This window comes from Thermobia domestica, chromosome 13 (genome assembly GCF_964235325.1).
Source record: "Thermobia domestica chromosome 13, izTheDome1.hap1.1, whole genome shotgun sequence".
Classification (NCBI taxonomy): Eukaryota; Metazoa; Arthropoda; class Insecta; order Zygentoma; family Lepismatidae; genus Thermobia; species Thermobia domestica.
The window spans coordinates 139,842,796-139,903,743 of NC_137466.1; the positions used below are offsets into that span (position 1 = coordinate 139,842,796).

At 35.9% G+C, this 60,948-nt stretch overlaps 1 protein-coding gene across 1 annotated transcript; it reads left to right on the forward strand.

Annotated features, from left to right (window-relative positions):
* The first annotated feature begins 20,172 nt into the window (after nt 1–20,172).
* Nucleotides 20,173–60,539, forward strand: LOC145668581 (sodium-coupled monocarboxylate transporter 1-like). Its single transcript, XM_081736588.1, has 14 exons — nt 20,173–20,361; nt 29,383–29,542; nt 30,219–30,284; nt 32,675–32,726; nt 36,152–36,219; nt 39,424–39,578; nt 42,728–42,868; nt 44,780–44,888; nt 45,033–45,142; nt 46,407–46,590; nt 48,491–48,577; nt 50,775–50,944; nt 54,418–54,637; nt 57,662–60,539. Exons 1-14 carry the CDS (start codon nt 20,174–20,176, stop codon nt 57,848–57,850), a joined length of 1,899 nt encoding a protein of 632 aa, XP_081592714.1. The 5' UTR covers nt 20,173; the 3' UTR covers nt 57,851–60,539.
* Nucleotides 60,540–60,948: the final 409 nt, after the last annotated feature.

Consider the following 60,948-nt stretch of genomic DNA (forward strand, 5'->3'; position numbering starts at 1 on the left):
CTACGTTTGTGCCTGAATGTACCGCAAAAATTTTCGTTTGTACCACTTCCGGTACGAAGTTATAAGGGTTTAAAAGTGGGGGCTGGGGAAAGGGCAGCCCCCCACCTAAAAATTTCAAAACAAAACCTATGCCAATGGTTTGTGCCGGAATGTACCGCAAAAATTTTCGTTTGTACCACTTTCGGTACGAAGTTATAAGGGTTTCAAAGTGGGGGGGCTGGAGAAACGGAAACTCCTACCTTGGAATTTCGAAACAAAACCTATGCCTATTGTTTGTGCTGGAATGTACCGCAAACATTTTCGTTTGTACCACTTCCGGTACGAAGTTATAAGGGTTTCAAAGTGGGGGCTGGGGAAACGGCAACCCCCTACCTTGGAATTTCGAAACAAAACCTATGCCAATCGTTTGTGCTACGTTTGTGCCGGAATGTACCGTAAACATTTTCGTTTGTACCACTTCCGGTACGAAGTTATAAGGGCTTTAAAGTGGGGGAGCTGGAGAAACGGCAGCCTCCAAACTTGGAATTTCGAAACAAAACCTATGCCCACTCTTTGCACTACTTTTGAACAGGAACGTTTCGCTGAACTCTTTTCTGTACCACTTCCGGTACAAAGATACGAGAGTTTCAAGCTACGGGGCTGCCGTTTTGATGCCCCCTCGGAATTTCGAAACGAGACCTATGCAAATCGTTTAACAACATTTGTGTCGGAATGTATCGCAAACATTTTTGTATGTATCACTTCCAGTACAAAAGTATGACAGTTTTAACTAGGGGGCTGCCGTTTCCAGAACCCCCCATCTTGAAATTTCGAGATAAGACTATGTCAATCGTTTGTGGTACGTTTTTACCGGAATGTACCTGAAAAAAAATTACGTGCCTGAAGTTGGCCCCCCACTTCTCCCAAATCACACCAAACGTTGCACATCGTTAATGCATCGTTAGTGCACGTTAGTGCATTTAGAACTAACGTTAGTGCTATCAGCGTTTACGAGATATTGAAGATTTTGGTTTGGGACCTACTTCATATGAAGTTAGCCCCCCACCCATCTTTATGCAGACAGATTTTCACTAAACTTAGCGCATCGTTAGTGCACTTAAACACACTAAGAACTACCGTAAGTGCTACCATATATATTTTGGGATTATTCAAGATTTTCGGTGGGGGGGCCAACTTCAGAAATATCAAATTCTATACAAATAGAGGTAGAAACATGGGGTTGACGGTAATCGTTAGTGCATTGTTAGTGAACTTAAACGCAATATGCACTAACATTAGTGCTACCATATTTTGGGATTTATTCAAGATCTTTGGTGGGGGGCCAACTTCAAAAATATCAAATTTTATACAAATAGAGGTAGAAACATGGAGTTAACGGCAATCGTTAGAGCATGATTAGTGCACTTAAATGCACTAAGCACTAACGTTAGTGTTACCACATTTTGAAATTTATTCAAAATTTTTGGTGAGGGGCAACTTCAGAAATATCAAATTCCATACAAAGTGTCAGTATTTTCAGGAATCAGTAACGAATGCACTAATTACTTTGTTAGTGCTTGAAGAGGGCGCAAATTCACGCTGACCACCAAAGATATTTTACTTGTAGCACCTACACTAATTAAGCACTGACGTTAGGGGTTGGTGCACGAAGAAGCACTAACGATGCACTAAGGATTGTACTGGAAATGATCATTAGTGCTTTTTAATTTGGCAGAAATTTGACACAGTGAAAAACTCCCCTTAAATTTCTTATGTGAGTTTCCTGAGATGTAACTGGCCATAACTACACTAATAGTGAAGCACTAACGAAAACAGCTCTAATTTTTTCGTTATTGGTTGAAGTGGGGCGCCAAGTTCATGAAAGCTTCCAAAGGTTTTTTTACTTGTAGGACCTACATTAATGAAGAACTAACGTTAGGTGTTAATGCACTAAGAAACACTAACGATTTCAGTAGAAGAGGTCATTAGTGCTTTTGATTTTGGCGGAAATTTGACGCAATGAAAAATTCCACATGAATCTCTTATGGGATTTTTGTGGCATATAATTGGCCATATCTACATCAATAGTTAAGCATTAACGGAACTATGAGTGTTTTGCAGAAGCGTTAACGATACATTAACGAATGGACTTATTTTTCGTTACTGCTTGAAGTGGGAACCAAGTTCACGCTGGCCCGCAAAGGTTTCTTACTTGTAGCACCTACACTAATGAAGCACGAAACTTAGGTGTTGGTGCACTAGGAAGCACTAATATTACAAGGAAAGAAAACTTTCGAATTTATCGTGAACTTAGCCCCCACTACAAGCACTAACGAAAAAATTAGTTTTATACGTTAGTGCATTGTTAGTACTTCTAGAAGATACAAGTAGTTTCGTTAGTGTTTCACCATTAGTGTAGAAATGGCCAATTATAAGTCTCAAAACTCCCATAAGAAACACATGGGGAATTATTCATTGTATCAAATTCCCATCTCATTCAAAAGCACTAATTACCTCTGTTAGTGCAATTGTTAGTGCATCGTAATTGCTTCTTAGAGCACAATCACCTAACGTTAGTGCTTCATTAGTGTAGGTGTTACAAGTAAAAAAAACTATGGAGAAGTCAGCGTGAATTTCGCACCGACACTTTAAGCACTAACGGAAAAAATAGTCCAATTCGTTAGTGCTTCACTATTAGTGTAGTTATGGCCAATTACATATCACGAGACTCACAAGAAATTTAGGCAAATTTTTCATTGAATCAAATTTCCGTCAAATTCAAAATCACTAATGATCTCTTCTAGAGCGATCGTTAGTGCATTGTTAGTGCTTCTTAGCGCATCTACACCTAAGGTTAGTGCTTCATTAGTAAATGTGCTACAATTAAAATACCTTTTGAGGCCAGAGTGAACTTAGCGCCCCCACTTCAAGCACTAACTAAAACTTAGTGCCATTCGTTAGTGCATTGGTAGTGCTTCTGGAAAACACTAACAATTTAGTTAGAACTTCAATATTAGTTTACTTATGGCCAATTACATGTAACGAAACACATAATAAATTTATGGGAAATTTTTCATTGCGTCAAATTTCCGTCAAATTCAAGAGTACTAATAATCTATTCTAGTGCAATCGTTAGTGCATCGTTAGTGCTTCTAGAAAACACTAACAGTTTCGTTTGTCCTTCAATATTAGTGTAGTTATGGACAATTACATGTCACTAAACTCCTATAAGACATTTATTGGGAATTTTTAATTGCATCAAATTTCCGCCATATTCAAAAGCACTAATGATATCTTCTAGTGCAATTGTTAGTGGTTCTTAGTGCACCAACCCCTAACGTTAGTACTTCATTAGTGTAGGTGCTACAGGTACAATATCTTTGGAGGGCACGGTGAACTTGCGTCAACTTCAAGCACTAACAAAAAATTAATGCCATTCATTAGTGTATCGTTAGTGCTTCTAGAAAGCACTAAATGTTTGTATGAAATTTGATATTTCTTAAGTTGGTCCCACCAGAAATCTTCAATAAATCCCAAAATATGGTAATGCTAACCTTAATGCTTAGTGCATTTAAGTGCACTAACGATGCAATAACGATTGTCTTTAACTGCATGTTTCTACCTCTATTTGTATAGAATTTGATATTTCTGAAGTTGGCCCCCATCTAAAATCTTGAATAAATCCCAAAATATTGTAGCACTAACGTCAGTGTTTAGTATTTTAAGTGCACTAACGATGCACTAACGATTGCCGTTAACTCTATGTTCCTATCTCTATTTGTATAGAATTTGAAATTACTGAAGTTGCCCATCCCACCGAAAATCTTGAATGAATTCCAAAATATGGTAGCACCTACGATAGTGCTTAGTACGTTTAAGTGCACTAACGATGCACTAACGTTTGCCATTAACCCCATGTTTCTATCCCTATTTGTATAGAATTTGATATTTCTGAAGTTGACCACCCCACCAAATTTTTTGAATAAATCTCAAAATATAGTAGCGCTAACGTTAGTGCTTAGTGCGTTTAAGTGCACTAATGATGCACTAATGATTGCTGTTAACACTATGTTTCTACCTTTATTTGTATACAATTTGATATTTCTGAAGTTGGCCCCCCCACCAAAAATCTTGAATAAATCCCAAAATATGATAGCACTAACGTTAGTGCTTAGTGCTTATAAGTGCACTAACGATTGCCGTTAACTCTATGTTTCTATCTCTATTTGTATTGAATTTGATGTTTCTGAAGTTTGCCCCCCACTTTAAAACTATTATAACTTCGTACCGGAAGTGGTACAAACGAAAATTTTTGAAGTACATTCCGGCACAAACTTAGCACAAACGATTGGCATAGGTTTTGTTTCGAAATTCCAAGGTTGGAGGCTGCCGTCTCTCCAGCCCCCCCCCCCACTTTAAATGACTTATAACTTCGTACCGGAAGTGGTACAAACGAAAATTTTTGCGGTATATTCCGGCACAAACGTAGCACAAACGATTGGCATAGGTTTTGTTTTGAAATTCCAAGGTAGGGGGTTGCCGTTTCTCCAGTCCCTCATTTCAAAACCCTTATAACTTCGTTACGGAAGTGGTACAAACGAAAATTTTTGCGGTACATTCCAGCACAAACGTAGCACAAACGATTGCCATAGGTTTTGTTTCGAAATTCCAAGTTTGGAGGCTGCCGTTTCCCAAGCCCCCCACTTTGAAACCCTTATAACTTCGTACCGGAAGTGGTACAAACGAAAATTTTTGCGGTACATTCCGGCACAAACGTAGCACAAGCGATTAGCATAGTTTTTGTTTCGAAATTCCAAGGATGCAGGCTTCCGTTTCTGCAGCCTCTCCACTTCAAAACCCTCATAACTTCGTACCGGAAGTGGTACAAACGAAAATTTTTGCGGTACATTCCGGCACAAACGTAGCACAAACGATTGGCATAGGTTTTGTTTTGAAATTCCTAGGTTGGAGGCTGCCGTTTCCCTAGCCCCCCATTTCAAAACCCTTATAACTTCGTACCGGAAGTGGTACAGACAAAAATTTTTGCGGTACATTCCGGCCCAAACGTAGCACAAACGATTGCCATAAGTTTTGTTTCGAAATTCCAAGTTTGGAGGCTGCCGCTTCTCCAGCCCCCCACTTTAAAACCCTTATAACTTCGTACCGGAAGTGGTACAAACGAAAATTTTTGCGGTACATTCCGGCACAAACGTAGCACAAACGAATGCCATAGTTTTTGTTTCGAAATTCCAAGTTTGGAGGCTGCCGTTTCTCCAGCCCCCCCACTTTAAAACCCTTATAACTTCGTACCGGAAGTGGTACAAACGAAAATGTTTACGGTACATTCTGGCACAAACGTAGCACAAACGATTGCCATAGGTTTTGTTTCGAAATTCCAAGTTTGGAGGCTGCCGTTTCTCCAGCCCCCCCCACTTTAAAACCCTTATAACTTCGTACCGGAAGTGGTACAAACGAAAATTTTTGCGGTACATTCCGGCACAAACGTAGCACAAACGATTGGCATAGGTTTTGTTTCGAAACTCCAAGGTGGGGGGGCTGGCGAAATGCACCTAACATATACATATACTGTATATACATCAACATATACCGTTTGAAATATTAAATAACATAAACATATATTTAAATAAGTGAAACCTAGGCCTAATTATATAATCACGTTTACATGATATTTTATTCACGCGTCAGTATGCGTGTTTTGAGTGTTATAAAAAGAGAAAGATTATAAAATAAAGCCTTGTCCAGCATTATTCACGTGTGTATATGAACACATAATCCCCATATATCCATACATACAATACTATTTCGGTTGATTGGTTGAATTGAATTTTTGAGTCCCCTTCAGCAGTGATAATTACACGGCAGGCGCCAGGGCGGGTCCAGGACGGACTTCTGGGGGGGGGGGAAGGCGGTGGGTTGTAATACTGCTACTTAGAGCTACTTTTAAGAGCTCCAAACTCTTGGATGGGTTTTATTTATATTTACTAAAATAAGAAAGTTTCCTCTTCTGAGGGGGGGAGGGGCGATTGCCCTGATCGCCCCCCTGGATCCGCCATTGGCAGGTGCGTACCCAAATTTTGTTGGGAGGGGCCAAGCTTTGGGGGAACTTCCAATACTAAACGCCACTACGTCTAAATAGTATTGTAGTAATATTCTGGAACCGAAAAGACGATAAGTAATTATAAAGTAATTATAAATTATTTCTACCTATTTTTTATTTTATTTTATTTTTTTTTTATAAGAGAAAGAATACAGATGAAGTGTAAGATCAAATTTTCATGCTACATTAATAATTTTCCTGTTAAACAAGTATTGTTTTATTAAGAAAGTGTACAAATGTATGTTGATTTAGGAAGTTTTCGGAGGCAGGCCTGGAGGTGCGTTCCTGTTGCAGGGCTACTTAAGGGAAGAGAGATCTTTGCCAGTGTATATTGTCATTCGAGCTTAATGTGGGTTGCCAGCAATGGCATACCTAAAAGAGAGGGTTAACAGATTTTAACATATTATGGAAAAAAAGTCACAATATGAATAGAAAGATGGTTCTCTTCATACAAGTATAATATAATCTTCGATGTTTGAAACCTTCTTTTTCTCTGAAATCCTGTTAACGCCACTGATTAACAATATATTTCCAGTATTACTTTTATCTACCATATATTAAAGCTCGAGGGAGGAAACTTTCTGAAGTCAGCCCTTTCTATATGAGGTGTAATAGTACAGTTTAACCGAAAAACATTAATATGTGTACGTGGTATCCGAAAAAAAAACATTAATATATTCAAATTTCAATGTTCTCCCACCTGGAATCGAGCCCGGGACTCTATGCACCAAAAATGCTCGCACTAGCCCCAAGATCAGCGGGAAGGGCGATACATTATTGGGGGCTATAGAGTAATTCTTCTATGATATTTTATTCTTATTATTTTTTTTTTTTTAAATACAATATTAAGAATAATACTCTATCCAGATATTGTCAGGTACCATATTGCAACAAATATTCACCTTAATTGGAAGAGAAATGCTATTTTATGTAACATTATTAAACTAGTTTATATTATATATACTATATATACCTACTCATGGTTCAATTGTGTAACTGAAGGTGGAATACCAAAGTAATAATAATTATTATAACTTAAAACTTTGAAAACGCTGAAATATTATATAATACAGATCTTAACGGAAATTGCGATCAGTATTGTACTAAAGAAAAAGTAAATTTGAAGTTCAATATCTTGCAGTTACGCTAACGAAGACTATAATTACGTTACTGCAAATGAAGGACAATGGAACAAATGGTGGAAGAAAAAAAATAGGAGGAAATGATGTATTATAGTGAGAACCCTGATATATATATATATAAAAAAAAAGAAAAAGTAGAAAGGAAGAAAAACACGGACAAGATGTCCATCACAAACTGACACGGCTTAGGGTCACACCAGAGACCTTTAATGACTATGATGATTGCTTTAACATTGATACATCGTTCCTCCATTACCAGACCAGGTTTAAGAAACTATAGACAGGATACCTTGTTTTTTGCCTCTTCAGATTCTACATTATTGTTAGTATTTAACAAAAAAGAGTCTGCAACGATGAGTCAGTATAATATATATATATATATATATATATATATATATATATATATATATATATATATATATATATATATATATATATATATATATACAGATGGTGATCAGAAAAATGGAAACACCTGAACGAAATTGCAACTTACCACATTAATATGGTGTCGGGCCGCCTTTCGCATTCAGAACAGCCTTAATGCGACGTGGGATGGAGGCATAGAGATCGTGAATGGTAGCAAGTGGAATTTTACACCATTCCTAGTGCAGGGCATCGGCCAGTTCTGTGAGAGAGGATGCAGGGGAGATCGTCGCCGGTGTTGTGTTTCCAAGACGGACCACAGATGTTCAATTATGTTGAGATCTGGGGATTGGGCGGGCCAGGGGAGGTGTTGAACTTCATCTCGATGTTCCTCAAACCACGCTGCAACAACGCCAGCTGTGTGAATGGGTGCATTATCATCCTGGAAGATGGCGTCATTGTCCGAGAACAACATCCGGACCATAGGATGCAAGTGGTCTCCTAAAATTGCGACATAATCGTTGGCAGTGATTCGTCCGCTAAGTGTAACCACAGGACCCAATGAAAACCATGATATGGCGGCCCACAGCATCACCAAGCCGCCGCCATGTTTCACAGTTGGGCGGAGACACTGCAGATCATAAGCTTCTTTGAGCGTTCTCCACACATACACACGGCCAGTGGTTGGGAATAGGGTGAAGGATGACTCATCCGACCATATCACACGTTTCCAGTCCTCAATGATCCAAGTTGCATGGTCGCGGCACCATTTGCGGCGTGCGAAAGCGTTATGGTCCCTGATGAGCGGTTTGGCCCGTGCAACACGACCCCGTAAGTTCATGTCATGTAATTCGCGGCAGACTGTGGTTGTCGAAACAGGGTGGAGGAGGTGCTGATTGAGTTCCTCCGTCACTTTCTCCCAGTGGCACGACGGTTCTGCGTGACAATGCGCTTTAATACCCGGCGTGACCTGTCACTCATGATTTTCTTCCGCCCACTGTTCCGCTTCCCCGATGTGGTTTTCCCGTGTGTTGTGTAGGCCGTCATCACCTTCGTCACTGTCCCACGCGACACACCTAACACAGTAGTCACTGCCGTCACACTCACTCCACATAACCGCGCACCAACAATTTGCCCTCTTTTAAAATCTGAGAGGTCTCGCATTTTACACTACCTCTGTCTGCTGCAGCCACAGGACACTGCTGTTCCACTGCGCCTGACGTAGTATGGAGACCGACCTAACACCTCACCACCAGCGGTCCGGCGCTGCGGGCGCCACGACACCACTGCCAACCCATACATCTGACGTGTTGCCAACTACAGGTGTATCCATTTTTCTGATCACCATCTGTATATATACTGTGTCTGCCATGAGACACCATGAGACTTGAAACAAATGTAAGCATGTTCTATGCAGATATTTTCGAGATCATGAGCAATACTAGAACTTGTAACGTTTTTGTATAATAACGAAAGAAATTACCGTAAGTGTAAAATAAAAAGAAATAAAAAAAAAGTGCAAAATGAGGAAAATCAATATTCAGTTGCAGAAAACTGATTTCTGTGTATATGTACAGTATGCATCAACATTTATCTATGGTGCGAAAATGTGACAAGATTGATGCAGTGTTTTGCATATAAAAGGGCTTTTAATGCAAGTCCGTAAAATGGGTGTTTTTAGACAGAAACACGGCCCCTGGCAACACTGTTGTTGTAAAATTACTGCAACAGGTGTGTTTTAGGTTAATTAATGATAAGCAATTAGAATTTGCACATAATTCATAAAATGAATTTTTATTCAAAAAAATTGCGATAAATTTGCGTGTGTTCATCCTTTTGGGCCCTTTTATTGTTCGTACTACTGCTTGATTCCACATGGCGAGAATGTTACTGGCTCTATGACGTACAAGTATTTTCGTTAACTCTTAGATGCATGAAAATGAGGGTATCGATTAAAGTCGTCTGTTTTTCAGAAATTTGAAAGAAATTTAAGAAATGTCTTTACACGAAAAAAGAAAATATTGTAGTCATCAAATTTGGATTTCTTGTACCATACGACAAGGGAGATGTGAAGGAAGAAAAAACGGCTTGGGGTCCAAGAGACCCCACTTATGCATCCAAGGGTTAAAAAAGTTCTTATTTTCTCAGATACTAGCTGACGTATGGCAGGAAATGAAAGAATGTTTTCTATTCCGGTTTCTCCGTTTTTGCAATTCCTTCTTTTTCTACAAATTTTTGTTCTTTTTGTTTTTAAATATTACAATTGCTGTATTTATTTTGTTTCAACATACTCTTTACGTACACAATTTCTTCACTGACATGTTTGTCAGGCATTGTTTCAGACATGTTAAAGTATTGATGGCTGAATTCTTAATGCGCAGGATCATAAATGAAATCTTTCAATTTAATGTCCCATGATTATGGTCGTTAGGCTAAGGGAGACGGATGACTACAGGAAGTGAAAGATGATAGATTAATCGGTAAAATGAGAAAGCGGGAGGAAACGGAAGTGCCCCGAGGAGACTCACAGACACGATGTTGTCCATCACAAACTTACGTGGAGGGGAATCGAACCAGAGGTAAACCAAGGATCTTATGAAATAGAGGATCTGCCCTTACAACAAAATCTTGAAGCCATACGTCACAGTTTCGCCATCCCTACTCTGCCCACTCCACCCAATAGGATCGCAATGTTTTGAGCCAACAAACATGGCGGAAACGAAAGTAGCCAGTCAGACGATGGCGGAAACGAGAGTAGCCAATCAGACGTACCGATGCTCGGTTGTTTTTTGGCTTCATTATTTAATAGGATGAAGATACATATGGGCAGATCCTCTATTTTATAAGATCCTTGGGGTAAACAGTCTACTACTGAGCCACCGTGCCCCCTGCTCAGGATGATGATTTCCTCATAAGCACAAGCCTGCCTGTATGTGTCAGTTTCCTGGACACATTCTTGCTAAGGTGTATTACTGAGAAACACGTATTTCTTAGAATGTATTATCTTTTTTTTTTTTTTTTTTTTTTTTTGACCTTCATTGTGATTTTCATGTTATGTTGTTGAGATGCTCTAGGCAAACATGTACGTCACAATGAAGGTCAAGAGGTCAGTCATAGTGTCTCATTGGCAGAACACTTACCTCTCGTGCGAATTTTCACTTGTTCGATTCATTTTTAAAGAGAATTAGTGTGGACAACAGCGACGTAACTAGGCTAATTGTCAGTTGTCACCCGGGGCAAGAACTCGCCTTAGTGCTCCCCTGATTAACCAAACCAAAACGCTCCTCGACTACACCTGATATTGGAATCACCCAGTAATTTTCCTATTCTTTTTTTTTTTTCTTCAGGTGGTAAAGCTTGATTTCAAAATTGCAGTATGTAACTTAATTTTTAGTACCACATAAAAGACCAAACTAATTAATATTTTATTGCCAAACAATCTAGCTAGTGTTAGATTATTTGACAATAAAATACTAATTAGTTTGGTGTCTTATCTTGTACTAAAAATTAAATTACATACTGCAATTTTGAAATCAAGCTTTACCACCTGAAGAAAAAAAAAAAAAAAAGAATAGGAGAATTACTGGGTGATGCCAATATTAGGTGTAGTCGTGGAGCGTTTTTGGTTTGGTTATTTCCATAGTCTTATCGTAATAACTACAAATCACAATCTTTTTGGAATTATATCGGTATGTGTACATGTGACAGTCTGCTGCTTTGGAATAGAATATTTAATTACGACAAACAGTCAAGCTGTTGTCTCGAGTATTATATTTGGAACATTTTGTAAATCGATTAAATCAATGTAAGTTAAATGAAAACACAAAAAGCTGGAAGTAAAATTTAACTTTGTGGGCTTTTCTTTTTTTGGGGCTGCAAAGATTCTTACAAAGAGATAGCTTTGAAGCTAACTTATTCTTTATGGATATGATCCTAAGGTTAGTGAGTCGCTGTTGTCCTGTTAAGTTTCAAGGTTTCTTTTTTCTTTAGTTTGCTAAAACTCCTTTCCTTGCCTTATAGTGAAAATAAATATTTGTTCAGTTTTGCGTCCTCTCAATGGTGTCGAGAATTTTGCACCCGGGAAATTTGCGCCTTACCATAAAAAGAGGGAAAATTGCGCCCGCGATATACCTGCACCGGGAAGTTTGCGCCCCGCGAGATGAAAGAGCCTGTTCGAGCTCACGCACTGCCCGGAGGGGTGGACATTACAGAGTAAAGAATCCTCCCCCACAGCCGTGCCACTTGTGATTTATTTTCATTGGCTGATAGTGATAGCTTGGGACTATATAAGGGAAGAATAAACATCAATTATAAACCCAATGAACACAACGGATTAATGCAACGCTGTGTTTGTAGTGAATAACTCCAGCAAGTAAACATTGTATATAAGTCGATTTGCTTGATAATATTACTGAAATAATTTTACATTCACTTTACATTCACTTTTCTATATTTTGTGTCCTGGAAAGTCAAACAATTCGCAAGGATTCAGGACAGAGATATCTGAGAAGTGCCAAACAGTCTTGTGTAGATTAAATTACAATCACATGGTTGGTTTAGTTAATTATGCTAATATACGTAAATTAATTTTTATTTAAATTAAAATATATATACAGGGTGTTTCAAAACAACACCGACAACGTTTGGGAGGTGATTCCTGACACGAAGATAAGACAAAAAGTATAGACAAACCTGGGTGCACAAATGCTTCTTTTCGGAGTTACAGGCTGCCAAAAACATGAAAAAATAAACTTTAAAGGTCCATAGCTCCTAAAGTATGAGACCTATCGTAGTCGATTCAAGACTTCACTTAGGAACTAATATGTGCCCTATCCAAAAATACATGTTTCAAAATCCTAAGGTACTCACGCAACAATTTTTATGGAGGGAGTTTGGCTACAGGCATATAATTTGAACTACACACCAACTACCCCTAGAAAAATTATTGCGGAAGTACCACAGTATTCTGAAACATCGATATTTGGATAGAACACATACTAGTTGGTAAGTGAAGTCTTGACCCAACTAGGGTAGATCCCATAGTTTTTAAGCTGTGACCTTTAAAGTTCATTTTTTTTTATGTTTTAGCCAGCCTATCTCTGAAAGGAATCATTTGTGCACCCAGGTTGGTCTATACTTGTTGTCTTATCTTGGTGTCAGGAATCACCTCCCAAACGTTATCTGTGTTGTTTCGAAACACCCTATATATATCATTAACATACACTTTTATTGTATACATTGTAGTATAATGAAAAACTGTATTCGTATGGACTGCCCTTAGTGAACTAAATTATTTATTATTATTATTATTATTATTATTATTATTATTATTATTATTATTATTATTATTATTATTATTATTATTATTATTATTATTATTATTATCATCTTCGTTTAGTTCGGGATTTTATAATAGATGAAGTGACAACTTCTGAGACGACGAAAGGCAAGCCCTGTGCTGTGTATTAAAGATTCAAGTATCATGTGAAGAAGCAGAGTACTGACACAACTTGGCTGCGTGTGAGAGAAGAAAGATAAGTGCAGGAAACAGTTAATAGCAAAGGGAAAAGTAAGAAGTCAATGGGACACAAATGTCAACCAGACGTCGCTAAAACAGAAGTTCGAGTTCAACGGATGGCAGCAAAGAAGAGACCCAGAGAAAGTGACGAGCCTCTATCGAAGATCTAGCACGAAAAAAATGCGTACACTGTTTAATCGTGGATTGGATTTCGTGACGGAAGTTCCCGAGTACAACTTCAAAAGAAACATGAATTATATGTCAGACGAGAAGAGCGAGGAGATCTTCGAGACCCAAATTCAAGATTGTAGTCCCGTGTGGTGTAGTCGCTAACGCTCTCGCCTTTGGTGCGAGCGGTCCCGGGCTCGATTCCCGGTAGGGACACTCGGTCGAAAAAGTATAACAGCTTTTTCAGGCCAGTGAATTGAGTGAGATTTTTCCTTGGTTTCCCTCATTCACACTAGGCAAATACCGGGATAGTATCTAGCATAATGATTCCAGGCCGCTTCCTTCCTTTCCCAATTCTTCCTTCCTTCCCTTTCATCGGATAGTGTGTTCGCCGAGGGACGTCTCCCTTATATATGTAACGGGCTAAGTGGCCTCAGATGCTGACAGCTTAGAAATCTAATTCCTGATCATAATCCCGGATTCAAGACCGAGAAAAACCTGAGGACGGACGACAATTCAAGCTTTCTTTTGCTGAATGAAGGACACGAACAGAGAGTTCTTGTTTTCTCGAGTAGGAAAGGTCAGGAAATATTACAGCATGAAAAGAAAAATCTTTTTGAATGGAACTTTAAAATTGTGCAGCAATCAGTTCGCCCAACTCTATACGTTTTACGCAGATGTTGGCAGTATGGAGAATAAAATAAATATAATATCGGTAGCTTTTGTCTTCCTGCTGAATAATAAAAGAGAACTTACGACTTCCTTTTCAATAAATTAAAGTAGTTCTTTTCCGGGTTGAGCTGCTCAAAAGGGGCGGCGGTAATTTTGTCACCGGAAAGTTCGTCACGGTAATTTCGTCACCGGTAATTTTGTCACCAAAATATTACCATATAGGTAATTTCGTCACCGAAAATTTTGTCATGATAATTTCATCATCAGTGTCTTTTAGAACATAATACAAGTACAATGAATGAATCGAAAAAAGTTTTTGAAATTGCTTCTTTAATCTTCAACTGAAGCAAATCGAAATATAATAATAATAATAATAATAATAATAATAATAATAATAATAATAATAATAATAATAATAATAATAATAATAATAATAATAATAATAATAATAATAAAGAAATGACAAGGGAAAGAGTTTCCTACTTGAGCTTGTAAACACGCCAGAAAAAGGAACAACAGATTTGGTCACTTTTCCGATAGACCCAAGTCTGGTTCAAGTGTGAGGGGAAGGTACTTTACACGATATAAAAACAAATTGTAGGGCACAAACATCCTGATGCAAATATATAGCGGGCGCATTTTCCCCTCTTTTTGGGATAGGGTGCAAATTTCCCGGGCGCAACGTTCCCGCAGCCGTCCCAATTTGGTGCCCGGGGCACAAGCCCCGTTTACCCCTCCCCTCGCCCCTTTGTTATATCAATGAGTGGACAAAATCGTGTTTGTGAATTTTGTCCGGTTTTCACCCACATTCCCAGCTGCCATTGCCTCCGGAACACGAATTGAGTCTGACTCGTTTCCAAAAGTTTAGTATATTCAAAAGAAAAGTATATCTTTTTCTCTTGGAAGAGCTCTGGTTTGTTTCGTATTTTGTCATGAAAATGCTGTCTCTTCTCGTTTCGTGGGTACCACTTTTCCAGTGGCGTCCTCATAGGACGAGCTGATGGGGTTTCAAATTACAAAGATTTTAGAACCTCGAGATTTTCAAGTTTCAAAATTCAGTCTTGCCTGAAAGGGGGATGAATGATAATTTTCTATTGCATTACAGAAAGGATACAAGTAAATATATACTCAAATGCAGGGGTAAAAGTGCGGGGGAACGCGGAGGGACGTCGTCCCCACCTTCCAGAAAATATCTGTGGCGTACCTCGCTTTCTAAAAAAAAAAAAGAAAAAAAAAATGGGCAAATATAGGCACGGGGGACGGCTTGACGTTATGCGTCCCCTACCTTTTCAGATCCACTTTTACCCTTGCTCAAATGGATCTTTTAGTTCGATCTTTGTCCTCTTCTGAAGAAATTATAGGAAAAAATAAAGAAAATAGGAGTTTCTTTGGAAGTCGTACCTTGGTTGAACAAGTGAAAGAAAAAAAACGCTTAATTTCTCCCAACAAAAAGAATGAGATCTGTAAATCAGGAAAAGAAAGACATTCTTGTAAGAGAAAGATAAGTTTGTTTCAGATCAGATAAGTTCAGTTGGGCTCATAGGATCTAAAAATGTGTCTATATTGTGGAAAATTTTGTGGGGAAAAATAAAATGCAGGATTACAGGATTGTTAATTAAATATTTCTTTATAAAATATAAACATAATAGCTAGGACCTTTCCTTTTTTTTTTTAATTGCAATTTTTGCTTTCCATTCTCTAGTAAGTTACGTTTATATTTCATGCAGCGGAAAAATTCGAAATTTCCCCTATAGAATCTTCATAAAACAGTGTTAAACGCCGTGGGTTCTATACATAGAAACGAATGACTGATGGAATATTATGTAGATATACGTAGATATCAGTAGATAGCCACATAGGCCCATAAAAGGTACAAATCCGTCAAAAACGTTTTTTTTTTTTTAAATCGAGGTTATTCATTTCTTTTTGACAGTCACAAGGCTTTTAACCAAATTGTCGTCGAAAATATAAAACACCTCTCCCAGATTCTTCCAAGAAAAATAATAGGCCTATATAATATTTGTATGGAGCAGTTAATGTTATATTTATGAAATAATAGCTATACAATAATTGCAAATTTGGAGAGAACCGATCGAAATTTATTGATTATTCTCGTCTTTCAGTGATTATTCCTCAATTGTATGTCCAATCGGAACATGTAACTCCTAACGACACTCAGCGCGGCTCTCGAATCACCATGTCAAATTTGGTTAAGAACGGGTCAGGTATCTCAGATATTCAGTCTTTCGGTGATTATTCCTCAGCAGTGTGTCGGACACAGGCCTACTACACCTTACGACATTCAGCGTGCACTCTCAAATCACCATACCAAATTTGGTTTGAAATGATTCATGCATCTCGGAGGAGTATCCGGGTTACCAAACACGTACGTTGACTAAAGAGGAGCTTCGGTCCAAAAATTGCCTGAATATTGAGTACAGACCATAAATACTGTAAACAGAAGGCTAAATTCCCTTTAGAGAGCTAAATTCCGTGCTATCATTAATAAAATGAAGTAAGTGTATCACACTCACAATGTATATATGCATAACGCAACCTACCGAACATGTTTTGATACAACCAGAAGAAACATACTTCAAATCACAGTTTAAGATTAATTACGGTTACACGGACTAATTACAGTTGAATTTACTAATAAAGTTTTTTTGGTTATATAATAACAACTTACACTATTAGAAGCTCATTGACTGTGATTGAATTCGGTCAAGGATAAGTAGACGCAAGGAGTAAACTTCCCCTAATTTCTAAGTTTCCTTATTTATATAATATGATAAGAAAATAATTACTCTCTGTAACTTTTAACAAAATAATGCTATTTTGTATAAATATGGCGAATATTTGCTCTGGAGCATATCAATAATTCCCTACTACCCATCATTTTAAAGTCTGTTAAAAATTAAAGGGCGAATTAAACCCCCTTGCTATTTAATAATATCTTGCATGATGATTTCTGTAATATATATAACTTTGAAGCAATATGGTGCATGTTTCTTTTGAGGCTGCTCAATTATCCCCATTGCATGATGTTAATATCGTCGGAGAATAAAGGGGTGTATTTACCCTCCCTCCAGTTGAAATATGTTCCACAATAACTGTTGTAAATAAAACATTTCATTCTCCTTTTTCGGTGGCATATATTTTTCTGATCATACCCACTGTTTACGTTTAAAATCGGATGAAAATTGAGCGAGCAATTTTACTCTTCTCTTCGCGCTCTAGAAAATATATTCCTAGATAACTTTCGCAAAAAAAAAAAAAAAAAAAAAGAGTTTGATAGAATATGGTGTATATGTATTAAGACACTTTCCCACAATTCCTACTGTGCGAAATTAAAATCAGCCAATAGTTAGGGAGTGAATTAGCCCACCCACTTCATATTTAAAAAAAGTTCTGCGAAATATTCTTAAAATTCTCCGATTTTAATGAAAATAGTTTAATTAGTGAAACAACAACAAGAAATCAACTATCGCTCGTTTCTACAATGTACCGTATCACTAGTGATAAAACAAACATAAAAATTTCATAAAGTTCCGCATCTCCTCGCGGAAAAAAAAACAGCCATAAAGTTGGTAATTTCTGAAAGGCAAAAGAGAAATTGTCTTGAACAGTTTGTCCATCGTATCCGTTATAACTTAAAAGATTGTTAGACCTCAATCATCATATTACAAATTTCCCACTTGTTCTTTCTGAACAAGAATAAGAGATAATGATAGTGAATAAAATCGAATTTTATATTTTAATCGATTTGCGTGTTTCATGGCTTATATATACTGAAAAAGTTATTTTTGATATATGTATCTGTCTGTTCGTCAGTCATCTATTTTTCCGTTCATCTATTGGTACGTAAACATGCCTACTTGCCAAATTTTAAAGTCTTCATGAGATTCTATAGTGATTTCTTACTTTCAGTTTTCTCTCCAAGAATAAGGATAATATATGATAAAGTAAAAATCAAAATCAAATTTACTCGAAAATAACTCTAATAATTTTAATTATATTTTAGAAAACATGTTAATCATATTGATAGTGATTTCCAGTCGATTTATCACGATGCGAATAGGTCATTGATTTTCATATCTCTAGTAGAGATTAATAAATAGTGTAAATTGATTGATTGATTGATTTTTGAGTTTTACGTCCCGTTCAGCAGCGAGGCTATATGAGACGTGGACCTACTGATTAACGTGGAATCCGAACCACATGAGCTCCCGTCGGGAATCCAACCCGGGTCTCCCGCGCCAAATAGTGTAAATTTTTGCTAATGTGTTTATAATTTAACAATTCTCTAATAATGATGGTTATTGATGTAATATAAAAACTCCCCCATAAGTACGGAAATTTCATCGTCATCACTTTAGAAGATGGGACTGGGCAAGGTAGAAATTTCCATTTTGCCTAAAATGGCGGCAATTCTTATCTTGGGGACACCAGTGGCAAATAAGTCGTTAGGCAAGATGGTATTAAACCATATATTTTGATGGGCGAGGGCGGGAAGACATTTTGAAGAAGAGGATAATATGCACGAGGGTGAGTGATGGTGAGAGATCACTTATTTTGAAGACGAAGAAAAGGGAGCTCGGGGTCGGGAAGACGTTTTGAGGACAAATGTGATTGAAGGCGTGGACAAGAATACATTCTGAGGGCAAGGGCGAGTGAAGGTTAGGAATAATGATTGTCTCTGATGTAGAGGTCATAAAACGTATAAATCAACTGAAATCTCAAATTCGATTATTTTCATCATCTTTTTCTTTCCTTTCATCGTCTCTCGAAAGTAAAAAAGAAGCTTGCGTGGCCATTCTAAAAGAAACTGTCTTACTAGGAATGTGAAAAAGGCATGGAAGAATATGAAAGAGAAACAGACGAAGAATATAGTATTTAATTATCAATATTAAGCAGGGTAAATTTTATGTCAAAACCAGCGTATCTAAGTTGGAAAGTCAAAATATCTATAGAGTTACCGTAGAAATCTGAAAAATGGGTATTTTTGTTAAAATCTCTTGAGAAATATATTTAATGATAATTTATATTTGTCTCAGTTCTCTGCTTTCTTCAACAAAGTAGGCCTTTTTAACAGATATTGCCAAAATAGAGCAACTGAAATAATTCCTCTTAACAGCATTCAAATTCAGCACACATCTCACTAAGATAGGCAAAAATATATGTTTTTATCTATCTGAAAATGTAAGTTCCTATGGTCCTTTATTATATACAATAATGCAAAACTACAAAAAAAGTAGAGAAAAATATGTAGATCACACAAAAAATTCTTGTTTACCGTATTGCTTTGGAAAAAAAAAAATCTGTAGTTCTAGAGATAAATATGTAGATTTAGAAACTTTAGACGACAATGGGGGTATGAGAATTAAACTTTCTGCAAATAACCTGACAGGGATACCTCTACTACTACTACTACTACTACTACTACTACTACTACTACTATTATTATTATTATTATTATTATTATTATTATTATTATTATTATTATTATTATTATTATTATTATTATTATTATTATTATTATATGTACTAGTAGTTCTAAATCGGCAAACTGCCTGCACAATTTAACACCCGATAACCCAAGTAGCGACATCTATTATCGTATTTAACAGGCGATAACCCAAATAGCGACATATATTAGCGTATTTAACACACAATAAACCATATAGCGACTTCTGTTAGCGTATTTAACACCCGATAACCCAGGTAGCGACATCTATTAGCGTATTTAACACTCGATAACCCAGGTAGCGACATCTATCAGCGTATTTAACACCCAATAACCGAGGTAGCGACATCTATTAGCGTATTTAACACCCAATAACCCAGGTAGCGACATCTATTAGCGTATTTAACATCCGATAGCACAGCTAACGGCATCTATTAGCGTATTTAACGGCCGATAGCGCAGCTAGCAACATTCATTAGCGTATATAACACCCGATAGTACAACTAGCGACATCTATTAGTGTCACCGTTTATTAGTAGCATTAGTATGGCCCACAGACTAATACGTTTGCCGTTTACTATTAAGATTTAAGATGCACGCTTTAGATTAACAGTACATAATACATATAGATATTTTCAAATTTTCATTTTATTTTACTGTTAACTTCTTAAAGGTTATGATTCATTTTCGTTAACACGCCTCTAAATTTGATTTTCTGCTTGGTGCATCTTTGTAGGTGAGCCATGGAAGGAATTCATCATGGAAGGTTCGCATGGCCCGACTACGTGGTGTTTGCTCTTATGCTTCTTGTATCGGCAGCCATTGGCATATTCTATGGATGCTTTGGGGCCAAGCAGAAGACAGCTAGTGAATTTCTCATGGGAAACAGACAGATGGGTATCTTCCCTATGTCAATGTCACTCATTGCAAGGTAAGTAATGTCGTTAACCCTTCACATTTGTTTCTTGTAGTTTTAAACTATTAGTTTTAAGGAAAAGAGGGACACCAAGAAGGAAATGGATAGATATGGTTAAGAATAATTTCAGGGAGAAAAGTCTAACAGAGGAAGAATTCTGGGATAGTACTTTATGGAGTAGACTCATCTCAAACTTACGCCCTACATAGGTGGTAAAAGAGGGAGAGAAAGAAGGCTAATTTACAATATTAATCAAGGATAACGCTTTTTATAACTTCGTATGTAAATGCTAATGTTAAAGTATACAAAACTGAACAGGAAACTCAGGTTCAATTTCCGGTGGGAATATACGTATTTGGTTTGAGCTGAGCTCTGTATAACTATCTTTCATATTAGCTTGGTTCTGGAAAGGGACATTTTATTTGCTAATCAATGAATAAACATGCAAAAATTAGATACATAGCTCACAACAAATCTTAGCAATTGCTTTGAAATTGTGCTTTTTAGTCCTGTTCTTTAATTACAAATATTGTTGTTTGTTCTTGACAACTCCACTGGGCAAATGCGGCTTCAGCATATTCATTTGCAACAACTTTTGTATGCAGATTGTCAGAAAGGTCGCCTACCTCACTCACATCTTGATTCGAGGTCATAACCTACCGTGTGGGCTTGGAGGTTACGTAGAGATTGTTGTTCTCCTACCATTACATTACATTGTTTCGACAACTTCAGACAAAAAAAAAAAAAAAAAAAAAAGTCATGAATTTCTCCTATTCACAGCAAAAATTTTGAGTGTAGAAACGAAGACTTCTTTTGAAAACCAATTTCAGATATATACACAAATTTTACAATTATTAGCGAGTAACAAACAAACAAACAAACAAAAATAAATTACAAAGACCAAAGATGAGACATATACAAATCGATATATCTTATTAAGTTCAACAAAATGATGTGAGTGAAAATCCTCATGTGTAGTTTTTGAAAAAGTCGAGACAAATGAATGTTTTTGTAAACCTGAAAATTGATGTTATATACATACTATTGATAACCATGTCACCTATTAAAATGAAACTTTTCTTGAAGTTATTCTCAGCAAGCCTTTCATTATGACACCAGCCAGACAACAGTAATCAATATGATTACTGTAGTCCAGTCAACGAAGGCCAAAAAACCCTGATTAGAAAAAAAAATCGTGTAGTTCTGAAATTTGGTACAATTGTTGGGGGAAGTGTCTTAAACAACATACTAAAAGTCCCCGTGGGTGAGGGGTCGGCAACAGGGTGGGGGAGGGATTTAATTCTTTTAACGATGGGATTTCTCCAGGAGTTTGGAAAGTCTTTGTTAAGTAGCTACTGCGTCAGCACTACTCACCCTAATTGCATGATTAGTACGTCATTCTCTTCAAAACAAGGCAATCTGCTAAATGGAACCTTGTCCATGGCCCTATGACATACACGGAGACGGAAATTTGTAAAAATATCGGGAAAATTTTCTTTAAAAATCCCTTTGTAAAAGTTTAGGGCCTTCTAGAGCCCGCGGCCTTAATGTACCCTGGAAAATACATTAGGGTATTGATGATAGTTTTGCATGATACCATTCCCATATATTTGATATTCACCTGGAAAAAAATATTTCCCTATCCTATTTGATTATATATGAACGGAGGAAAAAATATGGTCTAAACTTTCTGGACAAGGTACTTTTTATTCGAATTGTATGGTTAGTATGTCGTTCTCATTAGAATAAAGAAAGCTTTCAAACGCAATATTGTCCATGCCCCTATGCAGTGGCGTCGCCAGGACCCTTTTAGTGAGGTTTTAGCCCCTCAAATCAGATCTCAAGCCCCCTCCCAAAAAAAGAACGCTTAAATAATTTTTCATGTTATATTGAGCAAAGACATGTACGAAAAAAAGAAAACTCTTAGTTTTCCTCGGATTAAAATTACAATTACAAAAAACTCCGAAAATAAGCGTATTATTTCCAAATAAAGAGCAAAAGCCGTGTTTTATAAAACAAGCGTGTCTATTTACTGTTTTGAGAAGTCAAAGCAACTATTATTATATTAATATAATGGAATGAGTTATAGTTCATGCCCCCTCAAAGCAGAATACCTGGCGACACTATTGCCTCTATGACGTACAGGGAAAAAAAATTAAAAAATGGAGAATATTTATGAAAGTCTTTTTGGATTTTGAAGCCCTCTAGGGTGGCCCTAAGTGAGAATGTGCGGTGCTAGTGTTTTCTAAAAAACACGTTTATATTAGGTATTGGTAATGTTCTTGCACTCCACAATCAGCAAGAATTTTCCTCTTCTTTGCAACCCGCCAAATCAAATCTTGTCTTCTCTTTTAGGAAGAAGAAAGGATAAAGAGAAAGTGACGAAGAAGTTAACAGCCATCTCCCATGCCATCATTTCAAGCATTAGACCTCGATCGTTTCTATCTCCAATCCTGCATAGCATCGCTCTGTTCATTCACAGAAAGTTTGGATCGAGAAACTTGGTGAATCTGCTGGCAGGCTTGGGATTCAGTGCATCATATCATGATGCCCAACAATTGGAACTGTCGACCATCTACAATTCTACACAGCCCATTCCTACAGGGACATTCTGTCAATATATTTTTGACAATGCAGATTTTAATGTTGCCACCCTTGATGGTTTGAATACTTTCCACAGTATGGGAGGTATCAAATGTATCACACCAGCTCGGGCTCTTCCTCCTGCAAACAAGATCAAAAGGCTGAAATTATCTCCTTCTGCTGATGAGGTAGGAATACTAGGTGTTCTGGAACTGCTGACATTTGAAAATGTGAAAAAGAAAGCGTTACATAAAATTGTTGTTCAGGATTTGAACATATTAAATCCCATTCCGTCTAATATATTTGAACCCAGCCTCCCAGATATATTATGGATGTCTGGTAAATGGCTGTATTCACTGCAAAACATCCCAGAAGTGCTAGTCATTTCAGAGTGGAAGTGATTCATGCAATTGGTTTGTGAATCGGTGAATTCTGATAAATGTGCTGCGAAACTCCTTCCGTGCATAAATTCACCACCTAGCAATTTAAACACAGTGTACACCGCTCTGAAGTTTGCTGCCAAAGATAGTCATGAGCAAGGTTTGAAAACTTGTTTTGTCACGTTTGATCAGCCTCTGTATATCAAAGCTCGACAAATCGTGGCTTCTTGTGCGGATGATCCTCTGTTTGGAACAATTGTCGTGAGGTTGGGAGGATTTCATATGCTACTGTCCTATATGGGGTGTATAGGCCAGACAATGGCAGGAAGTGGACTGAAAGAGGTGTTATCCACAGTTTTTGCTCCTAATTCAGTTGATAAAATGTTGATTGGTCATGCTTATAGCAGAGCAGTTAGAGGGCATTTACTTGTACAGGCTGCTTTGGCTCGAATTATTCTGGATGGTGCCAGTGTTTCATCAGAAGAACAGGAGATGATCATCAACACATTGTGCACTGTAGAACAACTAACCTTGGATGAACTCAACAAGAATGCTCACCTGACTTCACTTAAAAACAAACTAAAAAACGAGCTTGATCGTGTTAATAAAACCGGACCTATGCAGCTTTATGGGTGCAGTATGGGTGCATATGGTTTCCTTGATGAAGAAGTTCATTGTTGCGGAACGTTGTGGTGACTGGAATAGCCATTTGTCCTGTGTCCAGCAAATGATTTCGTTCTCCATGCAAGTGGTCACTTTCAGTATGCAAAATGCGCCCATCTTTACGTGCAAGATATGCTTGAATTGGCAACTAACCATCCAGATGTGTTAGAAGACTTTGTAGAAAAGGGATATTTTACTATAAATAGAAGTGGTTCACCATGGGCAGGAGTTTGGTCTGACATGGTTATTGAGCAGACACTCATGCGCTCCATGGAAAGCTCTTGCGGACTGACACGAGGAAGAGGAATCAGCGATTCTGTGTTAGCAAAGTGGGTTGGTGGGTCACGTGCGGCTTCTGCCATCTATTCTTCATTGGAGGAATTTGCTGGAACAGTTTTTTCAAGTGGAGAGCAGCATGTTGATTTACGTGCATCACGACAAAACAGAGATGAGCAGGACCGTCTAAAAGTTTATGAGTGGTTCACAACAAAAACTTCAGTTGATATAAATTGTGATCTGAACGTAAATGTCACTGTTAAAAAGGAGGATTTTCTTGCAAATGAAAAGAATAAGACTAAACTTATTCACTTACTTACACAAACAATGGCTGCAAGAGGAATTCAAACAAGAGTCGCTACAGCGGATGCTGATACTACAATTGTGAGATGTGGGTTAGAGAAAGCAACTTCTCATCCTACTGTTACCATAATAGGGGAAGATGTGGACTTAATCGTTCTACTGGTTGCTTTGACACCACCAGAGAACAACATTTACTTCATGAAGCCTGGGAGGGGAAGAGTAAAAACTAAATTATTTTCGACGAGAAAACTGCAAGAACTTTCTTTTTCACAAAGTATCCTCCTCCTACACGCATTCAGCGGATGCGACACCACGTCAGCCATTTACAAAAAAAAGCAAAGCAACAATGGTTTCATTGTTCAAAAATCAATTGAGTCAGGTAAAAGACATTGCTGACATCTTTGATAACTCCTCATCGACACCAGATGCTGTATCACAAGCTGGCGAGAAGATATTCCTCTCTCTATACAAAGCCGCTGCTAACGAACATGATTTGAATCATCACCGACAGTCGGTATTCCTTAAATCATCAACCAAAATCAAAACTGACCTCCCTTCACTTCCTCCAACTAAAGGCGCAGCGGAGCAACATTCGTTTAGAGTGTACCTACAGATACAGCAGTGGCTTGGTAACAACTTATCTCCTGCTTAGTGGGGATGGGCCTGTGGAGAGAATGGGTCCCTATTCCCAGCGACAACAAACAACCCGGTAGCCCCAGACAAAATTCTAAAATCCATATTTTGTTACTATACGACAACTATATGTGGTAAAAAATGTAAGTGCCGAAAAACTGGTATGGAATGCTCATCTGTTTGTGGTACCTGTCACGGTACGTGCACTAACGGTGTACGTTTAGGGGATGAGGATTTCGAACTTGATCATGTCTCAGAAGAAGTTGAGTTTTAATTATATGGTGTCACAAAGGTTTATGTACATAACATGTTAAATGGACAAATTAACATTTATTCTGAGAGCCTGTTCATGTTGCCTAATATAATTATTTAATTCTATATTATGCATATTATATAAACTGTCTTTTTGTTGCCTGGACTACTTATTCCACAAGAACTATTAGTATGTTGCTCAAGACATTTTAACCTAACCCACTACTCATATATTTAATGAAGTGTACTGATGTATTTACTATATATTTGTGTGTTTTGTACTTTCAAACAGGATGGGGAAATATTTTCCCACGTCACTTTATATCACAATAATACCCAAAAGTATTTTTCATGGTACATTTGTGTCGTGTACTTTCTCCTGGGGTGCTCTAAGAGGCTCCAAGTGTCCAGAAAGTCACTTTCAGAGAATTTTCTCAATTTCCCCAAATTTCCCTTTTAGCACAGTAATAGGGGCATGGACAATATTGCGTTTGAAAGCTTTCTTTATTCTAATGAGAACGACATACTAACCATACAATTCGAATAAAAAGTACCTTGTTCAGAAAATTTAGAACATATTTCTTCCCCTGTTCGTATATAATCAAATAGGATAGGGAAATATTTTTTCCCAGGTGAATATCAAATATATGGGAATGGTATTATGCAAAACTATCATCAATATCCTAATGTATTTTCCAGGGTACATTAAGGCCGGGGCTCTTACCCAGGGCCGCTCTAGAAGGCCCTATACTTCTACAAAGGGATTTTTAAAGAAAATTTTCCCGATATTTTTACAAATTTCCCTCTCCGTGTATGCCATAGAGCCATGGACAAGGTTCCATTTAGCAGATTGCCTTGTTTTGAAGAGAATGACGTACTAATCATGCAATTAGGGTGAGTAGTGCTGACGCAGTAGCTACTTAACAAAGACTTTCCAAACTCCTGGAGAAATCCCATCGTTAAAAGAATTAAATCCCTCCCCCACCCTGTTGGAGACCCCTCACCCACGGGGACTTTTAGTATGTTGCTTAAGACACTTCCCCCAACAATTGTACCAAATTTCAGAACTACATGATTTTTTTTCCCTATTTTTCGTTCGTTGCCTGGCCTACTGAAATGAAGACCGCAATCATGATGGATTCTTAAATTTGAATTTTCTTTATTTATAATATTGTCAAAAGATGAAACACACAGAGTATGAATCATTAAGTGACACCGAGCTCAACAAAATAACATGTTTGAGGGTAATTTTTGATGTGTATTATTCGGGAGAAACGTATTTTTAGAGTGCAAAAAGTAATCAGTAGATGACATCGAGTTCAACAAAATGACGTGCTTGAGGGTAAAATTTTCTACGCATAATTTCCGAGAAAAACGAATTTTTATAGCGCAAAAAGTAGTCTTTATCATTAGTTGATAATAAGAGAGAGTTTCTATTCTGCTGAACAGATTGTTTATATGTTTATGTAAAAGAAGAAGTCCTGAGTGAGTGAGTGACTGAATGACCGATCAACCCCAGGCCAAACTGCTTAAAGTACAACTTTGAAATTTTGACTGGACATAGGATTTGTGACGTAAGGTACCACTAAGGAAAGATCTTTTTGGAAACTCGATGGGGAAGGGAGAATCGGGGGTGGCAATTATTATAGTAAAATGTCAATATCTGCTAGTTTCTGAAAGGTAGAGACATGAAATTTGGTATTTATACTTTCAGTGGTCGAAGTGAGACGGTATGCGGTGGTATGCCATACCGCCTCTGGTTTTTCAGTGACGAAGGCATAGCGTGTTTGCTTTTCAATTATTAAAACATACCGTCACTGGGAAGTAGATGCTAAATACTGTTAATAAATCCATTTTTATTCACAGTAATTGACCAATAGCTTTACTCGTACAAAGATTTTATTTCTTATGTAGAAATGGGTTGACAACACCGACATTTTTGTTAACTTTTTTCTACCTTTTGTTTTTAAAATGAGATGTCTTCAAAGAAGTTCACTTAGTTTATATTTTGATGTGTCATATTGAATTGTTTCTTAGTTACATGTTGAAAATTTCTTAAGTTACTGCTCCTAAATGTTATTTATGCAGTATCATCTACTTTTAACGTTAGGCTTATTTTTTTTGGCCTAACAACAACTAAATATTATCCTATATAAATAATGTGTACTAAATAATTTAACACCAATTAGCAAGTACCAGACGTTCACTTTAATACCATTTTGTATTTCCACATAAACTGATATAACGCATATATAAAATTTAGATGTAAGATCCAATACATTTTATAACGCTGCAAAATTTATCAAAAACAATATATTAAAGAATAGTATATATCATTCTTTTTCTTCTTTTAACAATAATTTTGGTTTGGATTGGAATACCCCACAGTCGAATGGGGGTACTGGGAGTTTTCCCGCAGGAAATTAACATCTTCATTCTGTTTTAGAGCATTTTCGTGTATAATTCTCTATAATACAACACAAGGGGATTTTTTCAGAAAGTTGTTGGCGCGCTATAAAAGTCACTCCAAATCCCCTCCCCCCATTACTACAGAGAAGCTCTCCAATGGTTTTCAGTCATTATGTAAGTAGAAATGCAATATTTTAGGCAACATACACTCATTGCATTTAAACATTTAGATAGCCGGTATGTCGAGTCAAAATCGTAATAAAACATATCACATCTGCTTTCTTTCCATTTCGAACACTGTATACTTTTCATTTAAAATAATTAAAAACGTGTTCCAGCGTTTTAAAAATATTTTCCCTACAAGAGACCAAAAAAGACGGGAAAAGTATAGGAAGTGGGTTGTATTTGTTAAAATAAGATAGTCATATCTGAAATCACTTAAGGTTAGAGATTGGAATTTAGTCCTCTAATTTAAAATGTTTAGAGATGTGTTTCACATTTTTTTGTGTTACCTTTAGAAGGGAAGAAAAAGGATGGGGATTACAATTTATATAATAAGATGGACATATCTGAAAATCCTTAAGACTGGAGACATGTTAGGGGTATGTAACTTCGTAAGCCTATATAAACACCATATTCAAAACAATTGGGAATTTACCTCAGCCTTTCCGAAAACTGTACTTTTGAAGAGATAAAGGTGCGAGTGATTTTTAATTTTTTTCTCTCAATGTATAAAAATGACTTCGAGGCTGTTATTTTCATCATTAGGGAGAAACGAGAAAATAGTTGAAATGAATTTTTAAAACAGTTAGCACTTGAGTCGACATAGGTTTTTATCATTTCATGTTGATAGAAATGCATATTCTAAGGATAAAAGGGATTTAAATTTTTCGCAAAGAGGGTGATGCCATAAACGTATTCCTGTCGTGCGAGATCGTAAGCAAAGAATGAAACATGAGGTATGAGGCCATAGGGCACTAGTAAAAATGATATCCACAAAAACTTACAACATTCCTTTCTTCTGTCAGATCAATTTCAATTTTGTATATCGTTTCAGTACAAAACAAATACGCTTTAGTTTTGTACTAGTCTTTTTTTTTTTTTTCAAGAAACCTTTTGAATTAGGTACGTAAAATTAAATTCAGATATGAATGTCCAAGATCTTTCTAAAAATATGAGACCAAATTTTATCTTCCACTCAAAATTTATGCTTACCTGATTAACGAAAATAAAAAGAAAATATATTCGAAATTAAGACATTCCCTTGTTTTTTTCGTACTTACTTATGATAAGTTGAAAAATATTCATATGCGTGATAACTGACAATAGACAACAGATATCTAACCCACTTTACAAAACTGGGACAATACTGAATTTTGAGTAGTTGTCCAAAATTTATCTCAACTTCTTAACCTTTCGGGCTACTTCGGAAGTTCCTAAAACTAGCTGTTTCAAAAATGCATTACTTAGGATATTACTAGCCTATATACAGGTATTTTACTAACAATTCCTTATAGTGTTTACTCTGTTCTTTTAGTTTCATGTCTGCCATAACTCTTTTGGGCACTCCGGCAGAAATGTATAATTATGGAACTCAATATGTTGTTATCGGACTTTCGTACATATTGGTGACTCTAGCAACAGCTTATTGGTATATGCCAATATTTTACAAACTACAGCTTACGTCAGCATACGAGGTCAGTACATTAATATATATCTAGTTAATCTCTCAATGTAAGAAAGACATTAAAAAATCATTAACCAATATCGGTCTCTTCTAGAATTAAAACATAGGTCCATATTATTGTTCTCTACGATTTTTAAGTACTTTGAAAGATAGAATGACATAAATTAAAATCATTTATACTTCTTAATCTAAATTTACAATCCCAATAGACAGTCTTTATCAAAGTTTATTTCTAGTGTTTATTTCAAATATAAACGTGTTGTAATTATGAAAGAACACATGTTTTTTTTTAAAAAAAAAAAACTTTTGAAAAAGAATCTTGCTATCCTCATTGTCATTTAAATTTGATGGATCAAACTTATTTTAACATCTTAATCTTAATACTCTGTAGATGGAAAAGGTATGTTTTTTGGTTTTCTTGTTCCTTACTGACATTTAATTTTTGCAATATTTAATTCAGTTAAACCAAACCACTTGGTATGACAGCCCTTTGTAGGCTCGAGCCGCTCCAACGTCGTCTGTTAGCGACCGGCTGAAAACTTTGCAATTGTATAATAATGCTACCTTAAAAATTATATGACTCCATTTAATATGATCGTATTGTATTTACATCTGTTATAATTCTCTGTTACATGTTTTCTATACTTAGCAGGAATCTTAAAGAGATATGATATTTACTTTTCTAGTACTTGGGTCGAAGATTTAACAATGCAGTTCGTACGTTGGGTTCTGCAATATTTATGCTTCAAACGGTAAGTGTGCACGTGTTAATTTAATCTATATTAAACTTTTTTCATATTATGAATGTATTTATCGGACAGCGGTGCCTCAGTGATAAAGTATTCACCTCTGGTGCATAGGATCCCTGGTTCGATTCCAGCCCGCGCCAAGTAAGCTTTGTGGTGGATAAACACTGTGTGCATGGGACCTCTCAGAATATTCCCATTGCCTTCCACTTCTTTTATTCGACTACTATCACCCGTTTCATCATCACCATCTCCTTTAACTCCGGTGCATAGATGTGGGACTTTAAATTGAAAAGAATGAATCTGTTTACGTTTATTTTATTAATATTTACAAGATTCAAAGTTAGACTTAACTATGTCTACTATACAATATAAGAAAATCTAACAACAAGAAGAAATTGAAGTCTATTATGATCATTTTATATGTATATTTTGATCCTCTAGTTTGGGTTTCAGTACCGACTAAATTGGATAAAATCAAGCAATGAGAAACGGTTCTATTTATAAACAAAATATACTACATACACAAATGTACTGTACAAGGCAATCAAATAAAGAACGCTTACTGCAGAACGGTACATTGTATAAACTAACAAAAATATAGTGAAGAATATTTTTAGACATCTTTTCAATTAGCGATCCGCACAAGACCAAAATTGAGGGTATTTCGCCTCGATAATGTGTCTCGTGAAAGTGATGCCTCGTCCCGAAAAAAAAATATTTATTGCTGTTGGAAGAGCTTTGTGTCGTCACGCAAATTATGTTTCATCTCGTCTCGTGCGCAATCCTATTTTCAAATTGTAGCTAATAATTTAATTATTTTTCATGTCTTATGAAATATTTTCAATGTACATAATTTCTTCAGTTTTTTACGCACACTTTCGTGCAACTGGAGTATAAAAAGGTATGTATAGAATATCCACTATTTGATGTCCACAAGAATTACATACAATATTATAAGTGTGAGCTTGAGATGAGAAACATCGGACATTTTTCTTCTATATATTCCTTGGTTGGTTGGAGTTCTGCGATTTGTTCAGTACCGAGGCTGTATGAGACGTACAATTTGAGGGTGGTATCCGAACCACCGTACTGAGTTCTATACTCTCCTACTGGGAATCTAAGCCGGAACCTCGTACACCAAAGTCGTTCGCGCAAGTAACCGGAGTAATGAGGTCTCCATACATTTGTTGCTTCTTACTTGCAACTAAAAGATTAGAATGAACAAGAAAAATGTATGTAATTACCCGTCGAAATCTGAGGAGTGAACTTATCACTGGATTTACTGACAAAAAATTGAGATTTTTTTTTTTTTTTTTTTTGAAAAGTACGGCTTGTTAGGAACGAGAGAGAGTAGATAATAGTAAGACGAAGTCAGTTTTTATTTAAGAAAACCTTCAAAATAGTCAACAAGAAAAGCATCCTGCAACTGATCGACGGATAGATAATATTGAGAAACACAAGCCGTACTATTCTAATCAGAATAATAGTTACATTTTCCATACAAAATGACAGTCTCACAGCTTGAAACGACTTCCAAGCTATTGGGATCAAATGTGCCGCCTCTGATTTCAAAAGAGGGTTAATAAGTGAAAATGGAATCTATTTTCAGGGTACTGACAAGAGTAAAAGTGAGGTGAAATGTAGGGAGACGCCGTTATCTTATTTCCAGAAAATATCTATGGCGTCCCTCGACTTCCTAAAAAAAAAAAAAAAAAAAAAAAAAAAAAAAAAAAAAAAAAATCAGCAAAGATAGGCACGGGGTACCGGCGTTACGTCATGCGTCCCCTTACCTTTTCGGATCCACTTTTGAAAAATTATTGTTATATTTTACTTTCTTTTTTTGGCCTATGTGGATGCAATACTAAATCCGAAATTGCTTAATTCTTTCACTTTTGGTTTCAATAGATTGATAGAGGCGGAGATAAAATCTATTCTAGGAACTCTGGATTTATATTTAAAAATTCACGCTTTCTATAGCCTTTTTACATATAGGATTCATTAATGATATCAGAACTGATTAAGTTTACCATCTCAAAGTACAACAGAAAGATAAAAACAGTGATGGAACTGTTCTGACTGTGAATTCATTTCTGAAAACCCGCTTCTCACTATCTCTTACTCTTTTTGTTCTGACACCTACCGACAGACAGACAGGCAAACGGACGAACAAAGAGCAAAATTGTTGTATAAATCTTCCCATAATTTGGAAATCTAGAATGAATTAGTATTCTTTACATGTTCCCTTAAGCATTATTTCTCTCCTCCGTAAATGTATAGTGAATATTTGAGCTCTGACGGTGGTATCTTTATTGTTGATTAAAAATGCTTTGTATAGAAATGTAACATTTATAGTATTATCATTAATGTAATATACCTTTCATATATTTTTTCAGTGTTTATACATGTCAGTCGTGGTACTTGCTCCAGCTCTGGCACTTAATCAAGGTGAGCATTCACTTACTTTCATAAATTTAAAATCTGCATATTTCACATGAATTGTTACTATTCAGTACTAAACGACGATATAGTTGATGTCAAAATATATTGTACAGCGGGGGACACTTCTAAATGGTACAGCCATATGGAGATTTACGGCTAAGGTGTACCATTTAGAAGTGTCCCCCGCTGTACAATGTTATTAGAGTATAATGAGAAGCATGCCCAAAGATGAAATACACAGTGTGTTCGATAAGTTCTGTAGCTACCTCGAAATTGTGTACTTAACGATGCCAGGAAAATGTATTATTACGTTAGTTTTCTGCATATACCTATTCCTTCCCGCGCCACACACTCGCGGGATCTGTTGCAGAGGCTCTGCAACGCCCTTGGAAAGTCGTACACTGGAACGCTGTTCAACTCCGTCGTCACATTCACGTACGTACATTGATGCAACATCATTAAACCATTCCTCCTTGAGGGCAGATTTGAGCTTAGAGAATTTCCAGTAGGGCCACATCGAGGGAGTATGGTGGTGTTTGAGGACTGTGACCTTTCTTTTGACCGAGGTCGGGTTCAACTGCAATGTTTTTGATTCTCCTTCGTCGCTTATTATGAAGGAATGCGTACACACCGTTCACATTTTCCTCACCTCTACTGGTCACAGGTCTACTGGCACGAGAATCGTCTTCTAGAGACTCATAACCATTCTTAAAACTCGAAAATCATTCGATCACTTTACTTTGTTGCTTTGATTACGAAAATCCTATTCGTATGCGTAATGCATAATTCTGTACGTTTCAGCTGCGATTTTATCAATTTGATTCTAAACTTAAATGCAGCCACGTTGTTCTATTCAAGTGAAAGCGTTGCTCCATTCTGTCGACACTGACAATGACTAAAGAATCACTGACAACGCATAAAGAAAAGTAACGAATAAAGAGTGTGACAGCGATGCTAAGCAGCATTTTATGGGACTTTTCTAGAGCATTCCCGAGGTGCGTAACGCGGGGAGAGATGTATGTATTTAGTAAACTAACGTGGTAATAAAATTTTCTGGTATTACAACGTATTTTATTCCGAGGTAGCCCCGGAGCTTATTGAATGCACTCTGTACATCAATTGATAGATCTCATCCCTTATATTCTTCGACTTTGAAGGAGACCAGGTCTACAGTTATGTTCAAAATTATTGCAATGTTTTCTTACAGTGTCCAAGATTATTGAGCTACATACTTCAATCTAACCATCTTCCTTTTTACTTTTCTGCCTCTGTTGGATTCTTTTATCCTTTTACGTTGGATCTTTGTGTATATACTATATAGTCCAAGACAATAGATGATATTTTTTTCAACATATTTGATTATACTGTACATATTATCTGTGTGTGATTATTATATACGTTCCAACGTGCACAAAACATCTTAAATGAGGAAGATCGTGCCAGACGTTACTCATGCGAAAACTCGAACGTTTCTCTTTTTGATGTTTTTGTTCTTTATTTTTATTTTTCTCAATACAAGGAAATTCCATTGAAATGCTTATCAAAGAAAATGGATTATAAGAAGCTCATATAAAATTGAATATACCTGTATCTATAAAGTTTCTTTAGACAGTAATATGGCTAAAAAGCTTAGAGGTGTCGAGTTTCTCCAAACCCACATTATATTTGTTCTTACTAATGAAGTTCCATTTTAGAAGTGTAAAGGAAATCCTCTTGTGTATGTTAACTACGCATCTTTGCGCGAGGTTCTACTTATTCTCATTGAGATGGAAAGAAATATATCGTATTACCCGCATCAAGCACAATCTGAATTTATATTTTTTAACGTGACGTATAATCTATATTACTAAGATTTATTGTTTTAATTATACTATCGTCTATTGGATCTATTATACTCGGAAAGAGAGGTGAATGCTGCAAAGCGTCTTTTCTTGTTCTATTTATCTTCTTTATTGTCTAAGCCTTTTCCCAGTTAGCTAGAGTCGGCTTTTTGGATCGCTGTCCTTCACCTGTTTCTATCTTGTGCAGAGACGGGTTTAGATTTGATGAGACCCTAAGTTATTGAAGGTAATGAGACCCTTTATGTGTCCAGCTATCCTTCGTTAATGACAAATTGTCTGCAGCTGCATGCTACATGTTCCCATGCAGCCAGTCCATAAAGGATATAACCACCTTATGTTCAGAAATCAGCAAACTAGTGATATTTGTGAGAGCAGGCTAGCAGGTGGGGCCGCAAAGCATAAGAGACTACGCAACACAAAATACTCTTGATGTATGTAAGGTTTATAACTTGTTTTTTTTTTTAATATATATTATAGTTTGGAAATGTATATTCACTTTTTGTGTAAATTTTTAGAGCCCCTAAGCTATAGCTAGTTTAGCTTATACGTAAATTAAGCACTGATCTTGTTTCATATCCACTCTGACACTATACTCCACCGTATCGTTCTTCACACCATCTCCCCACTTTTTCTTTGGTCAATCTCTCGCTCGCTTTCCATTCAGTTATAGAGCATCCACTCGGTGAGCTACATATTCGGAAGGCCCTTTTCTTAGACTACATGCCATTGGAGTCTACTTTCTTGTAATTTTTCAACTACTGGTCTCACATTTACTGTTCCTCTGCTCACTTCATTCTTAGTTCTGTTCTTCCGTATCTTCCACACATCCTTCGCAGCATCTTCATCTCCGCAACATCTAACTTCTGTTCCTCTCTCTCTTATTCGCCTTCCAATATTCTGCACCGCATAATGTGACAGGTTTCACTATTGTTTGTGAGCTTTTCCTTCAAGACTTATTGGTATTCTACTGTCACACAATAACTTCCGCCGTTTCTCTCCATTTTGTTGAGAGTGGTGGTGGCTCAGTGGTAGAATGTTCACGTCCGGTGCTTGGGATCCCGGGTTCGATCCCAGCTCGCGCCGTGTGGACATTGTGGTGCACAAACACCGTGCTCATGTGTTTTCTCGAGGTTCTCCCACTTTCTTCATTTCTCTCATCATCACCGTCTCCTTTAGCCTAACCGGCATAACCGTGGGACGTAAAACTTAAAGATTTCATTTCATTTTTTACCCCATTTTGTTGAACCGCTGCTAATTCTACTGTTTACATCTACTTCTACTCTTGCATTTTCCTGAAGTATTGATCCCAAGTACTTGCATTTCTTCGTCGTTACCATCTCTTCTTCACCCAGTTGTATTCCAGTGTTATCGATTACATTTTTAAAGAACGCATAATGTAAATACTCTATCTTGGTTACATTGATTCGAAGCCCTTTGCTTTCCAATGCTCCTCTTCAGGTATCCAGTTTGTCTTGGAGTGCTGCCTCTTTTAACTTGCATACAATAATATTAGTCTATCCCTAGTTATTTTTGTGAATTTAAGTTGTCTACAAAATGTGATGGTTTGTAATTATTTCCTTTATTTTTCAGTAACTGGAATCAATCGCTACATAACAGTGACATTGATATTTTTCGTCTGTATGTTCTACACCGTTTTGGTAAGTAAAAGTTAAATAAACTCCTTGGGCCTTATTCAGAGTCGTTTTCACGCGTGATTAGTGCCACACTAAAGGGTTCGACTAACATGTTTCCTGCAGTAGTCAGGCATTTAGTATGGCGCTAATCATACGTCAAAACGACTCTGCATCAGGCGGCTTAACTTTAAGTTGTTTTACACTGTAAGAGATTTAACTTCGATATTCTTGCGCCATTACGCACACGTATACGCATGACGTACAAATTATATTTGTTGTTAAAGTACAGGTTTCACAATTTTCCATCATTACGGTTTCTCGTTTGGCAACACCAATGTCGTGTATTTTAAAATATATTTAAAGTGTTTGATGATGCTAATGATTTAAAATAGGTTTTAAGTTCAGAATAACATAAAAGTCTAATTGTTGGACTGGTGAGATTCGACTACCGATCTTTCTCCTGACATGGTGACGTGACAACAACATGTCTTTTGTTTGTTGATTTTTCAGTAGGCCTACATGCAGGCAATCTACTAATCTATATTATTGTATAAAAGAGTAAAAGTAACTCATTTATCAACGTTAAGGGCATACTACTTTATGGATAATCTGTAAATATTTTAATTTAGGTTTGTGCTACTTCAAAACATAGTCTTTTTTTTTTTTTTTTTTTTTTGAAAAGACCTTCGTCGGTAGTACCAAGGGACGTCATTTGGGGAAGATAGAGGCAATCATCTCCTCCTGAATTTTGGTGGGATAAGTACATATATATATTTAAATCCATGGTATATTAATATTTAATCACTAATCTAAACCGTGAAACTACTTATTTCAGTGGAGAATCTTCCCCCTTCTGCCTTCTTTAAAAAAAAAATCCTTGAATGAAATGGCAAAATACCGACCAGAGTCCCACTTTAAAAAAAAAAAAAAAAAAACTATTTTTTCAATTATGCTGGAACGTTAAACGGAATTAAACACTGCTTCTAACATACAGTGCATAACTGGAAGTGGAGTTCCAGAAATCAAGCTATCAGATTTCTGTTTTACTTAACTAGAATTAATTCTTAGATTATATTTATTAATATGAAATGAAATGAAATGAAAATGTCTTTATTAAAGCGGGCGAGGTTCAGCCATGACTGCTCTACCACCTAACCCTTGTCACTCATGTGCAAAATTATTGTCGCATATCTATAAATATGTTGTTGTAGGAATATAATTTGACAACGAATTCGTCCGGTATTTCTTATAATGTTAGTATGTGTATGATCGGCAAAGGCATGTATGCGGCAAATTTCATGTGAAACGAGCACTAAATAAGAACAATAACATGGAAATAAAACTTTCTTGCCCATTTAGCAACTCTTTGTTTTACTCATTCTAATTTTCGTATTTATAATTCTTTTCCTATGAAATTTACCACAAGTATACATTTCTCAACTATACACATAGTATCAGTATTAAAAGTACCCTGCAAAATGAAATTATATTCTTACAAGAAGAAGTTAATAGATATGCGACAATCATTTTGGACATGAGTGTACATTGATATTGATGAAAAATCAATTCATTTAAAGTGTAATGAGTGCGTTGTTATTTTTATCCTTTTACATAATACGGTCTGTTTCCTTCTTGAGAACTCTGTTGTGCCAAATGTTCCTCAGAAAAAGCATCGAATTGCTACTTACATTCCTCTATTGCTTCCTGGTATACAAGAAAAAGAAACTTCACTTTAAAGCTGTAAGATATATAAAACTTGAGAACCAAAAACTGTGAAAATACATCCAGAGGTGGCCGTCAGTTTTACAGTAACATTTAAATTATCCGAATTAATGAGTTCTGGACGTAATGTGTATATACAGAAACCCAGGTAATTGAGGAAATAAAAAAAAGAGGGAGAGATAAAAAATGTCATATTTGTTAAAAAACAAAGTGGGTCTAATGTATATAAGCTCCCTTTTATCCCAAACCAATTCCAAAAATATAGAAAATTTCAATTAAATATGTTTTAAATATAAATTTTTAAATTGGAATTTCAAGGAAATTGAATTTTTGCTTTAAAATACGTACAGTTCGCATTTCAATAGTTTGTTTAAGTGTATTTACGAAGCCTTTTGATAATAGATGGCGCTAATATCACTTACATGTGTAATAAATTTTCTTTTCTGTGAAGAAAAAAAAAGAAAAGAAATAATTGTGTCTCAAGTCATTCTGACAGTAATTTGTTGTTTGATAGTTGCTTAAACAGAAGTGTTTCGAGTAACAGTGAAAAATGTATAAAATTGGAATTTATGGTGATTCAATTCTTTTTTTCTGGAAGGGAAAAAAGCGAAGGAAATTCATGAGAGAATTTCATTGGGTGACTCATGTTCTTTCTATGAAACTGTTTGGCTTTGGGTAAATGAATCTAAGCGTGGTAGAACAAGGCAACAAGCATCGAAAATGCACCACGTCCTGGAGATTCAAAACCAGCTGTGACACCCGAAATCATCAATAAAGTACAGTATATAACTTGATTTTAGGCGATAGACGAATGAAAGTGCGCGAGTTAGAAGAATTTACAGGCATCTCGGCTGCGCGGGTTCACTTCATTTTTCATAATGAATTGCACCTGGAAAAACTGCGCAAGGTGGGTGCCGCGTTTACTTACACTAGAAAAAGAAAAAAGACCATGTCGCTAAACAAAAATTGGCCGAGCTGCGATTTCAACTGCTTCTGCATTCTGCACATTCACCGGATCTAGCTCTCTCTGACTACCGTGTATTCTCGAAATTTAAAATTTTTCAGGCAGGACTAAAATTTGAGTCGAATAAAGGAAGGGATCATATAGAAAGTAAACGAGTATTTTGAAAGCCTCGAAGAAACTCATTTCCGCGAAGGAGTCACGAAGCTAGGGAAACCTTGGAGCAAATGCATTGAACATCGAAGGGACTATGTCGAAAAATAAAGTACGTTAAAACAAATTCAAATAGTCTTTTTCAATATCAAATCATGTTCCTTATCAAACCACTCTCGTTGTACTTTTCTGAGGAATGCTTGCCTTGACAGAGATCTCAGAAAGAAAAGAGAACGAACTATAGAAGACGATGAAAGTAATAGCGCACTCATATAGATAATAATTATTTATTATTTAATACGTAATTAGTGCGTTGATTAAAATGCAAACGTTAAAGTATTAATTTGAAATTACTTCTTACTGATGTTTATTTATTGACTTATGGTTTAAAGGGCGGATTGAAAGCAGTGATGTGGACGGATGCTTTCCAAGTGTCTGTGATGTTTCTCTCTATGTTAGCAGTCTACATAAAAGGGAACTACGATGTCGGTGGGATAGACATGGTGTGGCAAAGAAACAGAGACGGTGGGCGGCTAGAACTATTCGAGTAAGTACATGGTTATTACAAATGATTGACCCAATTTTATAAATTCACTGTAGCTTTATTGTTTGACATATTGCCACAAAACTTTGCAGACTTATTGAAAAACTCAAAAAGTTTAATAGTGATATATACAGGTTCTCTATATGTGTCCCCCTAGCAAGTATGCAAATAACAAATAGATAATCAAGTTCTTCCCGCACACTCGGTGCAGATGTCCCTATCAAGCCGTTGGAAAGCAATGTTGATGCGAGCTCTCAATTCTGTTACAGGTTTGTTGGCAGAGGAGGTGTAAACGCTGTATTTTTTTTTACATAACTCCACACAAAAAATCGCATGGAGCTAGGTCCGGAGAGCGTGGAGACCATGACAGATTACTGATTATCATCCTCACAACGACGGATCATTGTAGGCTGAAAACTTGATTTCCTCTTACAGAGGAATCCTGAACCTGTTAACTATGCATACCATCGTCGAATAGACTTGACATTTGCTGGATCGTTGTTGAACTTCGTTTGAAAGTGTCGTTGCACTGTTAGGACAGACTGATGTGAATGAAACTCGAACACAACATAAGTTTCTCTGCGTCTGTCGCCATCTTGAATAAATGCTCACTACTGCGCTCTCATGGCAGAAATCAGAAGCGAACGTGCAACATAAAAAAACCTTTTTAAGTTTTTCAACATGTCTGCATAGTTTTGTAACAATATGGTCAAATAATAAAGCAAAGCCACAGTGAATTTATGAAATCGGGTCAATCATTTGTAATAATCCGGTAGATGTTACCTGGATTTTTTTTGATAGATAACATTTATTAGCATAGAAAATACTAGGTCTCTTCATTAAAAAGGTATTCTTTTTCTTGTTGCATGAGTGTATGTTGCTTTATATTTTTCTTCTCCAATATATTTTCCTAAGTTAGGGTGACCAGATAAAAAAAAAAAGAAGAAAAACTGAACAGTGGACAAACTGGCATAATTTGACAATATCTCTAGGCATAATCATTGTTGCATTGTTATTCATGACAATGAGGAAGAACCCTCTAGCTTCTCCAAATAATACGATTTCTATTTATTTAACCCTATTCCAATTTTAATTTTAACATTACATTTTAACAATTAACAGGAGCAACGACTAGGGGCATGGTTTTCTATTGAATATCGTATTTTTTGACGACTGAATTTCTTGTAGAAGGGTTGTTCTTTCCTTCAAAAATCTGTAGAAGTCATTACAAGAAATTAACTAGTATAATATGTAACTAAGAACCAAAAACTGAACGATTTTTTTTTTTTTGAAAAAGGGGTATTTTGCGTACTGTTTGCCTTTTTCGAGGGACACCAAACGACTTTCTGAAAAAGGGACAATCCCTTTACAAATCACATTATTCTCTTATTTTTAATCATGAGAAAATCCTAACATCCAGTTACATTGATTAAGTAAGGAGTTTATTTCCTTGTTGCTGCATTACTTAATTAGCAAATTAATATTACGAAAAACGTGGAGGAAATATTGTTTGCATGTTTTAATAGCTATCATCTTCAAAATTAATAATCGTTGGGTGTTTCTAGGGAGATTTCTATTCTATTTATCACCGGAACCCAATGACTTGGACAGGGCTAACGGATAAGATTACTGTACTGCCTCTTTAGTTCTCCTTGTTCATTCAAACTTGCATTTCGAGATTTTGTGTAAGATTTTAAAGAAGAGTACGCAGTAATTCAGCACCACCTGAATATAATCAAAATAACACGACATCACCTTAGCAAACTAATCATATTTGCATATTGATGCTACTAGGAACATCCTTCCTCTACTGTAGTAAGAAAATTTGAGTTGCTATGCATCTTATCACAAGTTTTTTTTTTTTTTAAGCTAGCTAGCAGGGAATAACCATGCGAAATGACGAAACAGGGGTAAGACAAAGCTATTCATTGGGAGTTGCCCATCATCCACATCGCTAGAAAGACACTAGTGTTCAATCAATCTGCAGCAGCGAGTGTGAAAACATATCGGATGTAATCGAAGCGCCCGCCAAGTGTGAACTACGTGATGTACTTCGATCTCTGCAGACAGTTTCTGAGTTCCCTGAAACTCCAAGATCAGACAGTTCAGGAATCATAACATACGCCTTTTTCATGAACCACAAATGATTCACGCGTTCATCAAGGTCACGTAACCACCAGAGATTTCCACTCTTAGCTGCTCTCATTATGTATGTCGGTAAATTTTTGTCTAAATTCTCTGCAGCAGTCGTTCCCGCTGCAATCCTTACTCATTAAATGATGAATTGCGGCTGTGTAATGACTCTCCGTCTCGAGGAATCTAATTAGATGACGTAGTTCACACTTGGTGGCCGCTTCAATGGTACTCGATACGTTTTCAAGCTCGCTACTCCACAACGGTTCAATGGCAGTGTCCAATGGACAATTTAGTTTCATTCCCGTTTCGTCATTTCATGTGGTTTCTCTGGTGACATGGAGGTTGAAAAAAAATAGTTCAGTCTAGTTAGACAACGTGGTCCCGTCTTTGGTTCCGACGGAGCATAGAATTTTTAATGTTTCACTCAGCATCATATGAGACAATTGGGAGCTACTTGATTGAAAAGACACCGTACCTAGTTTGGAAAGCCGGATATAACGGCGATGGAAGTCGATGTACTGATCACATGTCACCAAACATGAATCGGTCAGCGTCGGCCATAGTTCTTGGAGGACTGTAACGTCAGAGAATATGGAAACCCTAAGATGAAGTGGCTTTAAAAAAATGAAAAGAAAAAGAGAAAGGGAACCAGATCGAAGATGTGCTGTATTTGGTCGGTTTCGCTTTGTTTTCTTATGTAACACATAGGTTACGGAATAGATAGACAGATAATGTAACACAGATAGACGGAATCTATTTTTTTCTAAGAGGAGTGCCAAGCCACGTCATACTTAAATGAACGCTTTTTAGTGATAAAAAACAAATATTTCTAGAAAATAGTGAAGATAAATTGATGGTTCTTAATTTGATAGATCTACAACTAAATCTCAATTTTGGCGATTGTTCCCCTTCCTTGTATAAGACAATCATTGCACCTTTCTTTTCCTTTATGTATCACTTTTATTTTAACTCTTTTTCTTACAGCAATATAAATTATATTTTATTCTTTTTTAAAGTTTCGATCCAAACCCTGGAGTGAGGCATACCTTCTGGACCTTATTATTTGGTGGCTATTTTACATGGGTAACTATATATGGTGTGAACCAGGCTCAAGTTCAACGATACTTATCAGTTCCGTCTATTAAAAAAGCACAAGTGTAAGTATGGAAATGCTTCCTTTTTAAGCATAAATATATTAGTAAATTCTTTTGCAATTTTAAAAAACAGATATTTGTCCTTTTTTGAATCACAATAGATAGCAAATATTCAACTTACTTGTTTGAAAGAACATGTGGTAGAAATGCAAGGTGTAGCACGTAAAACAACTTTTAGGGAAAACAAAATTTAATGTTTTAAGGCTAAATGCTTCCTGTAAACATCTTCCGTTTATTTAACTAATTGATGTCAAACAAAAAATCAAAATTACTCTTTAAATCTATTTCAGTGAAATTGAGTATTACGGAAATCTGGTATCATTCACTATAACAAAAAAGAACTAAAAAGAAATAAAATTTAACATTTTCCTATGGTGCGGGCAGTGGCGGCGGTTGGACGTTAAAAGTGGGGGGGCAAGACATGATCTGAATGTTTGATATCAATGTTAGTTTTCCTGCTTGCTTGTAACACTTTGTTTGACGAAAGGTTGTATAACTATTAGAATACTGTCTTTTTCAGTTAAAATACCGTATATCTTGTTTCATATTTATTAAGTAAATTGACAAGAGCAACGCAAGTAGATGCCCTTGCCCTTTGTAGTACTAGCCCTTTGTACTCTTAAACAACGAAGGTGTAAGAAGAGATTTGATTCCTTGCTCATGAATATCTGTCTGGAAAATTGTGTGATCAGATTAGGGGTCTATTTAATAACAAATTTGCAAAACAAACAAATTTGCAATTTGCAGACAGAAAGAATAATATTAATCAAATAATCATAGTAATGAATAATGAGGCTTATTTTGCAAAAGTTATATTGAAACTGGAAATTAATGAACAACTTATATTTTTAATTCCACGCATGCTATTATGTGTTATTACTCTTAGAATGACGGTGAATACTACAAGCATATGCTACGACATTTAAAGAAATACTTTTGCAGCTTCCCGAAACATGTTCGCTGCCATTAAGTACAGTTTTCACTTTCTTGGAATATATCAAAACTCGGCAATACTTAGTCACTCTACATTTCAGTTATACAAAATAATCCTAAAACCTAGAATTATTCTGAATTCACTAAATTTAATTGTATATACAAAACTTTATATATACATCCCTAAACTCGTATATTACACTGCAAAATTAATATTCCTTACTGAGCTCCTTTGTGGCTAAGCGGTTAGCGTACACGCCTTTGGCGTGGAAGATCCGGGCTCGATTCCGGGGGTTCGGGGGAGCTCACGTGGTTCGGACTTCACGTTGATCATTAACTACACGTCTTATATAACTTCGCTGCTGAACAGGATGTTAAACTGAAAAAAATCAAATCAAAATATTCCTTATTATTAGAAAAAAAAAAATACATTTTAGGAACTGTCAATTTTTGTGCAATTAAAGAATAACTTGTGAAGGACTTCTTTTCTTGCGTAATGTTATCTCAATTAGTTCCAGAGCGGCTGACTAACATATCGAGCCCTTGCAAGAAGAAATGAAAGTACGCTTGAATTGTGGCGCTCCAATAAGTTAATTTTTGGACCCTTTTTAGTGGCAATTCAAACGCAATTCCTGTAGCTTTCTTAATTCCACGGGAAGACAACCAATACGTACTCATAGAACGACAAATATTTTATGGCACCATTTTTATTCTATGAACCAATAATACATACAACACTTTATATTTCCAAATGAAACTAGGCTATATACATTAATGTGTAATTTCAAAAAAGTGGGGGGCCAACATCCCCCATTTGCCCCCCCCCCTAATCGCCGCCCATGGGTGCGGGGCTTTACGAACACTCTGTATAATAGAAACAGATGTTAATTGTAGATTATGTTTAGTTTAATAAGAATTTAGTTTTTGTAATATTCCAATCACTAATACGAAAGTTAATGATTTTTAAAAATTCTTTTCCAGGGCATTGTGGATAAATTTCTTGGGACTTCTATCAATACTTTTAATCTGCTGTTTTGGTGGTCTTGTCCTATACGCCAAATACTACGATTGCGATCCTCTTTCAACCAAGGTATGCAATGTTATTAAATACATATGTTGTTATTGAATACAGTTTTAAATACATGAACGTATGAAATATATGCAATGAAAATAATTAACGAAATGGTTTAGCTTCTTATATTTAAGCACTTTAAAAAAATGTTTAATCTTTCAGTTAGTTAAGCAGGCGGACCAACTTCTTCCCTTATTTGTTATGGACACGCTGGGTGATTCTGCAGGATTTCCTGGACTGTTTGTGGCTGGAATTTTCAGCGCAGCTCTCAGGTAAGAGTTATCGTTATACATCTTAATTACATAAAGCAGTAACTATTTTAGCATGTACTTTAAGTATTGTTAAACTCCGATTAGATGTGACTTACCTTTAAAGAAGCGTTTTGTTGGGGACGCCGCCAGGTTTTATTTTGGGAGGGAGCAACCTGAGGGGCAGAGAAATTTTCAGAGGGAACTTATTTTTTGGTATACCGAAAATAGTAGTTTCATATTACTTGACCTACGTTACAATACATCTGGGAGGCAGCCGAGGATATGCATAGCCACCAGGGGCACTCATTCCCCTTCCCCTCTTTAGTGTTGTACTAGGCACCACTAGAAGATTGTTAGAAATGAACTGCTATAAGAATAATATTTTCTAATGGCACTTGAACAAGTTCGTAAATTTTCAGTGGCCAATTGCATTTGGAGATGTCAGAGGGGGACAAGGTTGGAAATTCTTTTGTAAAATGAAATGAAATCTATAAGTTTTACGTCCCACATTTATGCAGGCTAGGCTAAAAGAGATGGAGATGATGAAAATGAATGAAATGAAGAAAGTGGAAGGAAACGGGAGACCTCCGAGAAAACCCACGCACACAGTTTTTGTCCATGACAAAGTTTACTTGGCACGAGCTGGGATCGAATCAAGGACCCCATGCAACTGAGGTGAACGCTCTACCACTGAGCCACCACGGCCGTGAGAAGTTCTTTTGTGTTCCTCTTAGAAATCACATCGCCATAGTAAAGTACTGCTAATTCGGCACCAAGTGACAATTTCAGTGAGTACAACGCGACGGAATTCCTCCCATCTACCCGGAGAATATCTCTGATCATGCGCAACGTGCTCCCCTGTGTACTCAAAATTTTCAGAAATCATCACTTGTTCTGCCTGTGCGGAGTAGATTTGGAACGACATTATCCGAGGTTATCCGGAGTTCGGGACTGCAGAAAGCGAAAACTACTAGAGGAATTCACTTCCTATTCTCTTATAGCTTTATTGTTATCGAGCTTGTTTCCATGCATATGTTCGGAGGTTCTAGCTTTACGCTTTAAGTAACGCTTTGGATTAAAAAAAAGAAAGCATTAGTTGGTTTGCATATCACTTTAGCTCAGTTTGATTCGTCATTGGGCCATGAAGTAAAGCAAAAATCATAGATCACAACAACTACAAAATTTAGCTATACGTTCCAAAAGGTGTATGAGAAGTAGATTACATGAGAAACAAACACCATGAAATTTGAGCTATAATTGTTTACGTATTTCATTTATCTTTCAGTACGGTGTCCAGTGGTCTTAACTCATTAGCAGCTACCACGTTGAAGGATTTTGTAGGTCAATACTGGAAAAAAGACTTGTCTGATGAGGCTGCTGCCAAATGGTCTAAATGGATTTCCTTATTTTTTGGTCTACTGTGCTACGGGTTGGTATTTGTTGCAGAACAATTGGGTGATGTTTTGCAGGTAAGGAGAATACTGGAAAATACTATATATTTATAACAATAATTTCCAACTTACCAGCGTATAACGTAGGAGTGGGCTTTTATGATCAGAAACACAAGCATTGGCGTAACTAGATATTTTCCTAGGGGTGCACACCTCCTGGTCTCTTTAATTACACCTATGGCCAGGAGAAACAACAAACTGAGCAAAAAAAAAAAAAAAAAAAAAAAAAACGGAAGAGAACGAGATAGGGGGAATGGAATAAAGTAAGTGTTGGCAGTGTTAGTTTAGTCATGACTCCACAAATAGTGTATCTACAAATCATTGATTGGTCCTTGTTTACCTGCCACCACTGCTTTCTATCAACGCTTGGTTTGTTGCCTTCTCCTTGTTCTCTATGATTAGTTTACTGAGAATCCAAACATCAGAGTAAGACGTCACAGATCATTCAATTGGAAAAGATTGATTTATGAAACCAGAGTTTTTCTTTTAATCTTTTGCATTTATTCAGAGTTGTTCTGTTTCTATATCATGGCTCAGAATTAAATATTTCATGTAATAGATACAAAACTACATAGGCAAAACTACATTCAACGTGAAAAAGGAAAGCAGATATTCATTATATTTACCTAGGTATGTAAGAGAGATAAGAAATATATACGTAAACACATTTCTACAAGTAGATACATTAAATAGGTTTTAAAAGGTTACACTTTTTCTTGCCAGCGATACTTGACTTTTTAAAAATTTTGATTTCAATTCAGAGTCTCTTTCAGCACCTAGGGTATATCAGACTTGGACCTGTAGCTTAACGTGGGTTCCGAACCACATGAGCTCCCCGGGAATTGAACCCGGGTATTTCATACCAAAGACGCGTAAGCTAGCAGCTTAACCATGACAAGCTCTGTCAGCGAGACTTGAATCTGCACATTTGATGCGCTCATTTGTTGCTGGAGTGCTCCTCCCTAAAGGTCGAAGGAGAACATTATATATATATATATATATATATGTATATATATATATATATATATATATATATATATATATATATATATATATATATATATATATATATATATATATATATATATATACATTTTGATCAGTATACGGTATTTATCACATCATTTCCCAGTGACTAAGAACACAAAGTATATATAGAAAGAACACCGTGGCACTTCCTATTTCGCGTTCCTTCATTCATTCACATAATTCTTTAAACACCACCGTGGTATTATTTTCACACTGAAAAATTAACACCGTCGTCTAATTGAACACGTTCAACATCGGTTCTGTGTCAAACCGGTAACACCAAACCTGTATTGACCACAACACCTAACATTTGGTGTTGAAATAACATCTCTGGCCTGTTGAGTTGCTCAGTATACTCTTCTTGTCATGCATTGCCGTGAGAAAAGGAGCAAATCATGCATTTTTCATTTCTATTAGTCAGACCAGATGAAACATATTTCGCGAGTTGGATCGGTCTTTTGGCCGTCATTGTTATGAAGCACGATATTTTGTGCTTTCAAAATTAAGTTCCGCTAATTTAATTCAAAATATATTTCTTTGACAAACAACACCAAAATCAGGATAATAGAATGTTACTTACCAGTACGAAAAATATTGCATTTTCCTGTCTTACGTCAGATTGGAATGATCATACCATCGGCAATAAATTTCCTCAAAAAATGGGCATGCTCAAGGTTACTAATATGTGTTGTTCAGCTTTATATTCGAGGATTATCTCGGTTCCGAAATGCGAGCCCTATTTTCCTTCTTTGTTAAAATAAAAATTACAGTATGTATCAATTTACCAGTGTATTTCAAGCAGCGCGGGTATGTAATTTTACTAATCCTGAAAACAATATCAGCAAATTTTATCACACATTTATGTAATTATGTTATTATTTAATTATAGGCAGCTCTCAGTATATTTGGAATGGTAGGAGGACCTGTGTTTGGAGTTTTCACACTAGGAATGTTCTTTCCATGGGCTAACTCGAAAGTAAGTAATATTATACGTATTGCGTTTTCTTTTCTTCTTCGTTTCTCTATTTCCTTCTCGAGTAATTTATTGCATCTGACAGGGACGTACGCCGGAATTTATTTCGGGGGTTTAAATTCAATATGAGGATAAATTATATTAAAATTCGTGAAATTACCCCTAAAATAAGACCAAATTTACGGAAAAGTTGGAATTTCGGGAGGTTCCTGACCTCCCCCCAGGACCCTCTCATGCGTACATCAATGTGTGTAGACCATTGTAAAGGAAGATAGGTTACCTGCATGCCCACCACTGCATACTGGTACTAGATCTCGAACTACAGGTATCTTCCCAATTATTTTTCTATGTATGTGTTTATGCGTGTAATTTGTAGGATGAAATATAAGATGATATTTCCGTTAAATCATTATTTGATTTGGCCACCAATATACAAGAGCTGCTTAATTTTTTTCCAAAACAGAATTAGAGGTAGCTCGTAATCCTCATTGTAGATACATGTGACATCTCATAATGACGTCACAGCATTGACGCTCACCTTAGTCAGTGATGAGTAAGAGCAAATCCGTGTTAAACTTAGTTTTAAAAGTGAAAAACATGGCTACAGATACGTACGAAATATTACCCAGTAGCATTCAGTGATGCAACAATGAGTCGTGCAACTACCTATTAGCGGATTGTATGTTTCCAAACTGGAAGAATGTCCGTGAAGTATGATTCCTGTTCTGATCGTCCATCCATAAGCCGGAATGATGAGAAAATTGCCCAGGTTAGTGGACTTGGAAGTCTGATCGTTCACTGACTGCCCGTGAAATTGTGGGGAATTTAAAACATTTCCGTTAGTTTATAACACAATTCTTACACTAAGATCTAGAGATGCTGTATGTATCGGTGAAAATTCGTTACAAGAGTTCTCACACAAAATAAAAGACACTCATTTCACCATCATCAAGGGAACTGGAGGAAACAGCTGCCAACGATCCAATAATCCATGGCCAATATTATCACAGAGTTTACGGATACGACCCCGAAATCAAGGTGATTTGTTAATGATAGTCATCTGGATTCACAATATCTTAAAAGGCCAGACAAGTCAGAGCTCGAATGAAAGCGCTACTAATTGTTTTTTGGACATATATTTGAGATCACGCTTCACGACTTTTTTTAAGGCACACAAACTGTCAATAAAGTGGTCTACACAACTATGTTATAACGGTTATGCGATTCCGTTTGTCGTGAACGACCGGGCAAGTGGGAATCGGAACACTGGCGTTTCAGCATGATAATTACTTCATGTGATATTCCAGAAATGGTATCCGATTTCTTCAAGAATATTCATTCGTTTACTAAATGATTGCAATACTAGTAATAAAATGTTCTTAACATACATCAGGTGTTATTGAATACCAAATTGTAATGTGCATTTATAAAATATTTCATTTTTGCCTTCACATTAATGTTTAATATAAGGAACACAAAAAATGCTTCGAAACTGTACTGCAGAGTCTTTTTGCCCTTGAAACAACATGAGCCAGTCTTTTTCCACGACAAGCAGGGAATCCTTCTCCCACTTTCATCGTGTGGAGCTCGCAAAACCAGCACGGAGCTGAGAGACTCCGTATTCCCGCCCGCCTCTTCTCATTTCATTTCCCCTTCCACCGGCCACGAGGAGGTAGGTAGAAAGCACGGTTTTTCAGTCACGTTGAAAGTGTGATTACATTGTACGTAAGAGCAGACGTTTAAAAGGCTGTTCCCTAAGGCAAGTCAACACGAGAAAGAACCAACCCAGAACACGTGAACAGAGGGTAATATCCAGCATCGCAATTTACACTATGTTGGCGAATCTCTAATGATATCAATCAGGGTTGCAGAGTCCATATTAAAGCAATTAAAATTTTCGTTGTCGTTCTTCATTCCTATACAATAATTATTTTTCATTTTTTAAAAATAATAATTATTGTTCGAATTAACTTAAAAAGATGAGACTTGTGACTACATAACTGAGCCACACCTGATAAAAATCAAAACATCAATGAACTTCTATTAAGAATTATCTGTTTTCTTCCAATTCTTTGTGTTTAATCAGCTTTTGAATTGACGTTCTATGAATTTAGTATTTCAAATTCAGTTAAATAATTATATATATATATATAAATTATGTATTATAAGCTTAATAATATTTTTAATAATAATCTTCCAGGGAGCAATTGTTGGAACACTGTCTGGTTTAGCGTTTGTTTTCTGGATAGGTATAGGAGCACAGGTATCGAAAGCTCAAGGACTGATTCATATACCAAAGAAGCCATTAACTACGGAAGGGTGCCTCTATAATTTCACTACACCGCTTCCCATAAGTTTAAATGTGCCAAGGTAAGATAAGTACTTGTTTTCAAACTTTTCTGTTGGTTGCACTGTTGCGATACCTATATAAATATCATTTGTGTTGACAGATTCGATTTTCTTCCCATGTTTTGGATGTATTCGGACTATGTTTCTATCTCCATTAATGGGAAAATGGCTAAGAGAAAGTATGTATTATTCCGTTGTTGGTTGAAATAGTTTTAGAGAAAGTTATCGATATAACATTTCCTCCAAATTAGCTTATCGTGTTAAGGAAACTTTCGGTGAGCGGAAATGGACGTTTAAAAAACGTAGGAGCTCTTTCTGGTCTGGAAAAATCTAGCCATTTTAATATTATGTATCAAGGGTGAGCAGTATGGACCTTGCTTTGCAAAGATAATAAACCTTTGTCCGTATGAATTATCATGAACTCATTGCACTGTTTAATTGGGTGCTAGGCGACATTAAATGAACTTTATTGTGAGACTGTCACGCTCATAATGACGAAGTGAAAATATGCGTGAAGTTCTATATCAAACTGGAACATTCCTGTATGGAAATAACATGGCTCGTGAGAGAAGTCACATCGGTAACAATTACAATTTTATCGCTACAAACCAAGGAAGGAGCAAAATTTTATCGCAACATACTAGGGAAAAAGGACACTTTTCTCATTACAAACTAAGGAAAGAGTAGAATTTTATGACTACAAACTAAAGAAAGAGCACAATTTTATCGCTAGAAACTAAGGAAAGAGCACAATTTTATCACTAAAAACTAATGAAAGAGGACAATTTTATCGCTACAAACTAAGGAAAAAACAAAATTTTATCGCTAGAAACTAAGGAAAGAGGACAATTTTATTGCTACAAACTAAGAAAAGAACACAATTTTATCGCTACAAATTAAGGAAAGAACACAATTTTATCACTACCGACTAAGGAAAGAGTAGAATTTTATCACTATAAAACTAAAGAAAGAGCACAATTTTATCGCTAGAAACTAAGGAAAAAGAACAATTTTATCACTAGAAACTAAGGAAAGAGGACAATTTTATCGCTACAAAATAAGGAAAGAACAAAATTTTATTGCTAGAAACTAAGGAAAGAGAACAATTTTATTGCTACAAACTGAAGAAAGAACATAATTTTATCGCTACAAACTAAGGAAAGAACAAAATTTTGTCACTACAAACTAAGGAAAGAGTAGAATGTTATCACTACAAACTAAGGAAATGGTATTCATCTACTGCATACAAGAAGTAGGACATTAATTAAGTTTACTTCCCTTAACTTGTAGGGATTGAATTGTAGTTGGTACCGACGTGACTTCTTTCAAGAGCTGTACTACTGATTAAGTTGGTTATGGTGTCTATATTACCAGTACTTTTCTTCAAGCGCATACAAATAACAAGGAATATTACCTTGAGTAAGAATAAGAGAGTCGATTAAGGAAGTGCAGTACAAATAAAACTACTATACAGTTTGGGCACTGGTATTGCGGTCACTAAATCTATCCGCAGAGTCACGTACAAGTGATTTTGGCAGAACATTAGATTACTCTTGTGATTCAACTTTTCCGTAACACTATATTTGTAACTCTGCGAACTCCCTACTTTTCCCAAAGATAAGCCTAATTTTAAGAGAAGGTGTTTTTGATCGTAGATGCAATTGGAGAGAACATGACGCTGTTGGTGTTAATTTCAAGAGTGAATATTGCAGAGAATTTTGGAAAGGGAAAGACACGCTGGGAGGAGTATGTAAAATTAAAGAGGGAATATTCTGAAGAGAATTAAAACACCAATATCCCAGGCATACTAAATTTTGTTTCATATTAACATGCCTAGATCCTTTTTGGATACACTTCGTATTTTGCATCTGCCAAATAAATTAACGGAAAGTGTAAAATGCCTTAAATTCACCAAGTGTTTCGTGTTGGAAATTAACTTTAGGACAAAAAGTGAAATAGGCATACTATAAGAAAGGGCTAAAAGATTAATATATATTGGCAATACAAATTTGAAGAAGAATAGAGAACATTAATTTGATTGAACGGAAAAGCAGTGAGAAAGTATTACGAAAAAGGAAAAGAGAATAATATTGGAAGTTCGTTAAGAAAAGGAAAAGGAAAACACTGTGTAAGAACATATACAGTATATTAAAGGATGTGAAAGGAAGTGGACTCTGGTGGGAGGACAAGATGAACAATAATATTGAAATTGATTGATAATTAAGGAATTAAAAACAAATGATAAATACAAGCAATAATTTGTTGAAATTCTGGTAAGTTCTTAAACGTCAAAACAGATATTCATAACGGACTCGTCGTCACTTATGTGATAGTTTTAGTAAAATTTTCCTTCAAAATTTAATAAAATTTTGCAGTGGTCCATAAACTTTAAAATCATCTTCCTTGTAAGTAGGAAAAATGTTTGTTTGCTTTTCACATTTTTAGTCCTTATGTAGGAATAAATGCGAAGGGTTTAGTGGAGCGTTAAAGGTCCATGACAACTAAATTGGCACCTCATTGAAGTGAAGAGTTCAGTTAACATCCTGCCAAATGTGAACAATTCTACACATAATTAACTGTAAATAATTACCCATTAAACTTATGGTTGGTTGCTTAGTTAAATTCAACTCCTACTGTTGCCAGGATACTTCTGATAATGCACGTTTATGTGATTTACAAATTGTTGATGATTATTATGTTAAAAAATTGGTAAAATGACGCAAAACCATTTTGTCTTTCTTTTTTTCTTTTCTTTTCTTTCCTTTTTTTTTTTTTGGAGAGAGAACACAATAGCTTATTGGTTCCAGCTAGGGATGTCATTTAGGGGGGAGGAGGGGACAATTGTCCCCCAAAGAGTTTGAGGCATACGCATACTTTAATCGATTGTTTACTAATATACTAGTAGCGTGAAAATCTTATGTCTGTGATGTTCTTTCCCCTCTCAAGTGAAGTCTGAAGTGACGTCCCTGGTTCCAGTTGAATTATAATCGAGCGGACTTAGGCACTAGAAATCCATCGAAAGTTCGAGTCTGTCTGAATAGCATGGGCATTTTTAGTTGTACTCGATGTTTTTGTATTTATGTCCCTGGCACGTTAAAAATAAGGTGGTAGAACGCTCGTGTAAGAGATATCTGGTTTGAATCAAAGACATATGCTTTTATGGTGAACAACATTGTGTCCGTTGGTTTTCTCGAGATTCTCCCGTTTTCTCCCACATTCTCATTACACCAACACTTTCAAACTCATTCACTTTTACTACCAATCCGTCCCGCTTAGCCTAAAAGGTATTATTATAAACTTATTTTGGTAATTTAATTACACAATTTAAAAGCAAAAATTGTAGTCATTGATGTTCATTTTGACAATATATCTAGGTAGAAATAAAATAATTTTGATGTTATCATGTAATAAATAAATAATAATTATCCTATATTACATAAAATCGTTGTACTATAACATTACTGTTTATAATTATTGTATGGAATCTTTTATAGGGAGGATGCCATGGGACTTTACTATACATCCTACCTTTGGTATTCAGGAATATCGTGTATCACAGTCATAATCGTCGGGATGATAGTGAGTTTATTAACTAAACCACAAGATCCTCGCGATCTTGATCCTGATCTTGTGTTACCAATGAGCAAGTCTTTATTCTGCTTCCTGCCCAACAAACTGAGAAAGAAGCTGAACTTTGATGTTGGAGCTAATTATGTAAGTCAAACAGTAATAATAGTAAAATAGTTAAAATATTGCGAAACTAGCTGGTAAATATGCATTTGTTAATTTATTTTAATCAATATTTCATTCTATACATATTCTCATTCATATTGGTTATTGTATAATGACATTTTAATAAACGCTGTTGTTCGTAAAAATTGAAATACCAAGAAGGAATAACTGAGAAACGTCCAAACTGATAGAATTTGTAAGGCAAGGTATGACATACGAAAGATTTAATTTCATGCAGGAGGGATTATACCTAGGTTCAGTAACACCGATGGTTCAGGTACGTAGTGATAACGCTAAAGGCTGGTGTACACAGCACTCAGGTAGTATAGCATGGACGTGGGTGTAATTGTGATTGTGTCTCGCCGACGTAAACAGAAGACTGCCTTCAAACGAAGTCGCATACAAGCCTACGGAAAAGGAGCTTATCGTATTACGAAACTGGTAAGCGAACAGGGTTTTCCACTACAAGTGTGAGGAAGTAACGGACAGTAAAACTGAACTGAACGGTTGGGCTACCTTGACGTTTATCTATTGATCCAGTACTACAAACGCCTCAGGACATAAACTGCACGTCAATGCGCGTGAGTGACAGGTGGTCGTGCTTTCAGATGAGTACTGCGTTAACCTATGCTACACTGATGTCCGTATACGGATTGCACGATATCGAGGTGAGCACAGTCATCCAGCATTGAAGGTCATAGCAGCCGAATGGCAATTGTGATGGTGTACGATACTATATGGTGCAAGACGTAATCTTGACTGGTACAATTGAGGGTGTCCTCACCAGTAATTTTTATATCAGGCGTGTTCTGGATGCCAAGACTTTCTTCAGACAATTCCGAAGGCCATATTTGTGCAGAGCAATTCCCGGCCACGTACATACCAAAATGTGCAAGCTTTGTTTGAGGAACGAAGATGTTAGCTGTTTCATTGGATTTTGCGACATGAATGTTCAACTCTTTGTCCGAGCAGATAATGCAGATGTCTTCTGGATCCTCAGCGCAGTAGGCGACTTCCTAGGATTACATCCAATGTCTGTCTGATTCGAAGCCGGGCGTACAGACTGCTCTGATTGCAGCTCGTGCAATCTCTACTTCATAATTATTTATGTAACTTGGAGGAAGCAACAGTGTTGAAATCGTAATGACTTCTATGTAGTCGTGTAACGAATTTGTTATATGAATTTCATTCCAATCACATACGCCTTTCTTAATATTGCTACTTTCTCAAATAGTAGTATATAATACAGTAAGTGAATTTCGTATGCAATCCATATATTAAATTATGTATATTTCTACAATATGATTAACATTTAAGAAAAGAAAAAGAAAACAATCGTCCAAAGATGTGACATGATAGCGTAGTTTTCGAAAAAATAATAAAAGAAATGAATTTCTTTGAAAACCCAAAAAATGGTGTTGTAAGAGAACCATGCCACTAGCTGATATATCACTCATACTAAAATATGTCCTCATTACACCACGTCATTATGACATCAGCAAAGGGACAGTAAATAGTGCGGTTAATGAAATATAGGTTTAAATTAACATCAACTCTTCAATTTTAAATGTATATGTAACTAATATATTGTCCAAAGATCATATCGAACTTAAGAAAATAACATAGGCCTACTTGAGGGGTACATTCTCATGCGTACTTTCCGAGAAAAAAGGAGCAGTGGTGGCACTAAGAAGTTTGTTGTTCGTAGGCAATAATAAACGAGATTTTCATTTTGGTGGAATAAATTATTTAGTTATGTAATGTATATATAGTATTCCATTACGCACACACATTACTTATAACTTATTACAAATACAAATATTTTACTTATATAAGTTCCTTATGAAACTGTTTATCTTGGCATATTTTTATTCTATATATCTCTATGGGCGTTGCGATTCTCACTCTAGTAATCTATAGTTTGTGCATTTGATTAAGTAGTCACTTAGGCTCTTGTGTATATACAATATAATTTTGTGTTATGCTTTATGAAAAATAAGTGAGAAGTCACTGTAGCCCTTACGGCAGCGTTTCCCAACCTTTTGTAACTTGCGTCACACTACGGGTGTTACTTGGATTCTCGCGGCACACTTATAGGTATTATCATTTGTAAATATAAAACACAGTGGTATTTTTCTGTGATTTTTGATCTTCTTCTCACAGAGAAGAAAGCTCAATCACTGATTTCTCCCCATGGTAAATCATTATGCTATTTTTCATTGTAATTTTAAAACAGAAAACAATTTCAATGAAATATTGGACTCAGGTTTTTAAAAATAAGCTTTCTTTTTAAAAACTGTATCTAACTTTTTACTAAGAAGGAAGATCACTAAATAACGAACGAACAAACAAACAAATCTGTTTTACTTTTAAAACACAAATAGATAATTTGTCGAAAGGATTGCATGGTATTTTAAATTTTCAAGTTACGAAATAGTCTGCAACAATAAAGAAGCAATAATGGTCATAACAATGAAAACAAATATGTTTAGTTTTTTCAACATTAGAAATGTACAGAACAGTAACCCGGTATGAAACTTAAAATTGTAGGTTCATAGTAATGTGAAATAAAAATATACATTTTTCCCTATGTTTTCAAATTTGATTGCTATAAAATTAATAATTTTATTTCGATTCCTCGCGGCACACCAGCGTCCCATTCACGGCACACCGGTTGGGAAACGCTGCCTTACGGTATTAAAATATTACATCTCATTTGGTCTTTCAAGTCTTTCTTTAGTGCTTTTTTCTATAATGTTCTTTATTTGTCCCTACTTGTGATACCAGGTTATGTGCCGTATGGCGTGAATGTCTGGGAACTCACTATAAGTATAGAGGAACTACTGCACCTTCAGTGCAACTATGGGCCGGTTGACTGTACCGTGCCGGCCCATAAGTACGGCAACTGCCCTTGTGGCGGACAAACACTTGAGAGTAAACCACTTGATCACCTTGTCAGGGATACGTTTAATCCATCTTGCATATTTTATGTATATTTTTTTGTAGGTCACGAAGCCCGAGAAACCACCAATAGATGGAAAACCTGAGTTGAACAGTCATCACTACGAAAATGGCATAAAAGATGAGAGGAATAATGGTCTTAATATACATTTTGGTGGTTTGGAAAACCAGGCATTCGAAATGAAGGATGAATTGGAGGGAAAATTTCAGAAAATGTCAAATACTCAATTGTAAAATAGTGTGGTATATTTGTCTATCTATTTAAGGTTGAATTTGTGAAATACGACCTACAATGTTGAAAAAAAGTTTTCATGAGTTCAGATGTTCGGATCCCTTCAACGTAAGGAACGCTACGCTATGCAAATAGCACATAGTGAGGTTGTCTTAGGAGGATCGAATAAGTGATATTTTTTTGTGCTTGGAGATTTAATGCAGTCAGAATTGTGAGCTGAATAAATTTAAACACCAATTTACGTATTAAGTGCTTAACCATATTAATTATTATTTTATGTCTATGATTTGTAAGAAGAGTGACTTAACTCAAATTTGTGGTTCATGATTTCTGGAAAGAATGTAAATTTATGCATATCTTGGATTCTTTTTAAGGAAAAGATTACCTACTTTTTCTTCGTAGAAGGTTAAGAATCAATTTACTCTTTCTTCTTATAAAAGGAACCCAAAATATACATATGATTTTTTTTTAGAGATAAATGATTACTTGTGATTTTGTTACACCACTCTTCTCCTTAAGTAAGCAATATAACGAAATCATTAACACAATTCATTTACTCTGGATGATTTCATGGTTTACACAACATCACAATTATGTTGCGTTTTTGCGTGTATTAGTATTCTTTTGATTATTCATAACTTATATCACATTCACTAACGTCTATGTTTCGTTACAGAAGCATTTTAGAGCACACATACGTATATACTAGCGTCACAACAAGGCTCTCTGCTGCCTTACTATTGCCACATCTTATTGAGGAGGAGCTATATACTACTCCTCTATAATATCTTACAATTCTGGCAAATTTGTTTCTTCATTATGACATCATTATAATACATTAAAAATATCGAAGTATCAAGTAACATACATCAAAGTATAAGATGGAAATTATCTGTAAATCTCGCTCAATAAGTTCAATAACATTCCTGTCAACTTCAGCATTACGTCCCTCAATACCTCTTAACCTGATGAACTGATTGTAAGGTCAAACAGATGCCGGTTTCTTATGTCAGTGTTGCAAATTTCCATTTTATGCATATTGTGTTCTGATCAGAGACGAATTTAAGCTATAAGGCCCTAAGCTATTGAAGGTAATGGGCCCTTGGTACGTATATATCCAGCTGTGCAAGCAGTCCATGCAGGACGATATATACAGAAATGAGCAAACGAGTGATATTTTAGGGAACAGGTTAGCAGAAGGGGGCCCCAATACTTGCATCATAGGAGCCTGCAGAGCACAATTACTGTTATTTTTTTAATCTTACAGTATATTTTGGAGCTGTATATCCAGTTCTCTTTTCCTTTAATTTTTTTAGCTCCTAATAGAGTGGGGCCCTAAGCCATAGCTTGTTTAGCTTATAGGTAAATCCGACACTGGTTCTGATGTGTGTTTGTGTGTGGTCGTCTGATTTTCAGTGTAAGTCATCAACATACATTCTATTTTATTTTAATCATATCATATTTAACGTTATTTATTGTCTTTATGGTACTTCAATATTGTATGTTATAATGGAGACAGATTAGTTTTAGGCTATATTTTTTATTAAAATTAGACTCAGGAAGAATTGATTATACCTATTCAACAGCTAAGAAATCGTTAGAAAATGTTTGATAAATTTATTTTGAACGTGTAATACTATTAAGCATTATTTGCAGTGATGTAATGCTAGACTTTTTTTGAAGGTATAAGCTTGACTGAGAATTACAATGTACTTTCATAGACTGCAATAAATTTCATCACTATACAAATGGCAACATTCAAACATTTTATGTGCACCAGCTACATATATTATTGCAAGTGTTCTTCATTCTTTTTCATTCATATAGTTTATAATACGGTCCCAGCTCAGGCAAGCGCGCCGATTTCTCTGACACTTTGAGGGGGCCCATTCAGATATATTTGGTTGCATATGGCATTTATGAGAATTTTAACACAAATTGAATTCAAATTACGCCAAATATTGTATATTCATAAATACAATGCGGGGCCCCAAATGAGCATTGGAAAACTCGGGCCTCTCCACCCCCCCAGAATCGGTGCCCTTGAGCTCTGGCCTTCTCAGTTTCAAATTAAAATAAAACAAAAATGCAGAATATAAATAGCAGAATTATGATAGAAATATAGCTATTGAACATTTTCAACGACTTAGATTCTAATAATGTTATTTATTTGAAGTAAACAATTATAATGAATATAAAGAAGATTATTATGAAAATTAATGTTTTAAACCTTTATAATTTGAGCAGTAGACTATATCAATGTTTAAATTTGTAAATTATGGAATCAATTCAGAAAATGATATAATTCATGGTAACAGAGCTTCCTTAAATCGATAGCTTCTAATTGGACCCCGTATTTCCTAAAGTTAGCCCTGTATGGTAAAATTGTTTCTGAAACAACTAAAATTCTTTTGAAATTTCTATCAAAATTTCACTTGATCCACCTATTGGGTTTTCCTCTACGTTAGTATCAATTAATACAACATGTACGGAAGGAAAGCTATTGTATAGGAAAACAAGTACTATATCCTATATGGTCTAAAATGATGTAATATTTATAATATTGTGTATGTTATTATAACTTTCAGCGTATTCTTCAATATGTGATCTCACTTTTGTAGATTCTGTAATTATAAGTATAGTCATGTTGTAACATAAATGTACAGTATTATTTTTTATATTAAACGTTGAAAAGAATTTATTTATTTATTTATTTATTTATTTATTTATTTATTCCCTTTCCCTTGTCACCACCAAGCTAACACTTACATTAAGGGGCAGTACAATATCATTACGTACATATTTGAACAATAATATAACATGATAATATATGCTTGTCATATGTTAAAAGAAGACAAATAAAAGATAAAATAAAGTAACAATACTAAGAAAATAATTTCATGTTTTCAGAGATACTGAAGGAAAAATACTTGTTATCTGAACCTGTTTTCAACCAATTTTTTTCCTCTTGCATGAGAAACCTTTTTGAAAAAGTATTTTTTTTGTATGTGTGTGTGTGTGTGTGAAGTCCTACTTTGCCTTTCACAGAAATGTTACTTTAAAACTACTATATCTAACAAAAACAATTTTTGCTTTTGGA

Excerpts from the sequence above, each read along its gene's own strand:
- LOC145668581 (XM_081736588.1), top strand. The coding sequence starts at position 20,174 with ATGGAAGGAATTCATCATGGAAGGTTCGCATGGCCCGACTACGTGGTG. Across the intron at positions 20,362-29,382 it reads TCAATGTCACTCATTGCAAG|TTTCATGTCTGCCATAACTC; the intron begins GTAAGTAATGTC and ends CTGTTCTTTTAG. Across the intron at positions 42,869-44,779 it reads TCTATTAAAAAAGCACAAGT|GGCATTGTGGATAAATTTCT; the intron begins GTAAGTATGGAA and ends ATTCTTTTCCAG.